The sequence below is a fragment of the Bidens hawaiensis genome, unplaced genomic scaffold (genome assembly GCF_021521415.1).
Source record: "Bidens hawaiensis isolate Kalapana, Puna unplaced genomic scaffold, B.hawaiensis_p1.1 tig00004685_1, whole genome shotgun sequence".
Classification (NCBI taxonomy): domain Eukaryota; kingdom Viridiplantae; phylum Streptophyta; class Magnoliopsida; order Asterales; family Asteraceae; genus Bidens; species Bidens hawaiensis.
The window spans coordinates 1,926,371-1,996,049 of record NW_027491287.1 but is presented as its reverse complement, the minus strand read 5'-3'; the positions used below and the strand labels follow the sequence as shown (position 1 = coordinate 1,996,049).

The window sequence follows — 69,679 nt, the reverse complement described above, 5'->3', positions numbered from 1 at the left end:
GTGATATATTAAGATAAACCGGTAGTCCAGAAAACCGCTAACCTTTGGTATAATTACAAACATGTTTGCGAATTGCAACTGTAAAATATATCTGTCATCATGTGTGCTCTCTTGGTGATTCAAGAATACCATTACTGCATTATGTTTGAAAGAAAATGACTAAAATACCCCTCGGAACAAAAATAATATCCCAAAAAGGTCCATTTTTATGAGTAAGCCCCTAAAATTTGTTCGAAAGAACTTTGTTGTAAAGTTATGGTTCCTATCCGGTTTTTGAGTGGAAAATCTCTAACCTATGTAACTAGTTTGGTTACTAACTGGTTAACGATAATAACTTTTGACATTAATTTTAACCTATTGAATATAATCTTATTAACACTAACCGTATCAACCTATGTTCGGTTAACCAGTTCCTAACTGGTTTGTATGTGAAAATCCCTAACTAGTTCCTAAACATTGGTTAGTAACCAGTTTCGATTTTGGTTAGGGGTGTAAACGAGCCGAGCTCGGCTCGTTTTGACTTATGAGAGCTCGAGCTTGGCTTGTTTTGAGCTCTTCTTGTGTTTTCAAGCTTGCGCTCAGCTCAGGCTCGATTCAATTATTATTATTATTATTATTATTAATTAATTAATTAATTTGCATATGTTTTTAATTTTTTAAAGAAATACCTTAAGGCTCAAGCTTGTGGCGTACTTAAACAACCCAAAACTCAGTTGTAGACTTGTAGTGTGAAATTAATACATAGAAGTCCAAAAGAGGTAAAACTTATAAACACACAAGGCTAGTTAACTCGTTAATGAGGTTTTTATACAAGGCTCAAACTCGGGCTAAATAACTAAACAAGCTTTATTTGAAAAAGCTCGGCTCATTTCATCGTCTAAAACCAATGGGCTGACCCAATACCCGTATTGGAGCCCAATAGAAGCCAGCGAAGAAATGAAAGCTCTTGTCTTCAACCCTCACTTCGTTTCTTCAACACTGATCGATCGCATCTCAAATTCATCTTCAAAATCTCACTTTAACGGATTTCAGTTAACAACTAATAAAAAATTCACCAGAAGCCAGATCTGAAATCGGAACAATAATTTGACGGATAGATCTGATCCGACGGATGGCAGGGGCGGCCTCTGCGCTGTTCCTTCTGGATATCAAAGGCCGTGTTCTCGTATGGCGTGATTACCGTGGCGATGTTTCTGCTGTTCAGGCTGAACGATTCTTCACTAAGCTCATAGAGAAAGAGGTTATTATTATTATTATTATTATTATTATTATTATTATTATTATTATTATGTTGATTTCATTTTTATGATTTGATTTGATAGGTTAAGCTTCTAGTTTGTATAATAAATCTGCTAGAGTAAGGTGTTAGCATTGTTGATTTCAATTAGGTTTAGGAATTAGATCGAAAACATTTGTTAAGCTGATTTCTCTGTTTTCATTTCATAGATTTCAAATTTGTGTATTATGATTAGTTTTACGTCTTAATTCGTGTATTAGGTTTGCTAGAGTAAGCTGTTAGCATTGCTGATTTCAGTTAGGATTATATAGTAGGTGTAGGCTTAGGAACCAGATCTAAAACATCGCTTTGATTTGATAGATTTGTAATTTGTGTATTGTGATTAGTGTTTTAGGTCCTAATTTTGTGTATCAGGTGTGATAAAGTTAGGTTTAAGGCATTGTTGATTTGAATTAGGTTTATACTTTATATAGTAGGTGTAGGTTTTGGAATTAGATCCAAAACAATTGTTTAATTATGTGCTTCACTAAATTTATATAGAAATAGGTTGTTTTATTATGTTGTTTATTTGATTTTGATGGATTGAAATTTATTTATTATGATTCTATGATAAGTGTTTTAGGTTCTAATCTTGTGTAATAGGTTAGCTAGAGTAACCTGTTAGCATTGTTGATTTGAATTAGGTTTATATATTAGATAAATGATTCTTCACTAAACTCGTAGAGAAAGAGGTTTGTTCTATTGTTGATTTGATAGATTTGAAACTCGTTTATTATTATAAGTGTTTTAGTTTCTAATTTGTATAACAGCTTGATTTGAGTTATTTTTATTGAGTAGGTTTTGGAATTAGGTAGAAAAGATCTGTTTGATTGTATGTTTTTGTATTTATTTGATTATAAAGTGTAGTTACATGTAACTACTAAAGGAATAGTGAATGGTTCTGGATCAGCTAGCTCAAAATTGTATTCAAACTGTGTTTATTCAGCTTGAAATGTATCGACCACTTGTTTGAAACACTGATAAAGTGTAGTAACAGCTAAAGGATAGTGAAAAAAGGTTATTTTGTTGTAAATCAGTCTCTTGCTGTAGTTTAGTATGATCTGATAGTTTTTTATTCAGTTTGTCTTGGTAAGTGTTTTAGGGAAAGAAGTGAAACATTATCAATGTTCTACTGTGTATAGCAGGTCTGCTACCATTGTTTGCATTGTTAGTTTGAAGTATGCTTATTTAGTAGTTTTCAGAATTATATCGAAAACATCTATTTGATTGTGAGTTTCTGCATTTTATTATAGTGTATTAGCAACTAAATGAACAGTGAAAGATTGTTTGATCTGGTTAGGCTAGTTTAGAACTGTATCCAACCTGTGCTTATTCAGATTGAGTTTGATAAGTGTTGTTTGAAATATTGATAATCAAGTGAGCATCCATGCTTATTGATGTAAAATATAGTTTTTAATGATTGTATGCTTGCAAATGGGTACATCTAATCTGATTATGGTATGTTGATGAATCTCAGGGTGATCAAGATGCTCAAGATCCTGTTGTATATGATAATGGTGTCACCTATATGTTTGTACAACACAACAATGTATACCTAATGACTGCATCGAGGCAGAACTGTAATGCTGCTAGTCTTCTCCTGTTTTTACATCGTGTAGTTGATGTAAGCACTCTTCTGTAATTGAATGAATTAGCTTTCATTTCTTTGTTTGTAAGTTTCAATATATAAGTCACTTTTTGTCACAGAAACTTTCCTAACATTTTTTAAAGATACTTGTAAGGAATAAGTGAAGCAAAATTAAGCCCCTAACTTTAATTCACTCATCTAAAATTTATAATATTATCTTCACAAGGTTTTAAAAGATATATTTATCAAGTTCTTGTTTGTTGTTGGTGACAGGTATTTAAGCATTACTTCGAGGAGCTAGAGGAGGAATCACTTAGGGACAACTTTGTTGTAGTGGTATGCATATTTTACAATATATTCTCAGGAAAATGCATGTAAAACAAAGTTAAAACTCTTGGACATCCACTGAATTTACACATAAGTCCCTTTACTTTATTTTTTGTATGATTAAGTTCTCGAACTTGTAAAAAATCAATGAAAAGGTTCTTAGTACTAAGTGTAGGAACTTGGTTATGCAAAATAGGGCATATTTTGTGTTTTTAAAAGTTTTGGGACTTAAACTTGCAGAAAAGGACATATTTGTTAAAAATAAAGTCAGAACTTTTCTATTGAGTTTTTACAAGGGATCTAATCATGTGTAAATTATATCCAAGGACACATATGCTCAGTAACTATGACACCATTATATTTTGCAGTATGAATTGCTTGATGAAATGATGGACTTTGGTTATCCTCAATTCACGGAAGCTAAAATTCTGAGTGAGTTTATCAAGACCGATGCTTACAGGATGGAAGTTACACAGAGGCCTCCAATGGCTGTCACAAATGCAGTGTCCTGGCGTAGTGAAGGGATACGATACAAGAAGAATGAGGTAAGTCTTCTTGTTAGAGCTAGGTAATTATGGATATGAGATCACAAAAAAAAAAAAACTAAATAATATCTGCTTGCCTTTTTCAGGTGTTTTTGGATGTTGTGGAGAGCGTGAATATACTCGTCAACAGTAATGGTCAAATTGTTAGGTCAGAGGTTGTTGGGGCACTGAAGATGAGGACTTATTTGAGGTATACACTTTTTCATTTGCCATATATCGCGTAAACACCTCAAATAGTCACATAAATTTTATGCGACTACTAAATGGTGACGTGTCATTACTTGCAGTGGTATGCCTGAGTGTAAACTTGGGCTGAATGATAGAGTATTGTTGGAAGCACAAGGACGATCTTCTAGGGGAAAAGCTATTGACTTGGATGACATCAAGTTTCATCAGTATGTCGTTCAACCCTTACATGTTATTTACCCTATGATCGTAGTTTACAAGTAAAAAGTGGCCTCAACATTATCATTGTATCTAGTGGTGGCAATCTTAACCCAGTAGTTAAGAATTGGCCAATTATGGGATGACCCATTAACAACCAGTCAAGGGTGCCACGTCTAGTTTTTAACTATTTCTATGCACATACTCTTGTTGTGTTTATCAGTATTTGCTGCTAGTTTTCAGCCAATATGCAATTTTGATACAGGTGCGTGCGTTTGGCCCGTTTTGAAAATGATAGGACGATATCCTTTGTACCACCCGATGGAGCTTTTGATCTCATGACATATCGACTAAGTACTCAGGTTCTTGCACTTCACCCTTCATCACTGAAAACTTAATACCCCTCTACTCTCACTTTATTGGATTTGATGTTTTCTTTCAGGTTAAGCCTTTAATATGGGTGGAAGCTCAAATTGAAAGGCATTCAAGAAGCCGTATGGAAATAACCGTCAAAGCGCGGAGCCAATTTAAGGAGCGAAGGTATTAATTTCTCAAGTGTCTACAAAGTACGAACATTTACTTTCGCTTTTGATTATGGTATGACCGATTTGACTTTTGGCAGCACTGCAACAAATGTGGAGATTGAATTACCCGTGCCTGCTGATGCAACCAATCCAAATGTCAGGACTTCCATGGGATCAGCTGCTTATGCACCCGAAAGCGATGCTCTTAGCTGGAAAATCAAATCATTTCCAGGTGGCAAGGTAAAAACCTTGTATAGTTGTATATATATATGATTTCATGTTCATCTACAATTCATGTGTCGACCAAGTCAAAGTCAAAATTTTGTTGCATGTTCGATGTTTTAGGAATACATGTTGAGAGCAGAGTTCAAACTTCCTAGTATAACCGCTGAAGAAGCAGCCCCGGAGAGAAAAGCTCCTATTCGTGTCAAGTTCGAGATACCGTATTTTACCGTTTCAGGAATTCAGGTAATAAACAGAAACTCTCATTTTAGCTTTATAATTGGGGTCAATCAACGGTCACCTTGATTAAGCTAATCTTTGTTACTTTTTGGTTTATAGGTTCGTTACCTAAAAATCATCGAGAAAAGTGGTTACCAGGCCCTTCCATGGGTGCGGTATATAACAATGGCGGGCGAATATGAACTGCGGCTCATGTGAAATCTTTTTATCTTAAGCAAGGGTTTTGTATTTAAATCCATTTACGGTCTAATACAATTGTTTGTCAAGCAAAAGTTCAGTCTCATGCACAGGTTTTTGTATTTGTTGTGCACAACCTTCATTAATCATACTAGCATAAGTATCAAGTATGTTTGTGGTTTCTACAAAATGTTTTAGTTGCTTTATTGAATATATAACTATAACTGTTTTTTTCCTTGATTTTAATCATTTTGTTTGATTTTTATTTTTATTGTTTTTAATATAATCAAGGAACACTAATGTGTAAGCCATTTGTGTCAAGCGACAAACCCAAGCTTAAGTTTTCATTACTTAACAATACTCGTAACTCGACACTAGAAAGCATGCTACCTTTGTATTCGAACTCGTCACATGAAGCTTATCATCATACTTGTGAGTTGTGACTTGTGAATGGAAAATGTAACCTTTTGTATATTCAAGTTGAACTTGACGGTACGCATGTCTTTGAAACGAACCGTTTGTGATAAATACGTGTTTTTTCTGTGATAGTAGAAAGAGAGAAATGTGTGTAGTCTGTAAGATTCAAAAGATATGGTGAAATTCGTGGAACAATAATCTAGTAACGATGAGATGACACATCTGTAATTTTCTCCATGTTGCATACGCCTGACAAACCAAAATGAACCATGATCAATTAGAATTTTGTTACTAATGACCAACATCTCTCTACTCTGTGTCCTTTTAAAGTCTTTTTTCATTGCTAAGCTCAAAAAAAGTTACAATAAAGTGGAAGGTAATCAGGTAACAAGCTGCGTCGTAACCTCCTTTTGAATAGCAAATCCGATTCAACTAAAAATGAAGCTTTGGGTTTTAGAGGCCAGGATACCGAATGTATCAAAAGAAAAGGATAGAAACACGTGTTGATTCTCTAAACAAACCAAACGTATCAACTCTATAAAAAGTGACGTTGCCTTGTTATTTATAGTAAATGAACTTAAAATAAAAAGAAACTTTTGGTACCCCTATCAAATCTCAAAGGACCTTTTAGCAACATTCTACTTACTTATATAAATAAATAGCAAATACTTAATAAACCGCCAAAATCGGGGAAAATTAGAGCCTCTAAAACCCTAGTTCTTACTGAAGGTACTGTGCTTCGTAATCTTTTACCAAATTTCACGCTCAATCGTTTAATTGATCACATTATCAGCTTAATTCAGATGCGTTCATATATTCGTTCGATTTTGAGAGTTTTTACGGCGTTATATGATTCTAAAATGTTATATATCATTACAGATACGTTTAACGGTACTAATTAACCTGTAGTTTTCGTATTATGTGTGAAAATTTCAATATGTTTATGATTTGGTGGATAATTAAGGATAGAGATGGAAATAGGGTTTACATTTTGCATAATTTGGTACCTGGTATGCATTTGATTATTTGTACTTCAGTATGGTTACTTGTTTGATTGTCTTAACGATACAAGTTTGCCTGTAATTCTCGGATTATGTGTGAAGTTTTCGCTCTGTTCATGATTTGATGAAAAATTAAGGCTAGAGTTGGAATTAAGGTACCGGCTATGCATTTGATTATTATGTTTAGGACTCGTATAAAAAGCAAAATTATTCAGGGCCGTATCAGATTCTTCTCTGATACGTGCGTATAATGGAATTGCACTAACTTTGACGTTATATTACTAACTTCGTGAAAATAACGCCAAAAGTGGCGGAAGGTTAATCAGGCATCATGTGGTGGCGTTGATAGCCAAAAGACAAATGAACATGCACCAATCAGTGGGTGTCCCAATGGTTTGAGTGTTATGTGTCTTATGTCTAAGGCTTGATGCAAAACTACTAGCGGGGTCTCACCGGTAGCAGCCTCTCTATTCGTACGGGGTAGAGGTAAGACTGTCTACATCTTACCCTACTAAGACTCTACCATAGCTTTGCTATTGGTGGGATATACTGAGTACGATGATGGTGATGATGATGATCAGATTCTTCTCTGTTCACGTGACATAAATTATTTGAAGCGGTACAATATTTCGATAGTTAGTTGATTTGATATAAGATTAGTATATGATTATTTGACACAATACAAGATTCCGTTAGTTGACTCGAAATGAGATTATACATTGAATAAAACGAGCTAACCATAACTTGGAAAAAAGCCGTTTTAAGCTAGACGTTAGGAAAACAGCTGTTTACACCATAAAAAAATGAAGTCGTATAGGGCCATCTGGCTCGTATAGGTTTTTACGTGTCGTCTAGTATCGATCATCGACTTTTGAAAAAACTGACACATACCAGTTGTATGATCCTATATGACTTGTATAGGTGGGACTGGGTGTCTGGTTAAGGGGCCTGGGTGTCTGTATAGATAAAGCCTTTAAATATTGTAACGTATTCACTTGTAGAGTTTCATGTTGATCCACATGATGATATTTAAATTCTAGTTACAACTTCGTTTGTGGCTCGGAAGATGCTGTTATTTAAAGCTCTGATTAAGGGTGCGTATGGCTTCGTTTTAAATTGCTTGATGTGCTCCGATGCGTTTGGTCTCAAAATCCGATGCGTGATGCGAGCGTGCCATACATTTAATGCGCTCTTTAGAAAAATGCTGCAGTTTCAAAACATGCGTAAATACTTGGGCTTTCTTGTTGTAAATTCACACTTTTCTTCCCCTAGATAATGTTGCGTGCATTATGAAGGCATCGCATCAAGCCATATAGTGCAGAAATGCGCTCTTTGCACCGCATCATGCGCTATGCGCACATTGTAAAACCAAGGCGGTGCTTGTTGAAAATCTATGAACCATAGTTATCCTCATTATAAGAAAACTAGATAACCATTTATGGTGATCCACATAGTGATACCTAATTTCTGATACAACTTCATTGTGCCTTGAAAAATGTTGTTATTTGAAGCTATGTTTAGGGTATGTATGGTGCCTGTTAATAAACGTGTTGATTTAGGTTATGTTTTACGTCTAATTGGTCAAACATGTAGATTAAGAAATGTTAGCTGCAAAGGAAATGGGTTGAAACGGACGACCCTAATCTATGATTAATGCATTAAAACCTTCTAACTCATATATTCAAAAGATGACATGTTTACATCATTACTGAAATACTACATTAAAATGTGTTTTGTGTCGCCCTGACTTGGCCCGTTTTGACCCATTTCATAAGTTACCTGTTTGGGCCTGTTACACAAACCTCTAAGCAATTTTTACCAGTACTTGAAAATTTGGGATATTAAACTTTTCTGAATGCTAAAAGGTTGAATTGTTAATTTAAAGTAAAGATCTACCAAACAATGGTTGATTGGTGGATATCTTTGGCGGGCGCCGTGGTTCCTGCATTGGTGGCCGGCCAAGCCTTAAGAGCGAAGAACCGAAGAGCAGAAGAAGAAAGATTAAGGAGTGCTAGAGGCCGAGAAAAGAGTTCTGATGAGATTTTCGTATGTGAAAGGGTGTGCACTTCAAAAAGAATGTTAAAGAAAGTAGGGTCGTTTTCTAAGGACCCCGAGCCCGACACGTGTGTCACCGTTTGTGGGGTCTCTGAGCTTGATGCTTGTGCTGATGCATGTGCTCGAACCGTTTGTGTGAACCAACATCAAGTGCCAAATTGGAATGATATTTGTCTCAAGAGGTGCCAAAGTGAGTGCCTAAAGCTCTCAAATTCTTCAAATTTGCCTTGATGGTGTTTACTGTGTTTTTGTCAAGTTATTGTTTTGGTTTTTGTTGTGAATTTGTGCTATGGAAGTTTGATTATTGGATTATGTTCTAATATGCCATTTTTTGTTTGGGTCAAAACGGGCTGGGTCCAGTCGGTTTGACACAAACGCAGGTCAGCTTGGTCAGTTGGTTGTCTTGGGTTATGTTTTATTACGACATTTGTTTGGTTGTCATGGGCTAAAAAACCCGTTGTACTCCCTGGATTGAGTAGTATCTGGCGTATATCAATATAGAGTAAATTGCAGTTTTTGTCCATGTGGTTTGTCAAAAGTCATTCAAATAGTTTAAAATTTGTGATTTTAGTTCATGATCTTTCATTTTTGTTGCATTTAATTCCACGTCATTAATACTTAACACCATTAGTTTTTTTAAGTAAAGAGGTATTCAAGTCTTCTTTTCTTATTGAGGCGAGGTTGATAGATTAAAATAAGATTAAAATACTCTATCCTCAACAACGAAAGATAGGGGACACAAATTCACAAATTTAAACTATCCTCAACAACGAAAGAGAGGGGACACAAATTCTTTTAAACAAGCCACGTTCACAAATTTAAATTGTTCTGAAATAACATTTTTTTAACAAGCGACATGATGAAAAACAGAATTTACACAAATTTAACACTTTTGGTTTCTTAGCTCCGGATGCCGTGGACCTTTTGAATAGGGTTCAGAAAGTTGTGCATAGTAACGTATCGGCCCATAAGAATCGAAACTTTGTTTTTAGTAGGATTGGGTTTACTATTCAAAAGGGGGTTGAGACGCAGCTTGTTGTCCGCTTACCTGCCACTTCATTGTAATTCGTTTGTTTTAAAGATGTTATAGACATTATATTGTTATTTTAGCATATTGTTTACATGATAGGAAATATAAATGGTAATTTTACTATGAATAAAAAAAAGTTATTGTATTTTCTTTTAAGCCACTCCAAAATATAACTTTATTTATGTATTTATTATTATTTAATTTATTAAAAGTACCATTTTTGTATTAAACTTAAATAGAATTTACGTTGGGATAAGTAGGTATTCTTTACTTGAAAACTCTATAATACTTTCCCAACACTTCAAGACAATAATCATCAATGCTTCCTTAACAATTTCACTAATTATTCTTCTTTTCCTTTTCCAGAAATTACTAATTATATATTTATTAAACAAAAAGATATCTTTCATATCATTTACAATTATTTTTTTAACAGTTATTGTTATTTCAGTTGTATTAAGAAAGCAGGACCGGCTAGGATATAAGGCAATGCGGGTGATCGGCCGGGGCACTTAATTTTTAGAGGCACGTTTTTTATATATATTTTTCTATGAAAAAAAATATGTATATTTAACATTTTACTCTAATTATGCAATAACTAGGTTGGTTTAGTGGAAAAGGGTATGACTTTTAGTCAAAGGGTTTTAAGTTCTAGTCTCACTTGAGACGTTTTTAAGTTTATTTTTATACACAAATGTTTTTACACAACGTAAATCATAACTAAGTAAACTCATTTAAAAATTTAAGTGTTTTAACTAAACAAAAAACCCATTTACATAAGGCCTAAATTTTTTTTTGCTTATAATATTTCGTTACTCGTTAGAGTCTACGGGCCTTTTTACATCGGTTCGCCCGAGGCATATAAATTCTCCGAGACGGCCCTGAAGACAGGCCATGCATTTTCCAATCCATGTAATCGAAGAGGTTATTCATGACAATAAAGTTCCAATAACGTATAGCTAGTCGAAGATAGATGGCTACGGTAGCTCGATGATATCTATATGACCTCACGTTTTCATCGAAGATCCCTAAAAACTCTATTATATCGAAGATGTCTAAAGATACCTTTCGGCTTCATCTACGATGCATAAAAATGTAAAATCAAACAAAGCCGGATGCTAGTATCAAACAAAAAACAAGTTGTTAAAGGTGTCACTATTTATGATTTTGTTTTGAATAAGTATAATATATTATATTCTAGCTATACAATGTCTCATTCTCGTGGCACATTTGATCTAAACAAAATATTTCTTTATAAGATAACTTGATAACACAAACAATTTAGGTCATCACTTACCAATGACATATATTATTAGCTAAGATGTTAATACTTAATAGTGCATAAATGATAAAATCCTTATAAACCATGAATAGATATATCTTGTATCTTAATGTCAAAACTTAGTAGTATGAAACACAAATTTACACTAAATACCCATAAATTTAGTGCAAACTTTATAACTACTATAATATTCGGAAATTCCCAAAATACACATTTTCATAAAGGAATTTCGAGTTTTACTCACATTTTGCAAAATATTCTTAAAAAACACACAACAAACAACTCGGAACAAATAGATTCTTAGTGTCGACGAGTATTTTATAAAATTAGTCGGGACGACTATTTTAGACTAAGAAAATTGCCGGGGCGAGTATTTTGTGACACTAAACTAGCCGGGACAACTATTTTAGGTAAAAAAATAGTCGGAACAAGTTTTTTTTATGAATTTTAGGGTAGTTTTCTTAATATTATATTATTATATTTAATTTTACTCATAATTAGTTTTTCTTTTATAACTTTTAACATATCAAGTTTCACAAAATTCCAACTATACCGTCGAAGCGTGCTCTTATTTATCCACGCGCCGACACAAATTTTATTCAAAACATAGTGTGTCAAATTTATATCGAAGTATTTTGGGAATATCTTACAAAATGTGGGTAAAACTCGAAATTCCTTTATGAAAATGTGTATTTTGGTAAATTTTCCTATAACATTTTATAACTTTTAATACACGCATGAAGTTTTCTTTTACAAACATAATGATTAAACTTAGTATTTTAAGCAAAACTTTTTTTAGCTTTCGACCAACTAAAATCAAACTAGATTGCTTTTATTATTATTATTATTATTATTATTATTATTATTATAAATAACTAATATAACAATCATGCATAACTATGCATGATGCATCTACCTCTCTCTTCCACCATATTATCATGCATGCTTTCTTCTTATATCAACCATTTGTCCCATTCCTTACTACCTTCATATCTCTCTCTCTCTCTCTCACACACACACACACACACACACATCTTAGAACCTTGTAGAGAGAAAGAGAAAGAGATAATATTCACAATATTAATAATTTTCTAGAGATAAAGAGGGTGTCTTTATGATATATAATTTTCAAGAACTCTAAAGAAACAATGAATTAGAGTTTGGAGAAATGAAGGATTATTATTCAATCAACCAACCAAAATTATTATTACCACCCAAAACAATCTTTATCTCTCTTATTATCCTCTCTCTAATCTTCCTCACCTTTCTTTTCCTACAATCCCACAACTCTCTCCAAAAGCCCATATCCGACAACCCGACCGCCATCAAAGGCATCAAGATCCGACCCGGATACACCTCCTACGAAACCTACATCCACCACCAGCTTAAAAAAACCACCAACCCGAAACTTAGAAAAATATGGACCTCCCGAGACTGGGGCCGAAAAATCCAAGTCTTCCAACGATTTTTTACTCGTTTAAAGCGAGAAAAACTAATCTTTAATTCATCTAAAGCACTTTGTGTGGGTGCTCGGGTCGGGCAAGAAGTGGAGGCATTGAAACGGGTCGGGTTGACGGATTCGGTCGGGTTGGATTTGGTCCCATACCCGCCTAATGTGATAAAAGGTGACTTTCATTACCAGCCATTTGATAATGAGACATTTGACTTTGAATTTTCAAATGTGTTTGATCATGCACTTTACCCGGATAAATTTGTGGGGGAGATCCAACGGACGTTGAAGGCTGGTGGAGTCTGTGTGTTACACGTGGCAGTTTCTAGACGGTCGGATAAGTACTCCGCGAATGATTTGTTTAGTGTTGAGCCGTTGAAGAAGCTGTTTGATGGGTCGGAACTGGTTAAGGTCAGAAAGGTTGATGGGTTTGGGTTGGATACTGAAGTGGTGTTTAGAAAAAGAAAATTTGGTGTATAGGATATTATTTAAATATTTAATTGTTGTTGATTTAGATTAACAAGATTAGTTATCATAATTTTTATTTATCAAATATTTAGTTTTTATATATTAATCATGTTTCAATACACATGCATGATTCTAAACAATTTGAACTTAAAAGTTTGCGTGCAATGTTTTCACAACAGGTCTGGTTGAATACTCTAGAACTGTCTTTAATTAGCTCAATGCACAAAGAGTCTAGTTGGGTACTCTTGAAATGTCTTTTTTGGCTCAGTTATAACATCGACTAGTTGAACACGATTTAAAAAAAATATATTATTATTATTAGAATTTCTTAAAAAATTGTTTACTTTTGAGTTCATAGTTTGTTTATTTCATGCCCCCTTTTTTTTGGTTATATCCAACACCAAAAGTAAAACAAATTAACAATTCCATATTTTGTTTTGAATTAATTATAAATATATATTTGAATTCTTAATATTTTATGACATAACCTGAAATATACAAATGTTTATATGATTTCAATGTTCTATATATACAAATAATGCTACAAAATGACAGAAATCTGAGTGATCTTTATATAAGTGCCTGATTACCAACTTCATGTGACCTCAAAGTTGATTGTAAATTTATAGACCCAACCTTAAGGGTTAACCACTTACCAGTTACCACCCTGCATTCATGGACCATTGGTTAACCAGTCGGGTCGAATCAGGTCAACTCAAAACATTCACCAGGTTATGTTTAGCCAGAATACTGCTTCTGTGGATTGATACAACGGCATTTCCATAATTTTTTTGTAGTTATACTCACTGCAGGTACGAACCATGCCCATCATGGTTAGGTGGATCCCTTGGAATATGACAAAACGGGTCGTCGGGACAATGAACCGAGCTTAATCTTGGAGAAAAGTTCCAACCGTTTACTTGCTCAAGTTCACGGTCAACATTTCTCATGTCAGCTTCTTCTTTGAACTTTAAGAAGTACATCGATGACCAATAATCTTTTGCCAAGTTCTAAAAATTAAAGGAAAAAAAAGAGTGCATCAAACGTTTAGTTTAGAGTTTAAACCTAGGACACAAGGAGTCGAAACCGGTTAGGTTGACCCAAAAAACAAATTTTTCCCGTTTTAAGATTCTATAATAAATTTTAGCTATGATTACAATTTACAACAATATTATTACAATACTGATTTGACCCGTTCATGACCCATTGAACAGGTTCCTTTTAAAAATAACTTTTATTTGACTTATTTGTTAAAAATGACCCAAATTGACCTGTTTGTAAATAAACGAGCCTCTCAAAAGGTAAAGAACTAACCATGTTAATTAACTGCAATAACTCATTGACAGCATTTTTGAAGAGTTCGGGGTGTGCAAGATCAAGCGTTGAGAGAATTTCTTGTCGGGTTCTGTGAGATATATTCACCTCCATAGGCGAGCCTGTATGCAAATCGAGAAATTAAAGACAGTAAGGTATCTAAACAGGTGAAACGAGTTGAAAATTACCTAAATATATATTGTATTTGAATGCTTAAAACATCTTAAATTGTTTTATTTAATAAAACTAATTAATACATGAATGATCTTTTAATCATATTTGATACATTACTCAACCCGACCCACCTGTAAAAAAACAAGAAAAGTTGCATGAACTGACCCGAGCCAGTTTTTACCAATTACTTAGCCCACCCATTTCCACCTCTGATTAGACTTTACAGGAGACTCAGATGTTGTACCTGTGGTTATGTACTTCTCGATAATGTGCCGTACCATGTAAATTCTTTTAACAGGATCATTCACAGGTATTTTTTCAAGCAGTTGTACTTCATTGTAAAAATGCACACTTTCCCCAGCCAAACAACTGAAATCATAAAAAAGGGATGCAATTCCGATACTTGTAAATGGGTTGATTAAAGTAATGTTTTTATCTCTAATGGGCCAAAAAGGTGTAATAAACAAAAATCTAGCTTAAACGGTCAACATTGACCCAAAGTGTATTTTTAATGCAAAAATCCACATAAATCATTTTATTAAAAAAATATATTATCATATTTTTTGTAATCATATTTGACACGGTAAATGTCTAAAAAATTGTAAGCTTCTTGGACAAAAGTGTTTCGGGTCGAACTGACTCGACCCGTATTATAATTGCAAAATTTAATCCAAACCCGTGTTGGCAAGTTACCCAAATAGCCCAACACACTCGTTTTGTCGATAGGTGTAAGGTGAAGACAGGACCTGTCAGCAAACTCCATGAAAGATAAACGGAATCTTTTATTCTGTAAAAGTTTATCTAATGGATCATTTGGATCGACATCTAGAGTCGTGTCATTTTGCGACAAAATCCCACTGTCGTGTATTCCAAGAGCTTCCCCCATTGTCTTTATATTAAAGCTTTCCTTCTTGTTTAAGCTTATAACTGACACCAGAGGTTGAGAGAAAGAAATAGAGAAGAAAGCCACCACAAGAAAACTTGCCTATGGAATAACAGTTGACAAAGATATCATCAATTAAAGTTGAAAGCTTCCAAAATGAGACGTATATGTTGGATGTATAACAGATCAAAACTGGCCATTTTTGTACAAGTCTGGTTGACGCGGGACACTTTCCTTACAAAAGCTTTTCATATTTACATTAAAAAACTTTGTAAGCAAATGCCAAGAAAAAACCCCCCCTCCAAACTTTGGCTGAATTCACACATAAGTCCCTTGATTAAATGCCTTTAACTTATATAATTACAAAAATTATATTATCTAATTTTCTATGTCAAATTATTTGGAGCTTTTACACAATAAAAGCAAAATTTGGGTAATTTTCGATCTGTTTGACCCATTTCTTTTTAAGCTAGATTTTTGTTTATATTACATGTTTGACCCCTTAAAGATAAATCATAACCCGAACTGGCCCATTTCTAAGTAACTGAGTCAAAATTGCCACCTCAATGAAAGTTAAAAAACATACCACAACTAAAAGCAGGCATCTGGTGGTGACTTCAAGCCACGTGCTCTCCTCATGCGTCTCATTCAAAACATAAGCAACCACCCATACACCTAAAATGAAAAATCAAGAAAAATTGTAACCAATAGAAGCATATTGTAACTGATGAGAGCTTTAATAAAAATCATGTGCAATAATATTTCAATACCTACCGATTGACAACACAGTTACAAGTATGGCCCGCCAAAGGTCCTTGAGCTCATCAAATTTGAACTCAATATGATGAATGGCACCAGTAATACAAACCAGTGAAGCAATATATAGAACAGGAAAACACATATAAGGTCCAACCCATTGAGTCCCCATGTGGCATCGATTATTTAGAGGCTGCTTTATGTGAAGAACTGCATCAAACAAACTCCAATATTAACAGTTAACATAGCTGTAATTGAGTTATTGAGATAAAGACATGAATATACACACACCCCTCCACATATGCATAGATTATAGATAAGAAAGTAATATTTTTTAAATCAAGTATTTATATGATCTTACATACGGCCCAGGCTACCCAGGGCAAAAGAGCAAGTGGAAGACTAATATATGATCTTATAGGAAATAAGCGCCTCCTGAAAATCACAAAAGAGCAGAGTTGTTAGCATATAAAAAATGCACAGCCCTAATATGAATTACATGGTAATGTATTCTCAGAGCATAAAGAACAAGTAGAAGTACTGGAAAGACTAAAAAATGAAAACAAAAAACTTACTTTACAAATACGCAATACAAGTGGGCTGCTTGAATAAGGCGACAACTCAATAATAATCCAAATCCAAGTGGACCGTTGACCCAAACTGAAACCATGAAATTGCTATAGGTGAACATGAACTTACAAATAAAATGAATATATAGTGTAATTTTAGTAACTAAATAAAAGAAAATAAACCTGCCCAGAGATAACAGGATTGCCACCAATGCTTCCTGTGAAACCTCACAATATTAAGAGACATCTGCATGAAGAAAAAAAAATATTATCACATGTGACAAAAATAACGGAAACACAAAAACGTGGTGTAAAAGATAGAAATGTTGAGTATTCCAACCAATACCCACAATTATGCCTTAATGGTGGACCCTTGTGATAAATCCTTACAAGAAATTACTTGGCATGGTCAATTTCTCAGTAATTTGCAAATCAGAAATCTTTCACCCAATAAATTGTGATAATTGATAAATCCTTATGAGGGATTACTTGGTATAATTACTAGAATTGACTAACCCTAACGCAATAATGTCAACACTGAACTGGAATCCAAAATCGTTCTACCATCATGTAAACTTTACTTTAATGTTTCTTGTTTTAATGAATATGATTAATAATCATGAGACAATATCTTGCTAGATGTTTGATTGCTCAGCAACATAGACAACTAATAAAAAGGAACTGTAGCTTTACCGCAAGTGACAGTAAGAGATTGAAGCTAGCCATGATCTGAATCGTTGGAAGCCAAAAACTACTTCCTTTAGGTCTAGGAACATTGTGAATTAAAAAGGGCAAAGTCGATCTCAGTAAAAGGCTGCAAGACAATAACTAGCTCATTATAAACATGCATATATAAGCAGCAGCAACAAACAATTTGGATTCCAAAAGAATACATTTCTGTTTAGTAGCATAAATCAAAATCCAATAAAAGTACAATACATCCTCTGTATCTATCGTTTCTAGCATGAAATGTCACCATTAATAAATTCTTAGGATATATTAGAAGATTAATATGGAAAGGACAGCATCATGAGAGTACTCACTCTCCACAAGAGAAGTAGAGAACTCCATACAGCATATATGCAGTATATCATATTACACATATGATATTATTACTACATATATGTAATATGATATACTGCATATATGTAGTATGATATACTGCAGTATACTACATATACGTAGTATGATATACCGTGTATACGTAGTAGTATATACTGCGTGCAGCAATTATACTGCAATACACTGTGTAAATATACTTTATATATGTAGTATGGAGTTCTCTAATATCTCATGAAGAAGATTTCTCTCATGACACCCACCCCCACCCTCTCCCTCCTAATATGGAACTACACACTGTCTGTATATCTTCTTCAATAGCAGAATAACTTTCATGACCTTAAGCCTGGTACTATTCCAAATGCAAATCCATATGAACTGTTCAGCAAATTTAACATCAACCTCATTTCATATTAATCTGAACTTATTCATACGATTTAATACAGATCGAAACTGATATTATAAAACTAACATGTTTAACATCCAAAATCCAATGTGTATATACTACGTATATGTAGTATATAGTAGAATACCTTTCATGACCTTAAACCTAGTACTTTTTCACCATATGAACTGTTGAGCAACTTTGACATCAAAGTCATTTCAAACAATCTGAACTTATCCTCATGATTTAATACAGATCAAAACGATACGAGAATACTAACATGTTTAACATCCAAAATCCAACACATAACCGCGTTCGGATTCAAACCGATCCAAAATCATTACAGTCCTGAACTAAATCAAGCTCGGATCACATTTGATGCTCAATTACTAACTATAAGCTCATAATCTATCTACTGGTCATCCTAATAAGCAAATACAATAACCTAACTGCATACAGTTAAGTATAGCATGATGAAATTACTACAATCATGAAGTAAATCAAGCTCGGATCACAGTTCAATGCTCAATTTCTAACTATAAGCTCATAAACTATCTACTGTTCAACCTAATAAGCAAACTAGATAACCTAATTGCGTACAGTTTACGTATAGAGTGTTCAAATTGGGGGAAAAGAGACGTACAGTGCGAATGAGACGATAGCAACGGCAAGTGCCACGTAGTCGCTAGGACAGCCGCCGATGACGTCACAGCCGGTCATTTGAACGCCGGTGGATTGATTAATGCCGCCGGTGAGCTGTACTGTTGATATCACTTGATCGGAAGAGTTGTTTTATTGTTTACAAGTCAAACTTTACTTCTTTTGAGAGTTTGACCAAAAAGCCGTACGCTCTTATATAATATCTATCGGTCGACCCCTCTCATATTCAATGTTTTCATAACCGGATCGACGGCGACTCGGTCGTCCTAACGGGTCACTGGTCGGACCGGTTGGACCGGATTTAAAAACCGGATAACATTATAATTGTGTGTGTATATATATATATATTGTGTTAGCTTTAGTAATTAATTTAAGGATATATTACAGATGCCATTTAAATTGTGTGTGTCTACGGTGCTGTTTGTTTTTGCAGACATAAACTGTCTGCAAGCTGATTTCATCTGTTTTCATGTCTGCAACTGAAGATGTGGTCTGAAGATCTGCAAGCTGAAAATATAAGACTGTTTGTTTTTATAAGCTGATACTGTCTGCATAACTGTCAAACTTATCTCACAAGATAGAAGTCATTTACTCAAGTTACATAGAAAATATAATAATAAAATTGTGGCGGCGGACGGTGGGTAGTGGCGATGGATGGTGGTGGTGGACAGTGGGTGGTGGTAATGGACGGTTTTGGTGGGTGGTGGACGGTGGTAGTTGACGGTGATGGCGTCCGACAGTGGGTGGTGGTGGTGATGAACGGTTGTGGTGGGTGGTGGACGGTGGTGATTGGTGGTGGCTGTGATGGATGGTGGTGGTGGTGGTGGTGGCGGACGATGGGTAGTGGTGGTGGATGCTGGTAGTGGCGGCGGACGGTGGGTAGTGGCGGTGGATGGTGGTGGACGGTGGCAGTGGGGGATGGTGGTGGTGGCGTACGGTGGGTGGTGGTTGCGGACGGTGGTGGGAGGAGTGGATGAGAGGGTGGCTTCAAAGGGATAAGAGTATGATTTTTTTGCGAAGATGTTTTAAGCAAGATTTCTTTGCTTTTCTTTTAAGATGAAAGAAGATAACTTAAGATCTGTTTTAAGAAAAAAAACAAACAGTCTTCAAGGGTAATGTCTGCGCGCGTGCAGACATTAGCTCCCTTGAAGATGTTTGAAGAAAAAACAAACACCCCCTACATATTGTGTTAACTTAATTAATTAATTTAATTAAATGTCAGGAGGATACGTATACATTATACACATAAATTTAGTGTATTAAATACAAGTTTGCTTTAGAATAGACTTATATATTTGTTTTGCAATTAAAGCATCATTAAGTGGTAGTTTAGTTGGTTTATAGTGTTGTAGTTTATGACTGGTTTGGCAGCACTAGGGTTCGATTCTGGAACCCAACACTAATTTTATTTTATTAAAGTATTGCTTCCATCTCACATCAGCCTAGATTTTAAAGAAAACCGGTCGGATCGTGACTCCGGTTTGGCGGTTCGACCGCAAACCGGCGCAGACCGGCCGGTTATTTTGAAAGTGGTTTAATGAGTGCAAACCGGACCATTGCTACTAACGATTCCCGTCGGAACGGTTCGACCGGCCGGTCCGGTCCGATCTTAAAAACACTGCTCATATTCGTTGTCAGACGATTTTTTCTTTAAGGCCATGTGTAGTGGGGCTACAATTAGGGCGATTTTGGGCGCGAACACCGCCCCCTAGGCGATTTTGGGGCGAAAAGGGGCGGGGGCGAGGTCTTCTCGTCGCCTGGAAGAAGGGGTGGTGGGGCCGGCATGTATGGATGTGTGTGTGTTATATACATATATATACATATACTATTATTATATATATATTATTATTATATTACTAGTTGTAGCCCCTACACCATTACACCCTAAAAACAAATTCTCACCCCTTGCTGACTAAGCGTCACATGGCGCAAAACGCCCCAAATTGTAGCGCATCCACTACGCATAGCCTAAGCATTTAAAACATACCATCTGACACTAATGTAAAAGCTTGCACCGTGATATGATTGATAGATGGCAGCAACTTGTACTATTTTTCTTTAGTCAAGGTATTATTTAACATTTTTTGTTTTTTTTCTTGGATTTGGAACAAGTAGACAAAGAAGAGAGAGAGAGAGAGAGAGAGAGGTGATGTTTATGAAGGCATCGTTTGACCATAGATAAAAGATGGTTAACAACAAACGTCGAATGCTACCGCCTGATCAACCAGTAAAGGAATTCGTCTCTGGCGTTATAGGTGTGAATATTCTGAGATTAACTTCATTAGGTGGACAAAACCTTAACCTTCATGTTGAAAATTGACATTTTGGGAATTTATTTATAAATTTACATAACACAAAAGCGACACATCATACATGCCATATATATGTAAACACTTACATTAAATGGCTAGTGGCCGACCCATGTTTTTTTAATTGGGTTAGAGATTTTTAATGGGCTGGTGGCGAACCCATAAATATTAAACATCTATGTTCCAGTTTGGGTCATGTTATAAGAAAAAAAACATATTGAACTAGAAACGAGGGTAAAGTTAAAATACAAAGGACAACAAAAATGAGAAAGGTGAGAAGAAATCTAATCCATTGATCTTAAATTTGGATGGTGGAGATTAATTTAAAAATAAAAATTGATGAAAAGGGCATGGAGGTAATAACTCACTTATGATGACTTTCACTCTCCACATGCAAGGCACATGTCAATTCCTCCATCATTTTAAAACGTCTATAATTTTTTCATACGACATTTTTTTAGAAATTTTTTTTACCATAATAACGAGCGTTTTTTTATCTTTAATATGTATATCATATTGTTATATAAAAATTAAAAAAAAGTTGGTGGGTTTTTTTATATTGTGTTATTTGGTTGTCCACTGTGTTTTTCTATGTATTGTGTTATATATTTTGGTCATTGTGTTTTCAATTGATATTCATATTAAAGATAAAAATTAAAACAAAGATTACGTCATTGTGTCTTTGTGCTCAACGTTTGCTTTATACTTATCTTTGTGTTTTAGTCATTATGCTCAATATTCACTTAATTTGAAAAAAATATTATGTTGATTGTGTATTACGTTCAAGCCATTGTGTAATACGTAGATACCATTGTGTTTTACGTTTCAGGTCATTGTGTTATATGTATTTACCATTGTGTCTTACGTTTCAGGCCATTGTGTTATATATATTTAGCATTGTGTCTTACGTTTCAGGTTATTGTGTAATATGTATTCATCATTGTGTTTTATGTATTAGATAATTTGTTGGTATTTTTCATATATATATATATATATATATATATATATATATATATATATATATATTACACAACGGTGTTATTAGTATTTAAAAATAACACAATGATCAGTTGAAAGACGCAATGGCGAAAAAACACAATGATCAGTTGAAAGACACAATGATGAAAAAACACAATAACAAACAGAAAGACACAATGATTAGTTGAAAGACACAATGACGAAAAAACACAATGATCAGTTGAAAGACACAATGGCGAAAAAACACAATAACAAACAGAAAGACACAATGATTAGTTGAAAGACACAATGGCGAAAAAACACAATGATCAGTTGAAAGACACAATGGCGAAAAAACACAATGATCAGTTGAAAGACACAATGACGAAAAAAATAACAAACAGAAAGACACAATGACGAAAATACACAATGATCAGTTGAAAGACACAATGGCGAAAAAACACAATAACAAACAGAAAGACACAATGACGAAAAGACACAATGACGTAAATTATTTTTTATTCTTATATAACAAAATTATACTCATATTAAAGGTAAAAAAACGCTTGTTATTATGGTGAATTTTATTTTTTTAAAAAATATCATATGAAAAAGTTATAGACATTTAAAAATAATGGAGGGTTAACATGTGACTTGCATGTGAAGAGAGAAAATATGTAATATTACTTTTATACCATTTTTCCTTTGTTCCATACTTGACACATGTCAATTAATTATGACTTCTCATCCTTCTCATTTTTGTTCCCATTTATAGAATAACTTGACCCCTAAAAATGAGTAACAAGTATACATTAATCATCATTAAAGTGATTAATAGAAAGAATACTCTTACATTTGTTTCCATTTATTTAAATATAATTTACGCAATCATCACTCAAACTTTCGTACGCCACAAATTTCATGTGCGAACAACCTAGAGATAGCAGGTTCGCCCCTACATATGAGCTCTATAACTTCTAGCACAGCATACCATTGTCACATCAGTCATTTTCATTAAAGTTATATATAGGGTCATATAGCATATAGCAACTAGTATAACACCTTTTTATATTAATATACGGCCTTTATATACCTTTCAATGTATCATACGAGTCGTATAGTATAATAGTCGTGTATAGATCAGCATTCCTTCAAACGCAGTATCTATTATTACAAACGCGGGTCCCACTTCGTAGCCAACCAAACAACCAATAGTCCAATAATTTATCATCACTAAATATTCTCCATGAACATGGATGCTTATGGTTTTGTATTCTCTGAATCCCCAAAATCTGGTTGCAGAGAATTAAAAGAACACCATGACTGTCAATTTGTACATCTGTATAAATTCATAAAAATTAAAAACCTATGTGAAACATTGAAGCTACTTATTTATGGCACAACTTGTTATGGTCACAAAATAGTGCCAAGAAGCCATAGGTGCAATACGAGCCAATAAGCTATAAGCCCTAACCGTGCCCTTGGTCGGCGCATCAAGGCTTGACCACCCGAGACCCTGTTCACAAGCAATAAGAAGAACCGTTAAGAACTCAGATTTGAGGTGTCAATTTCGACTTGTTTACTTATAAATGGGTTGTTTTGGGCCGTGTTTTATCTTAAACGAGTCTAATAAGAAAAATAGCTAAAACGGTAATGGGCTGAAAGTTGCCCTCCTAATTTGTTTTATTCAAAGATTCAGATTATTAGTGTAATAATATTTGCTTTTTTGTAAATGTAACAGGCTAAAGTGTTTGTGGGTTGACCCATCACCCAACCCGCCCATATTGCCACCTAGGGGTGTGCATAAATGATAAAACCATAAAAACCGAAACAGAACCCAGCCCAAACCATTTAATAATTATTTAATCATTATTAATTAACAAACATACATAGGTCCAAGTTCATTATTTTTGGCCATTTTTTACGCCCAAAAATTTAAAGCCCAAATGGTAAAACCGAAACCGAACCCAGCCCCCCAAAGCGTAAACCGAACGTTTTAAAAAACTCAAAAAAACGACTTTTCACTTTTTGGTTCAACTTTAGCCCAAAACCAACCCATGCACACTGCCGCCTCTAGAAAGTAACCGAACAATGAACAATCTAGCTGGTAAAACATTGTTTCATTCCAATTTTAATGAGAGAAAAGGGAAATTAAATTCAGTTGAAGCACTTACCATATTCCATCGATTCGATCTGCAATCATCTTCCCTTGAACTGGTACAAGACCCGTTGTATGGAGTGACTTGAATATATGACCTAAAAGCATAAAATTTAAATAAACGTTCCCAGATAACGCAGCTTAATATAGAGTAAATGAATTATTAAAAAAAACTCTTAAAGCAAAACCTTTATCTTCAACGGTTTCAGCTTTGTTAAGCAAACGGTCAGACTCTGAGTCAATGGTAATTGCAAGCTGCTCATTTGATCCCTTTCTTAAAGACCTCATTTGAGCAGCAGAGGGCACCAAAGGCAAACCCGCTTTCCCGACTGTAACCTGTGAGAAAACATTATAATAATTTTAGTTACAAGTATGATTCCAAATTTTATATTACTTTAATAGTGATCTAACTTCTTGAATAAAATGATTTAAAAGGTATATACCTAAAAAACGAACGAACATGAACAGATTACTGAATGTTCGGTTCGTTTACAAGCCTACCCGTTTCCTTTAGCTAACACTTTATGTTTTACCGTCTGAACCATTACAGACTAAACACGACCCGAATCAACCCATTTGTAAGTAAATGGGTCGATAATACCACCTCTAACTTAATGCCACGTCATCAGATCAAATAACAATGAAATTGGTATAAAGAATTCTAGATGCAATAATAATACATGCCTGATCATCAATCTCTGATATTTCTGACCCGGGAGAAAAGGAAGGTGATCCTATGACAACTCTTTCTTGTATCGTGTCGGGCCCACTCGTCCTATTTTGAATATAATCTTCCATTAATTTAACCTTGTTTGATAATTCTTCTGCTATTTTCTGGGTCTCCACCAATTTGGATCTTGTACTTTGACCATCCAAAACTATGCCCTGAACAACCCTTTCTAGCACTAGAAGTAGTCCCGCCACGTCAGCAGGCTTCTTGACTCCAATAGATTCATCACCTCCTAACTTTTGAATAATATTCTGCAACCCATCTCTAAACTCCCCCTTCAAATGGTCAACTTCAAGGGTTTGTTTTGAAAGAGTTGACCGCAGGTCTTCTTTGGTGTGAGTCAATAAGGTCAATTGATCTAGCAATTCATTTACACTATCAATTACATAAAAGAGTTTTTCAACAGGGTTTAAATCTTGGGCTTGTTTGTCTCCAACTGCAAGGCTTGGGAAAGGAATTGCGATGTCATCAACTTTTTTGAACAGCGTTTTTATTTGTGAAGCTGATAAAAGAGCTTTTTCAGCATCGTCCTCTGCAAAATAATGAATATTTGATTATAGAGATATGAATCAGAACAAATTCAATGGTATAAGGGGTATAGTAACAAAAGCTTACCATGATCTTTAACAGATGAAATACTTTGAACTGACAACTCGCGTTCTCTTTCACTCCACTTGTCCTCTTTTGCCCGATAATCTTCTAATCTGGAGCTCATTTCATTACAACTTTCTCTAGATGCTTCTAGTTCAGTCTCCAATTTGAAAACTCTTTTTTGGAATGCATCGTTTTCGTCTTTGACTTTTTCATACATTGATCCGGTTTTCTCCGATTCACCCTGTAATTCTTCAATTACTCCTTTTGACTTATCATACATTGAGCTGGTTTTCTCTAATTTAACCTGTAGTTCTTCAATTACTCCTTTTGAATTAGCATACATTGAACTGCTTTTCTCTAACTCAATCTTTAATTCTTCAATAACTTCTTTTGATTTGTCATGCATTGAGCTGGTTTTCTCTAACTCACTCTTTAATTCTTCAATAACTTCTTTTGATTTGTCATGCATTGAACTGGTTTTCTCTAATTCACCCTTTAATTCTTCAATAACTTCTTTTGACTTGTCATACATTGAACTGGTTTTCTTTATTTCAGTCTGCAAAGATTCAATTGTGCTGGACATGTTCTCCTTTACACCAACAAGTTGTTCCATTACAGTTTGAACACTCCTAGCAGCAGATAACAGTTCAACAGCAGCAACCTTAGCATCTGCTACTGCCACATCATCAACTACTGACAAGCCAGGATACGATTTTTCCAGCCCAATGGTGGGGTCTGCTTGCAGCATATTCAAATCTTTGGTGACATCAGTACATGCAGACACTAGAACTTTCATGGCATTTTCCAGTGTTACCACTTTATTATCTTGCATTTCTTTGTCCATCTGCATATTTTCCACTTTTTGTTGCAAGGATGTCGCTTGTTGAACCACAAATGGAATAGTATTCCTCACTGCTTCTAGTTTTTTCAACAAAGACGCAATTATGTCATCGATGAGTGCCGAGAAATTGCCAAATTGATTAGCAAGCATTTGGTTTTTAGTATTTAAGTTATCAAACGTTTTGCCAACATATGCACCAATACCCTCGGTATCTTCTGCATTAAAGTCATCATCAACCATCCCAGTGGTCCAATCATAGTTTAAGTCATCAGGAAAGAACGTTGGTGATTGAAAATTTTCCTGTAAATTATAAGTTAGGTAAGGAGGCAAATATGAAATTAAATTCAATATGACATAAAAAATGAAAAGGGGGTTATTTTTATTTTACCTCAATAGCAGGATGATCTTGCAGCTGCTCTTTATCAAAACTATCCTTCATGTCTTTTAAAAGCTGATCTATTTCTTTTAAGCTTTCAATTTTTGTCTCAAAACTTTGCTTGAACAATGAGAATAAAGATTCATCTTTCAACAGCACTTGAAACTTTCCAAGAAAACCCAAGAGCTGCGGGCCCCATTTATCATTCAAGACTGCCAATTCATGCCTACATGTAGTCAGCTCTGTTTTTAGGGTTGAAATCTCATGTTCAGCTTCTTCTCTGAGTTTCTTTATCTCACTCTCTAATACGGTTCTGTTATCTACTGCCTTCTCATTTTCCTGTGAAAACTGAGATACATTTGTATTTAACTGAAAGATTGCATCTTCGAGGGACTTTATAGTCTTTTTAGCATCACCAAGATTACTTGCATGGAAAGAAACTTCCTCCTTAACCTTCTGTACCTCCATTCGAGCTGCTTCCTTTTCAGCCGTGAGTTTAGATATGTTGTTTTCTGCATTTGACAATGCCTCCTGAAACTTGCTGGTTTGAGAAATAATTTCATCCCTTGCTTTATGTAATTCCTCTTCAGCATGACACTTGGCACTCTCTAATTCACTCTTCTCTTCAGTTAGTAAACTGATAGTTTTCTCTGAACCTGCAAGTTTATCTTCTACTGATTTCAAGGTTTTTAGGGTTTCCACCAATTTGTTATTCAATGTATTGATTTCCACTTTCAGAATCTCCATTTCTTGTTCTGCTTGAACCTTTGAATCTTCTAGTTCTCTTTTCGTTTCAGATAATTGATATACATTTTTCTCTGAAACAGATAACGCGTCTTCAAGGGATTTCATGTTGACCAAAACTTCAGTCAACTTGCTTTCGAGTTGACCGGCTTCATCTTTTACATCTCCTAGCTCATTCTCTGCCTGAGCCTTGGCAACTTGGCATTCACTTAAATATGTTGCAAGCCACTTCAGCTTCTCAACTGGTTCTTTCAACTCCAAAGGAAAAGTAATATCAATGCCATCGATTATCTCAACTATATTCTGTAGCATCATATTGCTTTGAGCCAAAAACTGCCCAATTTGATTCCTTTCAGAGTCCAACTTAGCAACTTGATCCTTGTAGTCACTCAATGCTGACTCTTGTTTCTGAAAGTCAACCGTTAATGCCTCGATCTGAGCATTCTTTTCAGCCATTTGTTGTTTCATGTTCTCGCGTTCTTGAACAAGACCCTTTCCTTTCTTGACTGCCATTGACAACTTCTCCCTCAATAAAGATGATTTCTCCTCGGATCGTTGAAGATTTATCTGCAAAGAGTTGAGCTCATCTTTTGATGCATGAAGTTCTTCAGAAACCTTTACTATCTCATGCTCATATATCTTGGATTCCAGATTACTCACATACAACAAACTTTGAATCTTTTCAAATACTTCAATGTCCATTGGTGATAACTCAGGAGTAGCAGCCATCTGCTTCTTTTCCTCAACAATTTCTTCATACTTGCGTGCAAATTCTTCTATCTGCTCTTTAAGATTGTATTTCTCTTGTGTTTCTGCTAGCAATGATGCAGTTAAATGATCAATTTGTGCACTAGCAGACTCTTTCATTGCATTATTTTCATCATGTAGCTTAATAGATTGATCTTTTGAAAGATTATATGATTCCAATAGCCAGTTAAGTTGATATTCCAAGTTGGGAAATTGTGCAACTTCTGGTAACACTTGAAAAAGAAGTTGTGAACATTTTTCAAGGACCACGTCTCGTTGTGTAAGAGCTTCTTGCAATGAGTTAGTCAAAATTTCAGTTTGAGTCAACTCGCCTATCCTCAGCTCAGCAGCTTCTAGAGCAGTTGACTTTTCTTGTAATTCAACTAAACATCTTTCTAATTCACTGGTTTTCTCAGCCACCAGCTGCTTCAGTGAGTCACGTTGTTGGACCAATGCTTTCCCTTTTGTTACAGCCATGCTAAGCTTTTCTTTTGTATTAGTATACCTTGTTTTCTCCTGTTCAACTTCACCTTTAAGTTTCTCGAGTTCTGCGTTTAGCAACTCAATTGTTTCTCTGTTTTTTTCAAGTTGTTCCATTAACTGTCTGTGTTTATATTCTAAAGCGGTATTATTTTCATTAAACTCAAGTTCCTTCCTTTTTAGCTCAACCAACTCCTCCCTTACAGTAGGAAAAATCGTCTGCATGTAATTCTCCATCTGGAAATCTGGCTTAACATGTACCAAACATTGGGCAAGCATTTGAACTTCACAAAGAAAAAAATTGTAGTTCTTGAGTAAATAATCTGTGTTTTCTTCAAGATAAGATAACTTCCCACTAACAGATGTATCGGGCAATTCTGTACCACCAAAAGCAATTACAATAGAAGATAAAATTCTATCTACAACAACCTCAAAAGATGATAAATCTTGTAACTTTGACTGGTCATTGGCCCTAATCATAAGATCTTCAATCTCTTTATCCTTCATATTCAAGGTGGCATAGAGTTCTCTGATCGTGCCCTCAGACTGTAACCGCTCATTCGCAGAAAACTCTACAAACTTGGAGCACTCATTTACCATCTCAAGCAAAGGCAAATTGGACTTTTCCCCAACCTCTGCTATTCCTAATGTAGAATCACCAGCATTGTTTTCATCTACCAGTGAATGTTGATTGCTTAGAGCCTTAAGTTGATGATGAAGATTGCTAACCTTTTTCATCAATACCCTTCTTTCTTCCTGCAATAAAAGCTTAATTAGCATAACTGCAACATATTAATGGTACAGAAAATGTGACAACCGACAACCCACCTCATAGTCAAGTGGAATGATTTCCTTTTCATTATCAGACACTCTTTTTATAATATCCACTGTATCATCCCTAAACGGTTGTTGGTGGGGCATAATTGCAGAACCAGGGGACCTTGCTTCATTAGAAACCAAGTCATCTGGACAATCTACAAACTCATCAGGACCTGCATCTTCATGTGTTCTTACATCATGTGGCTCATCTTGTACAGCATCTACTCCTGTTATCACTACCCCATCATCCTGCTCAAGATGCTCAACCTGAAAACAGCTTGCTAATTTCAACTTACCATCACAAATAGTAAAAGTGTATTACAGGTATAAGTAAAGTATCCAATACCTCCTTATCATACAAAGTGTAAGAACGATTTTGGACCCTTAGTTTAATAATTCAATGGAAGAGATAGATGAAGAACGCCATATCACCATTTTTCAAGCGTGAAAAAGGCCTGGGCGGATAAATTTGGTACAGCCAACCATTGTTGACTTTTTCATGTCCCCCTAATTTTTTTAAACGTCTATAGCTTTTTTATACTACACTATTTAAAATTTAAAAATAAAAATAAAAACTACACAATAAAATCGAGCATTTTATTCTCTTTAACTTAAGTACCTAACTTACTGGTATACTTTAAAAAAAATCCAATATTTTCTTAGAAACTCATATTTGATGTGTATAACGCGCGTGATTATGTACATCCATGATTATGAAAAAAGGTTGCTTAATTATCATGTAAGTTGCGTAACTATATATATACAAATTTCATAATTATGTATGCATGCACGCACGCAACTTTCATACAGATTGCATGATTATTTAGCTTTGCGCGTAACTATAACACGTATGAAGTTACCCCTAGCCCAAGAACACGTGTTACCTCCAAACGACTCCGTACGCTGCATATTCACTAACCGAACAGCATTTACCCTAATTCCACTTCACAACCAATTTAACAAACAAACTTCCAATCATCTACCATAATTCAACTTCCTAAACTAATCAACACCATACCACAACACTATACAACTTAAACCTATCAATTAACACAACTAATTAGCTAAATTAAACAATAAAACTACTACTACCTGATGAATAGAAGTAGCATCATCGGTTGGAGCAGAATCAACTGACTCCACATGAACAAACTCGTTCTCTCCAGCTGTCGGACTACCCGTCACCTGCTCCATATCGTTATCCTCTTCCATTTCTGTGAAATCAAATCATATTATATTATAATAGCAATCAGATCTGCAAATTGTTAACCTAATGCGTTGAATTAGACGAAGCTGAAGCAATTCGGTTACCTTAGATTTGATGAAGCATACGATTATTATTATTATTATTATTATTATTATTATTATTATTAGGATCTAAATAAAAATGGTGGTGACATTTGGGGGTTTGTTGTTGTTGGTGGTGATCTGTTTGTTTTAACGGTGACGTTTTGTAGTGTGCGTGTAACGCATAGTTTGTTTGTTTACCTGCAAGTGATGTGATAACTTGATTGATACGACGTCGTCTGGGAGTTTATTTTTTATTTTTCGTTTTTTGTTTATGGAAATGGGATAATCATTATTAAACTATTTATTTATTTATTTATTTAATCAAAAGTTTAAAAGCACTTAACGAACTCAATATCAAAGTCAACTGTAGAAACACGTCTACTTGAGTTTTTAATATGGTGTAAGGGTTGAGAGTTTGGGTTTTTTAATGGAGACTCAGACTTAATTCTCGTCGAAACATATTTGGGAGGATATGGGTGATAGGAAGATTGAGATTTTTGTGATTTCTAGTTTAATCATAAAGGCGTCCAAGTTTTATCACCAGTGGGCTTTCGGGCATGTGGATTTTCCCCGGGAACTAGAGATTGGAGACGATTAATGGCTCCGTACAGCTGGGTTGAGTCGTCATGGACGGAGTAACTAGGAAATTTCTCTGATTGTTGGTTGTTAAAAAAAGAAAAGAAAGACGTGTACTCAATGGGACGTTAATTATTTGGAGTGATTAGGAAGGTGATGATTGAGCCACGAGATCTTCATGGTCTCCGTTTAAAATCTGACTTAATAGAATTTTTTCACGATGTATGTTTCTTTCTTAGTGGTGTTTCTTATATAATTAAATTTAATTGAATTGAATTAGTTAGTGCTAGGAAAATTCCATATTCCCTCCCTATTTGTATCCCTATTTTTTAATTTAAAGAAAACACCTAAGAACACTACTTTGTCTCATTTTTTATCCTTATATCACATCTGAATAGGGACGGAAATCATACATTATAAAAATTTGGACTAAAATCACAGATTTGGTTAAACAACAGGGACGAAAATCACATTTTACTCAAAATTTAAAGAATTAGATTTTTTAGTTAAATTATAGATATGATGAATGAACTGCAACTGCTCTAGATCTTCGATATATTTATTTTGTATCTAAACAAACGAAAAAAACACGCCAACAAAATTCCACTTATTGACAACAATATGTAGGATGTGCACACTTTCTCTCCATCTTATAAGATAGAAACATATGTATTTGAGCAATAATAATAAACTTTTGTGACATCGTAATGTCAATAAAAACTGATTTACTCTTAATTAATCCTTCGGACTCTCAGATTTTCATCATCAAATTCCTAATAAACATAATCTACTATTTACATTATTTATGACGTCAACCGGGTCAAACATCGTTCCGCCCTCCCAGTCGGTCTGACCTTTGACCCGATAAGACGTTCGAATCAACATTTGAGCCGGGTCTAAAAACATTGCGTTTTGGTACCAAAAAAAAAAAGAAAAAAAATAACAATAGTTAACACTTAACACCTACTTTAATAAATGAAACTAAGTTGAAGTATCAACAAAAAGTTAAAAATATTAATAAACCTCACAATTTCTACTCAAACTAGTGAGAATCACCCGTTTTTCATAAACAAGAATCTAGGATTTTAGATTATTACCATATATTGCACACCACCATTTCAACAAAAGCTTCATAATCAACCATTTTCAAACCAATTTTGACCTTTTGTTGTTCCTATAATCAAGAAACCAAGTACTATAAAAAGGAAGTAACCTCTTAAATATTATACCAAAGATTTAGGTTCCATTTACACAAACTCAACAATGACAAAATTCAAATACATATGTCTCCCTCTCATGGTTGTACTTCTGTCGTTAACCATTTATCCTGCATTTTCACATCCACAACCAAGAAAAGATTGTCCACCACCAACACCAAAGACCCCGAGAAAAGACTGTCCTCCACCAACACCAAGGGTCCCTAGAAAAGAATTGTCACCGCCGAAACTAGACCCACCGCCACCAGCAAGACCCGCCGCCACCAGAGGAACCGAAACAAGACCCTCCGCCTCCAGAAGAACCGAAGCAAGACCCACCACCACCAGAGGAACCGAAACAAGACCCTCCTCCGCCAGAGGAACCGAAACAAGACCCTCCGCCACCAGAGGAGCCGAAGCAAGACCCTCCACCGCCAGAGGAACCGAAACAAGACCCTCCACCGCCAGAGGAACCGAAAACGCCAAAACCAGAAATAGACCTACCACCAGAAGAACCACAAAAACCGACTCCGTTCCATAACCGTTTCGAAGGCCATTTCTCCGTCGTCATAGCTTTCGGGGATTCATATACCGACACCGGAAACGCTCAAGAGATGGGTTCTCTCAGTATAACATTCAAGGATACTCCGGAGTCACCATACACCAGGAGGTTAAGCAACGGGCGTCTAGTTATCGATTTCATAACCGACTCCCTAGGGTTACCAAACATACCACCCTATCAATCAACCAAGGCTAACTTCACCACCGGTGTAAACTTAGCCATAGCCGGAGCCACGACTGTAGCCAACGACATCTTTTCGAAGCTGGCTCGAATCTTTCTATGGAAAGGCACGCCGTTAAGCATCATGACCGAGATGGATTGGTACAAAAAGTATCAAATAGAACACTTATGTAAAGGGTTGGATAAAAAACAGTGTGAAGAGAAAATAAAAACCGTGTTATTTTGGGTCGGTGAGATCGGTCTCAATGACTTCACGCGTGCGGTCGGATCCAAGATTCCGCTTCAAACAATCGCAAGGTCATCGGTTACATACACATCCGAACTCATCCGGGTACGTATGTTTTACAAATAACATTTACATAATATGCTATTACTAAGATAATATTATTATACAGACATTAATACGAAACGGTGCAAAGAACATAGTAGTTCAAGGTTTACCGCCACTCGGCTGTCTTCCGATGGACATCTCGTTAACCCCGATAAGCCTACGGGACCGATCGGGCTGTTCGCTGATTATAAACTCAGCAGTAATAATCCACAACCAAATCCTGCAAGCTAAACTAGAACTATACAGGAAACTGCACCCGGATGTTACAATCATATACGCGGATTCTTGGAAAGCGTACTACGAGATTGTCAACAACCCGCAAAAATACAAGATTCAAGAAGTCCGTAAAACCTGTTGCGGGTCAACCATGAAACCGGAAGACATGAACTTTAATATGCAATCGTTCTGCGGGTCGGAGGGTGCTACCGTTTGCAGTGACCCGAGCCAGTATGTCAGCTGGGACGGGATTCATCCAACCGAAACTATGAATTATCGTATAACCGAGCAATACATAGATCACGGGTGTTGTCAACCACCTTTTGATGAACTCATGAAGAAGAAAGATAAGAAACCTGCTCAGAAAGCCGCTCCTAAGTGACCCGACCCGGTTAACTCGGTCCAACCCGGTCCGACCTGGTCAACCGTATAGCTTAAAATAAAAACTGACAAGAATTGTACAGTTTACAAAGATATAGATTAAGATAGAAATAAACAAGTTTGTATTTTTTTTCATGTTAACAATTTGGAGAAAGAATATTTACGGTTACAGATTACGATTACAACCAACCGACCGACCGACCGCTATTTACATTTTACGGGGCCCGTCGGGTCGGCTATTTTGTTCGCTATACAACAGATTCTCTAGATTCTTGATATTATTATAAATTATAATATAATTATATTAGATACTCATAAAACATGAAGAAAATGGCATCTGGAGAATCTTTAGGGAGATTATTGATGTATAGATAAAAACGAACCAAATCTTCTTGTGAAACAAGATCCGCGTCTATCACTTCATCGTCGCAAGTGAGGACCCACAAATCGCGTGACTGTACTCGCTTTATATTTCCCCGACAAAACGAGCATGATGCGGATCTTGAGTTCCTGCAAATTTGAAAACATATGTACAAAGATTAATGTCTACGCATACTACATTTAAGCCCATATTCATTTTTGGACCGAAAAACCAAAACCGAACTAAACCCATTGTGAAAATTAAAAATTTTGAAAACCCAAAAAACAAATATCCGGTTTTTGATTCGGCTTGAGCCAAAATTCGGTTTTTGATTCGGCTTGAGCCCAAAACCGACATTATGCATATAACTCATTGAAGGATAATGTTATGTATATTACCAATCGCGGTAACAGTTGATGCACATTGCATGGCAGCAGTTAGGCAGGACTATCTTGGTGCAAGGTTCTAAGCAGATCCCACATTCGTCTTCTCGTTCCAAGTCGATATTAGTGAGCTTTTTGTCCTTTTCTAGCTTCTTCGAGCCCGATATCTGCAATTCCAGGCTCGGTTCTTTAGGCACATTATTATTCTCCACCAAGTCGTAATGTAGCCTTCTAAGAGATGGAAGTATGATGGCTGCATAGATTGATATCAACCAATAAAGGATCAATACACGCTTGACTATTTTGACCCGGTCAACCCCTTTGACTCGTTAGAGAATACCCATAACACAAATAGACCAATTTTTTTGTAAGTAAACTGGTCAAAATCGGGTTTCCTTTTGACCCGTTCACCCCATTTGACCCGTTCATAGCTAAATATTAATTACTTGGTCCGTTTGACTCGTTAGAGAAAACCCACAACCCAAATAAACCTTTTGTTAAACTTAGGGGTGCAAACGAGCCGAGCCGAGCCCGAGCTCGACTAGGCTCGAGCTAGGCTTGTTTCGAGCTCTATTTTCAAAGCTTGAGCTCGGCTCGTGAATAGATTTTCAAGCTCGAGCTCGGCTCGTTTACTATTTATCAATTATTTTTTATATAATTATAATTATTTTATATAAATTTTCTATTATAATATTTTATGTATAAAATAACATATATTATTTAGTTATTTTTATATATTTTTTCTTACAATATATATATTAATTAATAACTCTTAAATATATATTTTAAAAAATTATATAAATGACAGGCTCGCGAGCCGGCTTGAGCTCGATAAGTGAAGCTCGGGCTCGGGCTTGTTTATTAAACGAGCTTACTTTTAGGCTCGAGCTCGGGCTCGATTTAGCTCGGCCCGATCGAGCTTTTTAACGAGCCGATCTCGAGTAGCTCGCGAACAGCTCGGCTCGTTTGCACCCAAGTTAAACGGGTCAAAACTTCAACCTTATTAAAGCGTTACAGAAAGAATAACTAACCATAAAAGTCACTAACAGTTGCCTTCCTTCCATGTCTAGAAATCTTCGGTCTCCCGTCGGTATAATTATAAACCTAAAAAACATATTTTTATCATTTATACGTGACATTTTATTTGTAGATAGTATATTATTTAATTATTTATAAGTATATATGACGAGAAAAATTAAAGAACTAACCTTATAGATGGTGATATGAAAAAGATTCAAGTATCTAGGCAAGAGGCATGAGCATGAAGAATCTATCCATTGTAACAAGAACATAATGAGAGGCGTTAATTGATCGTGCACTAACTTCATTTGAAACTGTGCTCCATCTTTGGCTCGAGGAATGGCAGCAGCCCTGCAAATTCAATAATTAAAATAGAAATAAATTAATAAATGAATAAAAACTTGAGCTATTGACTAGTAAAACCCATTATATTAACCATTGTTCTCCAAGAAATGCGGGAAAAAAAAAACTTATATACTATAATTAGCACTGTAGTGTTTTGACTGATTTTAACTTCTTTCTGGATTTGCAGTCATTATATGAGAATCCAAAAGTCAAAAGGAACAAGATAAAGAATTTTACAGTTTGAATTCAAATCCAACTCTTAATAAATAAATAAAAACAATATTTTCAGCAAGCAAACAAATTGGACCAAATTTGACCAAAATTACCCAAATTGCCACTTGATAAAACAGTAGCATCTTCTTGATAACATCCAAAAAAATCAAATTCTAGATTTTGATCATCTTGTTCTGCAATATTCATCAAAGACTTCATCTTTAAGAACTATATGTCACAACTTTATTAAACTAGCAAAATTTCCCATCTTTAAATGTTTGAAACCAGGTTGATAAACCAGTCCTTAATAACCTAAAAGGCTAAAACACACCGAAAGCCCTAAAAATCAAATTGCTTGATATTGATCATCATATTCAGCAAGATTCATCAAAAACTCCACCTTTAAGAAATAAATGTTACAACCCATGAAAGAATTGGTGCTTAAATTCAACTAAAGCCTTCAAATCATCAATATTCTATATCTTTAAATGTTTAAAACCAAGTTCATAAATCAGTCTTTAATAACCTAAAACACAAAAAAAAAAAAAAAAAAAAAAAAATTACTTGATTTTGATCAGCATTTAAAAAAAAAAAAAAAACTTAACTTTGATCATCTTAACACCTGTATGTTACAACCCATAAAAGATTGGTGCTTTTTAATCCCACTAAACCTCCAAATTATCAAAATTCCCAATCTTTCAATGTTTAACACCAATATGATAAAGTGATAGACCAGTCTTTAATAACCCAACACACACACAAACTTTGATCATCTTATTCAGCAAGATTTATCAAACTTTGATCAAAGACTCCATCTTTAAGAACCTAATGCTACAACCCATCAAAATTTGTCATCTTTATATGTTTTCAACCAAACCAGTTTTAATAACCCAAAACACACGCAAAATATCCCTAAATTTCAATTTTATTCAGCAAGATTTGACAAATTTTGATCAAAGACTCCACCTTTAATAACTAAATGTTACAACCCATATGAAAATTAACTTACAAAGCATTAGCATGTTGTATATCAGCCTCAATAACCTTCAAAGAGTCTTCATATGAAGACCTTCCAAATGGGTAATACACCATGTCCATTTTCTTTAATTTCTTTAAAATAAAAATCAAAACTTGGAAGAAGAAGAAGAAGAAGAAGAAGAAGAAGAGAAATGAAGTTTGTGTTCTTGGTTTGATGGTTGAAAGATTGAAGAAATGAAGGGGGTGTGTGTGTGGATTATTGAGCCTTTTATAATAATAATAATAATAATAATAATAAATAAGATGTCTTTATGGATATAAAGCTTGGAGGAAAAGGCAAAGAAGGGGTCTTATCCTTTACTTTCTAGATAGATAATGCAAATATTTGGGAGTCAAGAGACATTAAAGACTGCCAATTGAGGTTAAGTTAGGATGGCGTTAGTTGGGTAACATAAAGATGGTTTGGTGCTTCTTAATCTTCGCATTTTAGTTAAGTTAGAAACATCTTTAATGCGGTGTCTAATGTTGTAATTTTTTGTTGATGTTAAAAAGAGACAGGTGTTGAAGACATGATAAGGTGATTGAGATCAAGTGAAAAATCCGACTCTGTAGATAAGATTCAGGTGGTCTGATTTAGGCATTGTTTATTTGGGACTATTTAATATACGGTTGGTTCAAATATAGAATCAAATATAGTATTCAAGTACAGAAAGGATAATAAGATAGAAAAAGTACGGTTCTCGTGCTTCTTTAGATGAAATTGATTGTGTATTGATTAGTCCAAAAAATGATGCGCTCAATAAGATCATATATAATAGAAAACTAAAACTTTTGGTAAACAAATTACGTTTACACTAAAATTACATAATAGAAACGAGAAAAAAATCAGCTTAGATGATTTTTAGGCTTAACTCAAATAATGTGATTAAATCAAACTAGTGATTTTTACACTTAGATTGAATAGCACCTTTTGTGTTGTATCTAAAAAGTTAATACATAATAACCAATATACTCTTTTTTTTATTCCTATATTTTTCGGTTTGAAAAAAAATATGAATAAAAAAATATATATTTAAAATAATTTTCAACCAAATTTTAATAAATTATAATTGTATAAAATGCGCGTAACTACGAAATTTTGTATTTTGTATAAATAATAACTTGTTAACTCTTATTTATCAAAATCGGATAAAGTGACACTCATCATTTTGATAATGAAAATTTTACCATTCTATCAATCGGTTTACAAAATAACAATTTATTATTTTAAAAAAGAAGTTAAAAGTATATTATTTTAGACAAACATTAAAATTTTTATATATAAAATTTAATTTTGATGACCTTTTGGTGTACTTTTTACTAGTTGGCGGATTTTGATACATCAAGATCAAGTTTGTTTTCATTTTAGTGAAAAGAGAAAATTATATTGATTTTTATGATACTAAACCTATTTAAAATTTCCAAGTTTATAAATATAAGGGTTATATAGTTATAGTATTTAAATAGTTAATCTGTTTTCTTAGGTTATTCAAGAAAAATAGTAATGCTTTAATAAACTTCAGGTAATTTTGAAACTTTAGATTTACTAAACAAGTTTTTTATAGTTTATTTATACACCTCGTGTACTTCAACTTGGTGACTACTACAACTTATTGACTTTAGAAATTATTTTTTAATTACGTTGATTACATTATTCTAATCTTACATTAATTAGACCAACTATACAATAATAATGGAAGGAATCACAAATTGAGATGTTAATATCATTATCTATTTATGTTGTATAAAGAATGTAAAATGTATATTCTTTTCATAGATATAATTATTTATAATTTTATATGAACTTTTTATTGTGACATTTTATTGATTATGTTAATAATTGTATTAGAACACGCCTACACGGTATACATTCACGTTCCTTTACCTCACATAGACATCAATCATATTACTTACTTTACCTCATTTTACTTCGCATAACCTATACGCTTAGAAGCTGTAACGTTTTGATTTAATTAATTGATTAAATAATCTTATCGGCACAATAATAAATTTTTTTAATAAAGAAATAATTGTAAGTGAAAATCACTTATTTATTATTATTTTATTTTACATTTTAATAATATGTTAATCATTCAACTTTAAATGTACAGGTCACCATGTTATCCAAACGACCAAACTTCAAATAATGCAATCACATTTGGCATGCTATGAACACAAATGGGACAATGAATGGCATATTGAAGAGGTAGGTTCCCGTAAAGCCTAGTTGGACCCGCACAACACACCTTGAAGAGGTACGCCTGCGTAAAGACCAGCTGGTTCCGCAGGACCCACCATGCTCAGAGATGAAGACCTTACACGCAGTAAGCAGCTGTTCCCGCAGGAAAGCCTCCCTTGGTACAGTACCCTACCTGTTCCCGCAGCTGTGGGTACAAGCCAAGAAGGAAGGCTACCCGCACTAACAGTAAGGTTACACGCGTAAGGCACTAACTCATACTTCAGCAATGTCACATAAGGAAAGAATGAGCAAGGCGGGAATATTCCCACCCAAAAGAGCCAGTCCGTACGCTTCTGGAAGATCTTTTGTACTATACCTGCCAAGGTATGGACAAAATAGAAAAGATCTAACTAAAGCAGCCCATGAACCAATCACAGGGTGACAGCTCACCGACAATAGTACGAGGAGGAGCACGCTCCAGTACAAAATGTCACTATCAGCCGCTGCCTACCCACCAACTCCCATCGTGGCACGTACGTAGCCCGTAGTTGGTGGAAAAGGAATATTATATACAGCTGGCCGTACCTGCTTGGAAACCTACCTTCGGCTATAAATACTCCAACACCTTGGAACGGTAGGATTATCGGATCTTCTCCCTAGCTATTTCTCTCAATATACACTTATATTCAGAGCAATCTAGTCTGATTCTCACGCCGGAGGGTGTCACAAGGAGGAGCCCCCCCCCCCCCTTCTTAGTGACGAGCTCACGGTGTCTGTTTTGCAGGTCGAGAAGAATAACCATCTTTGCCGGACCTAACCCTCGTGGGAAGCATCTACTTAACCCTAAGATTATCCGTAATCTGCCGTTAGTGTTTCTTCATTGGCGTCTTCCGTGCATTAAGCTAGAACTAATTCTTTTTCTCAGTTTTTTCAAAACTTCTGGAAAGATGGTTAAGGTTACTCCGATGCCAAGGCCACCGAGTGACCAAGAAACTCCGGTAACCACAACCCCAGCTACTGGGGGGAACACCGGTGAATACACAATTTTTACGAACACTACCCCGGTTACCCAAGCCGGGGCAAGTGCAGTAAACAACCCTCCCCTAGGATTCATTGATACCCAGGTAGAGAAGCAACAGACGAGGCTTCCCCGCCAAACACTGGATCAAGTTAAAGCTTGGGCGAAAGCACGTCAGAAAGAATTTCAAGCTGAGTTGGATGAACGTTTACGTTCACTCCAACAGGCTAATGACGAATTCGGAAGCACTCGACAACAGCTCAACATGAGCAATGATTGCGAGTATTCGGATGATGAGTGGGAAGAATCTGACAGTGACGCAAACCCTCGTCATAAGGCGAAAGGGAAGAGTAAAGAAGCAAACTTCCGCTCAAAAAGAAGTTTTGGAGAAACTTTCAAGCCAAAGAGCGCGGAGGGAAACCCACGTGACTTCTCCAAAACTTTCAGACCAACTGTTGCAAACGCGGGAACGTCCAAGTTTGTAAGAGACATTGCGGAAGCAATCGCTCCAAAGAGTGCCAAACAGATGTCCAACATAGGCACTTACGATGGCGTATCTGACCCGGACGATCACTTGAACAGATTTATAGCGGGGGCAACCGTCAGCAATTGGACGGAACCCACATGGTGCTACACGTTCCAGATGACGCTCGTCGGGGCAGCCAGAGCGTGGTTTGATCGTCTACCGGTCCACCACATCTATGATTGGGCAGACTTCCAGCACAAGTTCAGCCAGCACTTCAGTCAACAAAGAAAATATACTGAAAAGCAGTGGACGATCCTCAACTGCGTCGGAGAGGAAGACGAATCTTTGCTAGACTTCATCACTCGCTTCAACTCAAAGAAACTAAGTCTGGACACCATCAGTGAAGATATTGTTCGCGCCGCTTTCATCCAGGGCGCTGAATACCCAGAGCTTATCCGCACGTTGACGGGTAAAGATGGCATGCCATCCACGTGGGATGCCATCATGACGGCAGCTAAACGCTTTGCCGAGACGGAGAAGCAACTGGGTAGAAATCTTCCCCAGAGCACAAATCTCTACACGCAGAAGACCAGAGAAAATAACGTCCGTACCGCCCGACAAAATAAGAAGAGGAAGCTTGGTATTTGGCAGTCAAGGATAAACTTTGACACCTCATCCAACTCTCGCCCTCTCTTAGGCGGAAGGGACTACACGCACTCATCAAACAGGAATCCCAAATGGACGCCACTCACCAAAAGCGTCACCGAGATATTTGCCACCGAGAAACTCCCATAGCCAAAGGTTAGAATGATTGGTTCTAGTTTAGAAACATGTTGAAACATAAACCTCTACTTACTTTCTGAATCTATAATGTGACACGCCTTAATTATACATGACTAATATTACATAGAGAATTGTACAAAATGTATAAACACAGAGAAAATATATAATACAATAGTACCTTAACATATAATAATACGCGAATACCCCATATTCATGAAATTGATCCATGAAATCACATTCTAACATCTCGGAATCGTCAATACATATCCAATTAATCATTGGTTCACCTTAAAAAAACAGTTTTGGATTGTTAAACGATCAATTTTTTTACTTTTTTTCACAAAAACCGTTTTGAGCGTTTGCTGAGCGTTTTAGTTTGTTGGATGAGCGTTTTAGTTTTGGTTGAGCGTTTTAGAATTTTTTTGGCTTTGAGTGAGCGGCTCGCGTACCTAGCGTACGTTAACCAATTATTGTACAGTAACCTCACCCAATATATATATTTATATATTTAATGCATAAAATAATCACGTGTAAGATAATTACATGTAAAGAAGTATAATCTTTACAAGTACATTATTAAATGGGATTATAAACATTAAAAAGGTTTAACTTGATGGATATTTGTCTTTGGATTTAAGATAGATATTTACCTCCTAATGAAGAATAACTACCCTTAAGGGATACGAAATGAACAATTGTGGTTATCCACCATTCTTAACATTAAGTGTATTACTTCTTTATTCTCAACCTTTTAGCTTAAGCCGCCGGTCACCGGCAGCGCAGGCGGACTGCCCACGTCAAGGTTTCTGAGATTCACCGTCTTTTGGAATAACGACCGTATAAGTTATACGGACATAGCAGTTTCGTTTTTGAACTTATAAGTGGGTGTTTGGATGAGCTTCTAAAACTTGTTACAACTAATTATTCTAAAAATACACATAAAAATACCGCTACATCAATCAAACTTGTTACAACTTACCAATAATCTTCACAAGAGCAACTTCCATCCCGAAAACAATGAAACCGATTAGCATCTCGTACATTAATAACCCGATTGGTAACTTTAGAGATCAGTTTCATGGTAAAATGGCAATCATCACATATCCTCAAATTTTTAATAATACGAATCGGCGCGTCTTTATGTGTTTTCAATAAGGCATATGCTACTGCAAGCTTTTCACTATGATAACCAACATAACCTTCCTTTTGTTCATCTTCAACATCATGCAACACATTACTAATATCAGGCACATAACCAAGTGACTTAATTTTACGAAACAAGTCCTTCAACTTTTCATGAATTTCAAAAAATTTCGGATGTTTATTATCATCCGAAACAAACACATGTGTTTGGTTCTTGATCTCCAACCAACTCAATCCGGGCTCTTTCTTTATCTTTCTTTTCTTCATTAGCTCACGGGTTTCGGTTACCCGACCCCACTTATTAGCCTTGGCATGAATATTAGACAAAAGGGTATACGTTCCCACGTCGTTCGGGTCTAAATTCATAATAATGTCCCCAATTTCGGTACCTAAAGTATAGTTTCTATGAATATTACACGCGTTAAGCAAAATACGCCAGGCAATCACGTCCCATTTAACCGATGTTGAAAGCATGAAATCTTTAGCTTCGGATAACCGGCCCGCTTTGCTTAAAAGTCCGACAATACACGTATAATGCTCCAAACCGGGATCAACACCCTTTTCCTTCATTAACTCGTTAAAGAAACGAAAACCTAATTCAACATTTCCCAAATGCACACACGCAGTAAGAACGCCAATAAACGTCACGTGATTAGGATTTTCATCGGTTTCCAACATTTCTTGAAATAAAGTCAACGACTTTTTACCAAGACCATGATGCGCGTATCCACATATAATACTATTCCACGTTACAACATCGCGATTAACCATACCTGAAAATATTCTATTTGCAGCTACAATGTCACCTGTTTTTGAGTACATGTTGATCAAAGAATTCCCAACATTCTTATGACCCGCGAACCCGTTTTTCTCTACAAACGCGTGCAACGAATACCCGTATCCTAATAATGATAATCCACTACTTGCGTTTAAAACCACAGAAAATGTAGACTCGTTTGGGGCGATTTTTTCACATTGCATACTGCAAAACAACTTTAACGACTCCTCAAACAACCCGTGTTGTGAGTAAGCCGACAACATCGCGGTCCAAGAAACCACGTTTCGGTCTCGACACCCGTCAAAAACTTTTCTAGCACCTATAACATCTTTACATTTCCCATACATGTCCACAACTGCACTACACACAAACACATCAAACTCAACATCACTCTTTAACAACCGGTTGTGAACTTGTTGCCCTAATCTCAAACGTTTAAGACGCGCACAAAGGCCGAAACTATAAACATAAGTAGCTTTATTCCACACCAAATGATCATCATCCATTCTTGTTAATATATCCAATGCTTCATTCAAGCAATCTTTATCAACAAGTCCACTTAATATAAGATTATAAGTACACGTATCCGACCCCGGGACCGAATCCAAAACCTCCATAGCCTCAACAACATCCGACAACACGGAATACAACCTTACAAGTGCATTCTTCACGTACTGATAAAACACTAAACCCGATTTCAACACGTACCCGTGACATTGTCTGCCTGATAAGAGGCACCCAAGGTTAGAACACGACGAAATAACCGTCGCAAATGTATACTCGTTCGGCTCGCATTCGTTAAAACCCATTGATTGAAACAGTCTTAGGACTTCAAAATCCATGTGGGTTTTGAAATACCCAGCTAGTAAAGCACTCCATGAGATAACGTTTCGTTTGGGCATTTGGTCGAACACTTGGTGGGCATATTGTAATTCTCCACATTTTGAATAGAGGCTGATTAAAGAGTTTGACTCGAGTATATTATGGTGTATGGAGGATTGGTTGGATATGATTAAATGAGCGTGAACTGCTTTGCCGATGTTGAGGTTTTGAGTTCCGGTTAAGTGTCGGAGGAGGTTGACGGTGGAATGTGGTTGCAGAACCATGATAGCGAATATGATGTATATCAGAAACCAGTAAACGGGTGAAGTGTTTGAAAAAAGGGTAGGACGAAACCCGTTTAGAAATTTAAATACCCTTAACCCGAACCATATTATATATTCGGGTCTAATTAAGGATTTTACGAGTCGGGTAACCGGGTTTTAAGGGCCCGACCCTCATCCAATTCTTAAATCTTGTCTGCACGTACCAAACGGCCCAACCAGTGAACCTACAAAACGGTGTTATCTATGCCCGGTCATAAAAACATTGGTTTTTTTAATGACGTACTTATAGAAAGTGGAAACCGCGTGAGACGTGGGGTGTTGGTCACATGTGACCGTTAAAAGGGTCGTTGGATCAATCTTAATAAAGATATTATTTTTTTAAAAATGTTCTATATATTAATTTTTTAAAAGATATTAATAAAGTTTTAATGAAAAAAAAAAATTTTAGACCATTCTATATATAATACAAAGCTCTCATCCTCATATTAAAAAAATAAAAAACTTTCTCCAAATTTGACAAGTTATTCTATAATTTAAAGATTTATACTAACTACATTACACTGGACTAAAACGTTTCAGTTGTCTTTCTTTCATCGCCATTGAGGGGCCTATATAAAATCTTAGCATACTACTTTTATGAATGACGTCTTGCGTTAAACGAACATACATGTGGAAACTGTAAATTATTGTGTTGTCTACTCAAAAGAAAATGTAATTTATCATAGTCATCTTCAAGATTTTTTATGCCTAAACGAACTCTTAAAATTGGGAAAAATTGGGCCCTTGTGTATAAATTTTTTTTATGTATATACAAGTTGTGTATATAAATTCTTTTACATGTATGTATCATAGTTGTTGAAAACACAAGACACACTTAAGAAGCGAAAAAGTAAGGTAGACGTAAGATACTTTAAAAGCGGTTTTTTTAAGCAAGACGCATAGTATAAAATTATCATTTTTAAGAATTTTTATACATATTTTAATCTTGTTTAGAGATAGTTTAGAAAGTTGTAGGTTTGGTTTCGTCAATTTTAGGGCTATATATATAATGTAAAAGTAAAAATAATAATAATAAAATCGAGGTATAGTCATTTTCAAGATGACCAAAGGAAGAAAAAACGAACCTGAACCGAACAGTAATTAAAAAACGATCTAAACGAACAAAAAAATCGAAACCGAGCCAGAACGAAACCGAAAAGACTGACCAATACAAGCTAAAAACGAACTCGAACCGAAATGAAACCGAAAAACAACAAAACGGAACAAAATAGCCGAAACCGGGTCGGGTGGAAATGGTTCAGCTCATCGGCGGGTCGGGTTGGCCATAAATGTTGTGGGTCGTCGGTAGTGCAGGGGAATGGTTGGTGGGGGTCGAAGTGATTGTTTCTGATTCACTGGCCAACCGAACACGTCAAACGCAATTAAGATTCCAATTTAAACAAATTCCATTCCTTTCAGATTCCAATTCATATACAAATTCCAATTCCAATTCCAAAACATTCCGCGAACCAAGTTGGGTACCCAACCGATCCATCCCGCAACTATTAATACTCATGTGTGTCAAAAACCAGTTCCAACGGTCCCAAAAATAAAGAAAATGGCTACGTAATCAGTACTAGAGTTGGGCAAATAAAACCAGTTCCAACGGTCCAACCGAAACCGAACCAGTTTGAAACCGATTATGTTAAAACCGGTATTGAACCAAATGAAACCGGAGGTTTGGAACCGGTTTGTAATTTTCTCCACCAAAACCGGTTCCAAACAATTTCACACCGGCCAAAACTGGTCAAACCTAAACCGAAACCGATTGTAACTGGTCAAGAAACCGGTTTCAACCCGAACCGAACCAATCATTAATCGCTTTTGACTTTGTTGACCAACCCGAACCGGTTTCAACCCAAATCGGTTTTGACTTTTAAACTGGTTTGTGCACCTCTAGTCAGTACCAACGGCTATAAATTTGCTTTGGGAATTCAAACGGTAATAACCGGTTCCTACCTGGGTATTATTTTCGGGTCGGGTCCGGAACCGGTTTGCATATAAAAAAACAAGAAAAGCCAGAAACTTGATGAAGATTGCATTTTCTTTAAGCTAGTTTATGATACTAAATTTACAATAAAATTGTTATTTTTCCAAACAAGAAAGCCTAAAGCTTGAATCTTTAAACACCTTCAGAACAAACCCGGGTCTTAATTCACAAGAACAGCTTCATTACTTGAAGCTTTATCTGCACCGATTTCTTCTAAATGTTTCCACGTGGACTCGCGTCTAGCTTGGATCTTTTCTTCCTTCGCCTCTTCTTCTTGAAAATTGAGTAGACACTCGTTGAACAGTTCAGGGTCGAGGTCAAAGAAGAGTTTCCGAACGTTTAAAGTCAAACTATGCACGGCTTGATTCCAATGGTGCCTCCCGTTTCGTTCAAGTGCGGGAAAGATTATTGGTAATATTACTTTGCGGTTTTGTCGGATCAAACTCTCGATGTGATCGTTGTTCCAAAAGAAAAGAGCTCTTTCTGCCACCTGGAAAATTACAAAAAAAAATGAAAAAATAATTACTAATTATGCTAATGAATTTATGCATGATGATGAGGAAATACCTAAACTACCTAGGGGGTGCAAACGAGCTGAGCTGCTCTTGAGCTACTTGAGCTCGGGTCGATAAAAAGCTCGAAATGAGACGAGCCTTTTCGAGCTTGAGCCTCGATTAGTTATCGAGCCCGAGCTCGATCCTTGTATAGGAAGCTCTTTCAGGCTCGTTTAAGGTACAAACGAACTCGAGCAAAGCTTAGGCTCGTTTAAGGTTTTTCTCAAAATATATAAAATTAATTAAAAACATATATAGTTTAATAAATAAATAAAAAAACAAGCTTGAGAAAACAATTCACGAGCCGAGCTCGAGCTCTGATAAGTCAAAATGAGCCTAGTCGGGCTCGGGCTCGACTTGTTTACACCCCTCAAAGCGACAACATTAATAAAAAAGCTTCGAGTTTTTTACAACAACTACCCTCAAGGCTCATTTGAAGAAAAAATGGATAAAAGATAAAGAGGTTTTGGTTATATCTAAAGGCCCATCAGTTTTAGTAAAAAGAGCTTATTTTGAGACTTGAGCTCAACTCGACATAAAAAATTTAAGCTCGGCTCAATACGAGCTTTTAGCTGGAAGATTTCAAGTAGCTCATAAGCAGCTCGACTTTTACAAACCTAATTTTCCATGTTTGTGACTTTGTGTTACAGAACATAATTTAAAGCAAGACATATTACTATATTAGCCTCTAAGGTTTTAACTGTATCCGCTCACGTTTGTTTTGGCCATTCAACATCTCATTTGGTAGGCCCGGTTTCCTTGACATGCAAAAAAGTTAAAAAGTGGGACCCGTGTGAACTAGAGGTGCACAAACCGGTTTGGGTTAAAACCGTTTTCTTAACCAGTTTCTGGTTTTGATCGGTTCCGGTTTGGGTTAAAAATTGGAATTCTAGCAACAACTAATCAACTATTACACTTACGAAAAATAAGATACAAAAAAAAATGACAAATTACCTGAAAGTGCAAACTGTTTAAGCAACGAGCGATTTTCTTAAATAAAGGCACCATACACCGATGAAACTGTGGTTGTTGCGTTGCTTCTAGAACCTCCTCCAACTCACCTAAAAACATAAGTTCCTTCGAACTATTCGTAACGGGCCAATACTTCAACAAACCTCTTATTACCATATCAGCCAACTTGCAATCTTTTTCAACATACTGTGTGATGCAATACGATAATTGCTGATGATACATTGCCAAACATTTCGGTTTATGCAATGGGATTAAAGCCCTTGAAAGAAACAACTTGTGTTCTTCCTTCAAAGGCAAAGCAAACCCGTTAACTATACTTCCTAAAATCTCCAAAAGTTCAGCAATCCCGTTATGTTTTTCGGTCTCTAAAACAAATCTGTAAAAGATATTGTTTATAGATTTTCTAATAAACGGACGATGAACCATGAATTTACCATAAACACGATGAAGAATTGTCTTTAAGTAGTCGCGTTCTCGAGGGTCTTCCGAGTCGAACAAATCTAATAACCTGAGAACAAAGTAAGGATCAATGAACTTTTTTGCAATCTTTGCATCGGCTTCGGGTGATGCGATAAACCTAAGTAAAAGTTCATAAACTATTTGCAAATGAGGCCATGATGGATCCATTGATGGTTCTTCTTCTTCTACATCATAAGAGTCCAAGATTTTGCAGTCACGCGGTTGAGGCTTGAGCTCTCTGAACAAATTTGCAGATACCATTTTCACAAACTCTTGCATAACGGATTCTGTGAACTTAACGTTACTAGATGCAATATAATCGGCTAAGTCTAATAACATCTGGCGCTTCATTTCTTTTTCTTTGAGGTGTTTTGTTGAGTCGGTGAAATCGAAAACTACAGAACACATAATGACTTTCTTTATGAACAATATTTGTTTTTCACTGCTTGGGACGTCTCTAAAACTCGGCAAAGATTCATAAGAAACACTTACACGACCGCCATTACGGGAATTTGTGTCGTTTGGATTACATCTGGGATTTAAAGGGGCGGATATGTCGGAACTTGAGAGCTTTCTTGAATTCCCACTTGCTAAATTACTGTTTTGGGTACCTAAAGATTCTTGACTTTTTGAATATTTGGACTGTTTCCTGGAAACTTTACTGAGAATTTGCTTGATCATATCTTAGATTTAAAAGAACCGATTTCCTGTAGACGGCGGAAACCCTATATTCCCAACTTCAATTCTAATCCAAATCATCAAGATCCTACAACCCCATCAAGAAAGCAAATGCCTTTACAATCCTATATGATTAAAAAACACCAAAAGATTCTTGATTTTTGTGAAAATTTAAACTTTTTTCTTAGAAACTTTACAAGAAACTATGGAAACCTAAATCATCAAGATCCTACAACCCCATCAAGAAAGCACAAGCCTTTACTAAAGATTCTTGATTTTTTGTAAATTTGGACTGATTCTTGGAAACTTAACAAGTAACTGTGGAAACCCTAAATTCTAACCAAAATCATCAAGAAAGCAAAAGCCTTTACAATCCTATGATAAAATAATAAACACCTAAAGATTCTTGATTACTTGAAAATTTGGATTGTTTCCTAAAAACCTTCAACTCCAATTCTAATCAAGAAAGCAAAGAGCCTTTACAATCCTATTACAAAACACACCAAACACACAAAAACAAATCTGAATTATACATCAAAAACCCACCAATCTGAATCAAACCCAAACAAACACCCCCAAATATTATCAATACCCCTTTTTTCAAAACCCCCCACATCAATCAATTTTCTTTAGATCAAAACCCTAAAAAGAAGTCAAGATTCTGATTCTTGATTTGAACCCAAAAACCCACTTGGGTTCAACAATCTTGGGACTTGAAAGTGAAGATAAAGAACAAATCTTGAAAAAAAGATGGGTTTTTTTTATGATAAAGAAAGGAGCTTTTTTGTGTGATGGATAAAAAAGTATGATGCTTTACTTTTGTTCACACTTTGTTGTTGTAGTAAACCAATGAAAGGTGATAGTGAAGAATAATGAGAAGAGAACAAATAGGGAATCTGAAATGAAATGAAGAAAATTGAGTTGGTGGGTTGGGGGTGAAATAACAATAACTTGAAACCAACCTAACAAGAAAGACCAAGCCAACCTTCGGATTTGTTATGTCATGTGTGTGGTGATGACTCCAGATTTTATTTTATTTTATTTTATTTCTGTCATATATATATTTTTTTTTTCAAGTTTTGGAATTTACTAGGGATTTTTGTTAACATATAATAAGTAGATAATCGTGATAAAAGTAATGGCAATAAAGAATTTGAGCTAGGTCTTGTAAGATTGTCAGATCAAATTCCGAGGTCACGCGAGTTTTCGGTGAGGTCCCACCATGTGTCAGTGGCATGCATTGTTGTTCTCTAAGCACCCTTGATGCTCTATTCTTAGGCATGCTCATCATTCGTAGCTTATTTCTTATTTGTTTGTCTTACAGACTAATAAAATAATAAAAAGTAGGTTGCATGTGACAATGATATGTATACTGACTAGTCACGTTGCATGACTTGTAGTGTTGCAGACGGCCTTAAAAATATGGATGAAGCACTTTCCTTACCAATGTTGATGAGAAATATTTTTTTTAGGAATTCTTAAAGTTTAGATTTTTTTTATTTATCAATGTTCAATGAGAATGTAAAGATTGCAATTTATATAAAAAAAAATGGCCAGAATAAGTTTTGTTGAGGCCCCAAAATACATGTATAGCCCTGTTTGAGATTTGTTGTACTTACTTATATAAAGGTAACTTGAAAACTGCTAATTTAAAATTGCTTATCTTGGATATTTTACATCTTTAAATAATTAAAAAGATAAAGCTAGTGAACTGCATTTGATTGGCCATCACAATTTATATTCTAAAGTGTCATCAAGGACAAGGTACAAGTTCACTTGGCTGCATGCATGTATACAAATATATTAAAGATCCAATAATGCCAACATGAATATATGCATTGCTTTTTAAGCAAAAGATACAACCCTTTAAAGACAAAAGGATATGCAAATCTCACCATTCACCAATATGCAACTATGCAAAGCATCTTATCTATACAAGGTTTAAAATGTAATCATTATTAGAAAAAAACCTATTAAGCTTCAATTTAATCTTCCTCGATAAACAATTAAGAAACGCTTAATCCTTCTAACAGTGTAGCTAATTATCTTCTTAATGATACGATTTTCACCCGCTCTAACTCCCGCTCCAAGATTGTCTATTTATAATTTAACTCATTACACACAAAATGCAACCGAAATCTACACAATATCAAGAAAACAAGTAGATCAAACCGCCTCTAAACCAAACCCGCATTTCTCACCCACTACAATGCCGCCCTGGCCCCACCCGGAGATCCTAACGTATCCAAGAACCTTTTTTGCAAGTTGAATGAAGATGGCCCACAAAACAAATAATTGGCAAATCTTCAAGCAAAAACCAGAAATAATTGGTGGAAGACACCATCATGACCAGCCATGGGCAAATTCTACTCTGCTATAGATCATAATCTTTAGTAACAACCTTACCATACATATATAACTGTTATTATAATTTATACATATATAATAATTATTTTGTGTATATATATCAACTATATGAAATAATTATTACATTAACATAATAAATAAACTCATTTAGACACGCAATTCTAGTCGAGTTCGGCATGTTAAGCTGAGGCTCATGTGTCTCACAAGAAGCTCAGCTCGTTTACACCCCTAACGAAAAACAAGTGAAAAAAACTTAACACTAAAAAGCATTGCGTTCACGGAAACATTTAACTTAAAATCTGTTGAGAACTAAAATTTGTTGGACCTGCCAAGAGAAGAAGGCTGCGCGAGACTCGCATGTGACGTTTTCATCTGAAAGATGAAGTCTCAAATGTTTGAGCTTTGCTGTCAACAAAAGCTTGGATTGAGGGCTCTCTTCCAAGGAAATCTGATAGGAGTTCGATAGGTTCCTTTGATCCTCCGGGTGCCAGTACCTGTTGACCAATGCTTGGTTTTTAATAAAATCAAATCGCTTTTTTTTAAATAAAGATTACAGGCTGTTTGGGGTTTTGCTTATCTAAGCAGTTCATATGATTAATTCATAGTGAAATATCCCCGAACCCCCCCCCCCCCCCCCGAATTTTCCTCAACGCCCATGTGGCTACTAGAATTGTAAAATTTACAGAATATTTTTAAATTAATTTGCAAAGAATATATTCTAGAATGTTAAAGGACCATAGAGGCATAAATCGGTCATATTTATCTCATTGAATTTGATTACCTTATTCCTGAACTGCATGCCTGTATGCTGATTGAAAATATTATCACGAAACCTTGATGCATATATATCAGCTGCAAAAACCTGTAACAATATACTTTATGTTACAAATATATAATTGGCAGCATACTTGCAGTCTAGATATTTATTAACCAAGTCAAAGCAACAGTAAAACGTAACTGGTCATGCCACCAAAAAATAATATTATTAATTGCTTTGTAAAATTATAAAATTAGCTAAATACCTGACTCCAAATATGACTATAGCAAGTAGCTTCACAGCCAATTGCACTACTTGGGAAAGAAGAAGCTGGATTGGTTCCTTCCAACATTGGTAAACCTAACATTACCTGAAAAAAAGAAAAAGGTTAAAAAATAATGCGTATTTACTCCAAATGTTATGATAACGCTTTTACCCTTTTAAACCACAAATTTTCATATTTACCCATTCATAGTAGATAAATATAAACTCAGTTAACATATTGGCTATTACCTTTGGATGAAGATGTTTAAATAAACCAACGATGTCAACGTTTTCAGTCGAATGAATAATCTGATCAAAAAGACCTGAAAGACAACTCTTTTAGTCTTTTTAAAATAAAAGATATTATTTATGTAAAATTGTAATAAAGGCAAACATCTATGCACCATGATGATTCTCAAAAGAGCATCGTTTACTAACTTGTTTCTCACTTCTATATATTCACCCTATGTTAGACAAATAGTATCTTATGAAATTAAATAAATGATAGAAAAAACTGTTGTAAAATAACTTACAGTATAAAATTTCTTGCTTTAACTTAAGTGCTGAAAAGGAACACCTCCATCTCTTAAGTGACTTGCACACATCATCACCTAAAGGCTTAGTGATGTCCTACAAAAATTGAGTGATCTTAAGTTTAATTGATAGAAGTAAAACTTGAGTTAGAATATTTATTTGCAAATTAGTAGTACACATGCCAGAATACAGAAATAGGTCACCTGATGAAAACCAGTTATCAGTTTCATGGAAGAGGCTTCATAACACCTATGAAAATGAATTAAATTTACTAAATGCATAGTTCACAGGTGAAACAATTTAGAGATAATATATGTAGAGGGCATTCAGTTATTCAACTTTCTTTGGGACTAAAGTAACTATTCACTTTCACTTATACCAAATCCAGCTAAATATATTCAAGAATATTGTAAATTGGAAAAACAAATTAGTCCTTTTTACACGCAGAATCGCTGTTTATTGATAGCCCGATACAATGGTCAAAGGCATTTTGGCCATTAGTCGTGTGTTTTTTTTCAGATTTGGTATAAATTAAGTAGAATACACGAGTGGCATCCGCATACATTATCCCAAAGAATTTATAAGCACAAACATACCAATTTTCTAAAACCTGGGCAGGTATCTCCACAAAGTCAGGATCAAGACGCAATCCACTAAATTTTGCATATGATGCACAATTGCTCATGTAGTGGACCTAAAACCATCATTAAGAAATGAAAATGAAAAGGTTAATGCAGTGGAATAAAAATAGAATTCAAAAGTTCAAAACCATGTAACTAATTATGTATTTTCTAAATCCATTGCACAAAGTTAATGTAATCAGTTATGCATTTTCTAAAACCATCGGTCAAAGTTCAAGAATGAAAGTTCACATACCACATGGCCAAACTCGTGAAAAAGTTTAAGGACTTCAGAGAACCGTAATAACACGGGAGCATCACCAACTTCCTTTTTAATTTGAGTTACTAGCAAGGCTACAGGAATCTGAAACAGAAATTACAGGTGGAATCTCATTAAGCATGCACTATCATATAACAATGGAAGTGGCTAAGCTATCCTGCTCAGCCAAGCCAGAATAATGTGGTTCATCGATTAGCCCACTATAAGTTCACTTTAATGCACGTGCATGCCACACACATGTATGTGGATATAAATACATTCATGTATATTTTCGTACTCCTTCCATCCCAAAATAGTTGTCCCAAAACAAAAAATAACAAAACTTTGAAATACATAAAATTAATGGCTTAATGCAGATTTTATATTGCAAAATGTCAATTTTATTCTTGGGTAGCAACGAAAATTCCACCAGAGCCAACTATGTTAACCCACCAGAATATAACAAAGTGACTTGGAAATCTTGATAGATTTAATGATAAGGGTGATATAAGGGTAAAATTGGGATCTTTGTATATTATGTTGTCGAGGAAACTTGAGAAAATCAAAAATACTATGTTGTTATACACTGATAACATATTTAAATAAGTAACAATATATAAACACGGAAACCCTATCCTAATTGCAGTCTAATCCCTGTTTTATTCTAAACTAACAAAGTAATTTTAAACTAATACTAACAATCACCTAAAAAATCAGATAATGATGAACTCAAAACACTTGAAACCGAAAAAAACTCAACAGTTGCATATACCTGTCTTGAGCCATTGGTCAATGAACCGTTTTGGAGAGGGACTACACAAGTGTGACCATACTTTCCATCCCTGTCAAATAAAAGAAACAATCAATTAATATATCACACGTTAGATGCCACTTATCTTATGTTAGCATTCTGCTAATCAAATGAACAAGTATAACAGAAAAGTATTTGAAATGTGAACCTGGTATACATATCAAGGTAGAAGTGACCAATTAAATCAGTAGAGTTCAAGTCAAAAACTGAATAAAGCTCAACATCAGTGTGCCAGACCTCCGCGTCAGAAACTTTTTCAAATCTTAAGCCTGCAGTGATTAAAGGTGCAAGTCGTTTATTATCTTGATCATTCAGACAAATAGAACAATTTAATCAGGTGGCAGTTTTGGCCCATTTACTTCTGAATAGGACATATGGGTTAATAAAGTTGCCAAATATGTATGTTTTCTGACCTCCAAATCATATTATTCAAACAAATCAGACTATTATGGATATTATATAGCTTTTGTAATCATATTTGAGTCATTTGACACATTAATATCTAAAAAAACAAAAGTTAAGAGCAAAAGGTGTTTCATCAATATAAATGTGAGGTGATTACCAAAAAGATCTTGGCATACTTTGAAAATCCCTGACTGAACTAAACTAACAGGAAAGTACTGCTTTACAGCTTCAAAGTCCAGATCAAAGTGTTCTTCCTCGACTTTCTTTATATAATACGGGAGATCTTCAATCCCAAAAGAAATTTCTCCTTCCTCTTTCTTCTAAATGACAAAAGGCATCAGCAACAATAAGTGTGGCCATTTTAGTAAAAAAAAAAATAATGATAGCATGTGAATCTATGAATAGTGTGAGTTGCAAATAACCTTCTTGTCTTTTAGTAGGGTAAGCTCTCTGTTAGCCAAATCGTTCAAACCGGCAGAGATTTCCTCTAGAAACTCAAATACCTGAAAAGTTAGTTTATTCTCATCAATAATAATTAAAAAATAGATAAAACACAATGATATTAATATGAGCCTATACAAACCTTTGAGGATGACATTGCCATTCTACGGTCAGTAACAAAATCGGCATAGTTAGTATAGCCAAGTAATCTAGCAGATTTATGACGCAACTGAACCTAAAAAGAACAAGGAGGCAATTAATGCAGTCAATCCAACAGAAAAATATAAATATTATTTAACCTCAGAAGAATTTTCACATAGCGTTCAGTTCAGTATTACCAGTTTCTCTAATATAGGAAGATTGGCTTCACATCTTCTTCCATAGGCGCCAGCAACAACCCTTCTGGTTGGACCCACCTTCAACAGAGTGAAAAGGTATAATCATGTTTGCCTTAATAGAAAGACAGGTGCTGAATCTTAAAGACAAAGAACATGACAAAAGAAATTTAAAAAATATTAAAAAAAAACTAAAGCTGAAAATGAAAAAATAAAATAAAATAAAAGAAAGCTGCTGAAGTGAAACACAAGCCTAGAGGTACATCAAAAAATTTTCCGAGCAAAAAGAAGTGTACATGATCGTGATTATCTTACAGTTTTTAATAAAACCATACCTTGCATAGGTCAAGCAGTGCTGAAACGTGATGGCTTCTCAAACTGATCTTGTATTTGTTATTCTCAGACTTGTCTAAGGTCTAAAAAAATAAACAATAAGTTACTACATAAAACATAGTGTTGGCAGTTGGCAAATAAATTCCTTGTTTAAGCATTAATCACCACGATAACTAATGATAATCACATTGCAACTCAAAAGGTGAGAGCAAAACATTGGTTTTTTAAACCCCATAAGCACATTAAACCATGATTGATTTAATATTTATTACAGGAGAAATATATGTCATACCTTAAGGAACTCTAGTGGCAAACCGAGCAACTCTGAGTGATCAAACAGAAGAAATGAGCTATCATCATTCAAATTCTGGATATATCGCCTACTTAGGTCATCAATTTGAGCCCTCAACCGCTGTAATTCCTCTCTTTTTGTCAATGTGAGATTCATTCCATTACGCTCAAAGTCTTTAACCTGTCACTGAATATATGGCAATAAGTATTTGACTCAGGAAATTGAAAACATCAAAATCAAAAAGATATCCAATTCATACCATGAATTGTGCATAACGTTTTAATTCCATGTTCGTCCATTCCCCCTTTGTTGCAAAGGCTTTAATGACAAGATACACGTCTTCACGTTGACTGAACAGATTAAATTATAATTGTGTTAGAAAGAATACAATATGATATGCCAAATGTAAAAACGTCTCAATTTCTTATCTAAATATAGAAAAGAAATGTACAATTTGTATGCACTACAAGTACATGGTAATTCTTGTCTAAGAATGCAATAAATTGTAATAAAGTAAGACCTGCAAGCCGACACGTGTGCATCTATTCTCCTTTCGGCTTCCACACTTGCTTTTCTTACTTCTTCTGAAGTAGACACAAATTTAGGGAAGATACAAGATTGTATCAGCGGGAATTGGTATGCTTCAAGTTCTTCAAGTGGCAATATAACATTTGCATATGTAACCTGCAAGTTCAAGAATAAAAACTGATAATCAATAATTCACTACTAGCTAATAAGTAATAATTACTCATATAGTCATATGTATCACTCCATACAAGCAAACAAATAAGCCCAATGTACCTAACTTGGATTTCAATTTAAAATTCCTTTGAACGATACATACCTTATCAAGAGGAACTGAAGCTACTGCATTATGAACTGCCTTTGAATGAGCAATAACACGATCAGCCAGTTTAAGTATATCAGATGCAGATAGATTAACCCTAACATTGGAGCCTCGAAGACCTATAAACATGAATTAACAATTAACTCAACCGAATTTCAACATAATAACAACACAATAGGTGAGCTACAGATACAGATAACACGTTGAATGTACAACTAACCCTAACATTGGAACCTCGAAGACATAAAATCATGAATTAACCAAAATTCAACCAAATTTCAAAATTATAACATATACAGAAAACACACTGACTATATAACTAACACTAACATCGGAGCCTCGAATACCTTAAGCATTGTATCAACCAGAAATTCAACCAAATTTCAACATAATAACAACTCAATAGGTAAACTACGAATAACTAACTCTAACATTGAAGCCTCGAAGACCTAAACACATGAATTAACCAAAATTCAACATAATAACAACTCAATATGTGAACTACTGATACAGATACACATTAACACATTGTATAAATAACCAAAAATTCAACCAGATTTCAACATAATAACAACGCTGTAGGTGACTCAAAGACATAAACACGTTAATTAACTAAAATTCAACCGTACTTCAACATAATAACAAACTTCATATACAAATAACACACTGAACAGATAACTATATGCCTTTCTTCTTCAGATCGTTCCGCTTCGAGTTAATTACGTCTATAGCGAACTTAACGGCGACGGCGATTAACGCGGCAGCTCCGGTGATAGCTAACACACTCCTTCTGCTACCTTTTTGTGACGTCATCGTGTATCTACGCCGGTAGGTGGCCGTCGGTGCGGCGGTGGAATAATAATAATAAGTTAAATAATAAATAAGTGCGCTCTTCGTTTTTGTCGCTGAACAAATTGGAAACAGGAGGGAAATTTGGGCGGAATGAAAATGAAAATGACTCTTTTGACTAGAATTTCACAAATCGGTTTAAAACTAAAATCGGATTGGGTTGAAAGCGGTTTCGTTTGGTTAACAAAAGTCAAAATCAGTTTATAATTGGATTGTGTTCGGGTTTTGATCGGTAATAACAACACAAACAAAAGTCAAAACCGGTTTATAACAGCTTGGGTTTTGACTGGTTTTTGATTCGATCAACCGTTTTGGAACCTGTTTTGGTGGAGACAATTACAAACTAATTTCGAACCTACAACTTTAATCGATTTTAAATCGGTATCGGTTCGATTTTCGGATCACTCTGGTTAACCGGTTTATTTGCCCGCATAATGTTTGTTTGTATGACACTCTTGGTCTTTTGAATACTAAAAATTGTGGTATTAACCATTATTGTGACTTACATTAGACTATTAGAGGTGCACAAACCGGTTTTGGTTGAAACCGGTTCGGTTTTGTCAACAAAGTCAAACCTGATTTATGATTGGTTTCGGTTCGAGTTGAAACTGATTTCTTGATTAAGCTACTATCGGTTTCGGTTCGGGTTTTGATTGGTTATGGCTTGGTTTTTTGCTGGTTTCGGTTTCAGTTAACAGGTTTTGGTGGAGGCAATTACAAATTGGTTACGAGCCTACAGTTTCAATCGGTTCCAAACCGGTTTCTACATAAGCGGTTTCAACCTGGTTCGGTTTCCATTCGATTTTTGGGGCAGTTCGGTTAACTGGTTTATTTGCCCACGTCTACTTTGACGACGTACGGAATATCCCCTCAACATTTGTTTGTATGACACTCTTGATCCTTTGTTTTTAAAAAATGTTGAGCCATGGGGGCCCTATCCATTTATTAATTCGACCCAACTTAAAATTGACTTCTATTTGTCCCTTTGAATAATTTAAAAGAAGGATTTGTCTTGAGCCGGAAAGAATAAAGTATTCTTGTAACTCTTAATTGATACATCATGCTATTTTTTCCATTCATTCCCTTTGAGGATCAGTCATGGTCTTCCAAACTTTATCGATGGTATGGACGAATCCTTCGCTTCATCTAAGTGTGTAAAAGATCCTAGCCGCACTTGAAAAGCTGAGTACTCTACCGTTGAGTTAGCAACCCATATAAAAAAGGATATGTAGATACAATCAGAATAAACAAAATAAAAAAATGAATAAATCAAACCATCAATCTACGTAATCTACGAAAAAAAATTCCGAAAAAAGAAATAAATCAAAAGTAAAGAAATGTAAAAAATGTTGGACTATCCCCTATTTCTAGGTTATCCACTTTTTCAACCAAAAATCCGAGTAGCAAAGCTATCCAACGAACCCATCATTTGAATCAACAGGTAAAAAATCAAATCTAAAACCTATGGGACATAAATAAATAGAGTTGCTTATCACGATGATTTATATTTGTTCGTTACAATATTGTCAATATAAAGGTTAATAAAAGAATAACGATGGAAAAAGTACAAGAACTAAAATTGAAAAAAAATAAAAAATAAAAAAAAAATACATGTACTAAAGAATATATGTACTTTATTGGTGTTGTGAGTTTGCGATGCCAACTATAATGTAGGTTGGATTGGTATATTCAAACACCATCCCCTGATGTTTTAACGACTTTATATGGTTTGTATAGGTGCTATACGAGTTATATAGCATTCTCGCATGACGGAAGAATGTACAGAGGGAACATAATGACAACTTTTTCAGTATATACATGTTGCATTGCCCCTATACGAACCGGATATGTTTCCTATAAAAGTTGATTCAAGTATCTCCGTATAGCCCATTTCAACAATTAAAAACAGAAAATCTCAATATAGGATCATGCAAGTTTAAGGAAGGAAAAAAAGCTATTTTTTTGTTTATTTATATTTTAAAAGTTATTATCTAGAGAAAGACTTAATCCAGATTAGTAATAATTATTGAGAATAATGTAATATAGAGTATGAATTATGAAGAGGATGATCTACAACTTCGTTCCGAATAAATGCTAGATCATTTTACTATAAGAAATTTGTTTTGTTTATTATTATAATTACCACAACTATCTTTGTAAAAAAAATTATAATATATAAGCCAATCTTCTGATATTCGATTATGGCAACCGAAATCTTGAAGACAACCCTAACGGTAATAAAACTATCAACATAGTTGTTTTACTTTTGGCATGCAAGGTAATTTTTGTTTTAGTGTTGTAAGAAAGAAACAAATTTCAAAAAATAAGAATAAGTCTTAAGTAATTTGTGAAAAGAAAAAAACAAGATAACACTTGCTTGACGAGAGGAGATGAATAGGATTCCAATGCAAGAAGCTTTGAGTAGGAGGATTATCCAGATTATTCCAACTCAGCACCTTTTGAACCTTTTGAGTGAGATTTTGAGAAGAGTTGCTCTTTGGAGAGCACAGTACGATGAAAACTCCCAAAGATCTTTGTGTTGCGATGCGGGATTCAAGTTGGCAGACCATATATCTACATGTTGCATGATTGGCTCGGTGGTTTGGCAACACTTTAGTGCATGGCGTAAGGTGGCCACGATCTTCGCCTTTAGTGATAGAGATTGTCGAGCTTCATTTCAAAGTGGGTTTGAGGGATAATAAAAGGAGGCGTTTCATAGTATATATTGTGATAATTGTTTGTCGGAGAATTTGAAAGGCTAGAAATGAAAAACCATGCAGAGGAAAGAGATTAGATAGAAGAGATCATTGATGACATCAAAACTATGAGGTTTTTATGTGAATAAATTTACAATTATAAAAATCCCACAAATATATATTCTGATTTGAGGAGTAAAAATATAAAATAATATGTAATGTTGAAGTAATTCCATAAACCAATTAGCATTAACACATATATATAATAATATTATAAGAGACTTTTATTTATAAATTTCAAAAGACATAATCCAACAAACCATGAATAATAGTGACTGTGACTTCATCTAAATAACATAGAAAGCTCTTCATCAATCTATCGACATAAATAGAAAATAAATATACTTAATTAATTCTTGTCTATAATTTAGAAATTAAAAACCATACTTTCAGCTTGCTTGTATAGTGCTTAATGAGTTTTCGGCTTTTGTTGAAGTTGTAATCCCACGGCGATTCAGTTAACCATGGTGCTCGAATACAGTTCACACCAGGAATCATGGGTGGAATTAAACCGACATTTGTATTTTTGCATGTTGATCCAGCCACGACCGATGGGCTAGCAGCTCGTATATTAATGTTCTGGAGCCGGATGCCTACACAACTGTTCAGATTCTTGCTGCAGTGAATGTTGATCGCATCATCCGTTGAAGAAGTCCCATGGATATTTTCAAACGTAACACCACTTTTTTGGACCATTTGCGGCTGCATTTTTATTCAAAAAACGAACACGGTCATTTTTATTGTGAAAAATACATATATAATTAATGTAAATGTAACGAGATATATATATATATATACCTTGTCGGTGCAATTTGCAGGATCGACATGAGGGCAATAAAATTGAGTGAGTATGATCGGACGTTGTACCTTCGTCATTGTTATGTCACTAAATGTTATTTGGTTTGCAGAACCCGATCCTCCCTAAAGGAGTCAACAATTAATTATTTATGTTTATTATAAAAGAAAGCATGGTTATAATAAATTAATACCGGCACAGTTTTGATCCGAACTCCGTTTTGAGTATCAGTGAGTATTGCACCGGTGACCTTGACATTGCTTACAAATTCTTTGGCATTGTTCCTTCCTAGGCTACCAACACTTTAAGTAACAACATATTAATTAATGATAATCAACACATTTAATTAGTTAATTGATATTAAAAATTAATAAGAAAATGTATAAACAAATCAGTGTGATAAAAAATAATTAACCTTATGCCATGGCCAGGGCCACAATGTAAATCAGTAATGTTGATGTAACTAGTCGCTACCAGCATTGATTGCAACGCAATCGTCGCCTGAAAGTTAATTATATATATGCTGAGATATAGAAAAAAGTTTGTAAGTAAAATTCTTGGGAAATATATACGAATAATACCGGTCTTAATGCTTCCACCGATGATATTAACACCTTTAGTGGCTGAAATATCAATACCATCAGTGTTAGGAGCATCACTGTCTGCGAATATAGTGATGTCTTTGATGGTAGCACCGTCGCAAGCGTTTATTGATATATGATTTCTTTGGCTGTAGGTTGAGGTCACCCCGTCGAGAAAAAGCCCTTGACAACCATGAAACGCCAATGCCTACACGAAAAAGATAAACATGACTTTAAGTAATGCTACATATATGCAAATCGACTAATAATCAAACGTACATATATTTAATCACTTACGGTGGGGTTCTGTTCGCATGTGTTAGGCAATGTCTGAAAAAGATTAACATCCATTGTTAAATAATAAACAACTTTTGTTTAACTAGTTAATAAATACCTTGTTGCATGTGTTCCACCAAGCCGAACCTTGCCCGTCAAACTTTCCAGTTCCAGTTATATGGAGATTTGGGACGTTTTCAAACCTAATCCAGGTATCGGTGTTGCTCGGCCATGCGCTTTTGGGTATGGCAGTATTAACATACACAACGTACCATGAAAAATATAAATTAATACCTTTATTGAAGGAATTCTAATGGGTATGGTTGTTTTTCGTACACGAATGGAATAAACATATAAATAAATATATAATAAAATAATATAATGTTTACTTACATTGATCACCATCCTGCCACCTTTGCATGGACCTTTTAAAGTCAACGGACCGAGTTGATTGTTTCCTGTGTTTACACAAACAAACCGGTTCCAGAAGCACATGTTTTATTCCAGTAACTCTGTCACATAGACACATGAATACATATATTATTATTACAGCTTAAAAGTTAAAACATGTATGCAAACTAAAATAAGTTGGAACTGATTATTAATTTAATTAGTTAATTACCCAAGTCTCTTGAGTTATGTCTCCTCGAACATGATCCTTTAATCCGATGAATACGAGACAAAAAATGAATGTAACCGTAACAGCTGAGTAATTAGTAGCCTACAACATTCAACACATAATCAACCAATAAAACGATCTAACTATTAGCATTTAATTAATAATACAACTAATCAAAGAAGATGTTTAAGAACATAGCTAATTACCATGATCGTCGAGTACGTAAAATGAATGAACGATGGTTAAAAGCTATAGAAATTATAATTTGAGTTGATAAAAATATTACAAATATTTATAGATAAATGTAAAAATGGTAATCGAACTTATTTATGTCAGTATAAATCATTTTAGTTTGTCTTTTTGTAATATGGTAATGTAAAACTAAGAGATAAATACATATATAATAAAGATTATTACGAGATATACACATATATAATAAAGATTATACGAGATGAATACATATAAGATAAAGTTTATTAAGAGATAACTATGTGCTTATTTGATAACCTTAATTCAACACATTACCTATGGTTGGTTTCGGGATTTTAATAAATCCAATAAATGTTTTAAGTATATCCTCTTCAAATAATCAAAATATTATATTTACTTTAATATTTTTCTTTATCAAAATCAATCCATAGAAGGGTCATTTTTTCATTTATTTAATTATATTAAAGCTAGCTATGACTAAATTGACCTTTTTTTAGTATTTTGAATGAAAAAAATTGAACTATGATTGATTGATTTCAATATAAACAAATATCAATGCCATTGGCCTTATAACAAGGATTTTGTATGTGCATCAAGTCCTACTTTGTTATCGGTTGTCCCAAGCGAACAACGTCGTCGGCCTTGTTCAATACTCAACATCCCTTGGTTTAGTTGTCCCTCAACCGCACACGACCTATAACAACCTTTGTGCTCCTCTCGGTCACACCGTTGATCTCTTTGCTCTTGCTTCTCAGTCGAACCACATGTCTATCTCTTTTTTTTTTCTCCGTGACCGACTCTCCTCTTTCTCTCTTGTTAATAATTTCGTCCTTAACATCCAAAGAAGTGCCAACTAATAGTCTTGACATCTCAAAGAGTAAAGACCATCCATGTCCACCATGCTTTATGGACGTCTCCGAGAATCATTAATTTTCTTTTGGACCAAGGCGACAAAACTTTTGAGACTTAAGTAAAATTGTTTTTATTGGGTTTAAATAATTAAATTTATAAATATATTTACATGGTTATGATTTGGGTTGTGCAATTTTTTTTATTTTCATTTTTTAATAATAATCAGCTTAAATACGTTGAGCAATTGAGTTTAAACATTAAGAATTTTTAACTTTTCTTGAAAAAAATATACATTTTTTTTAAATCAAGCCAGCTCACTTCAATACCGACCTTTATTACATGATCTTAGTTAAATTCTCATTTAAACAAAGCCATCTATTTGACTATATATGTTACTACATTAATAATTCCTTTAATATGTGACATTCCACATGTGAATCCCCTATAGGTTAAATCAATAGACAAATCCTTACGCTAGACAACGTTAGATGTGCAACTAGTCTACACTCATACAACAAGAATGCCCATATGACTGGTAATTGTATGTTTGAATGATGATTTGCTAGTGTAATGTTGTATTTTCTAACGTGTTATTTTCTGATTACTATTTGTTAACATATTTGATAATGCACTTCTATGAGTCTCCTTTGTTCTTGACAATGAATGTTGAAAGGTTCAAGGCTTCGAAGTCGTTGTTTCTTAATCTTGATCGGTACCTACCACGTGTGAGAATGATAAGTATAAGGACCATCTATGATAATCGTGAAAAAAATGCCTTAAATTAGTTAAGTAATTAGGTTCGAACGTCAAGAATGCGTATTTTTTTTCCTAATAAACATATATCCAGACTGAAGAGGTAGGTCCCAGCAGAACCCAGTTGGTCCCGCAAGACTCACCTTAAACAGGGACGTCTGCGCAAAGACCATCTGCTCCCGCAGGACCCACCATGCTCATAGAACCTTACGCGCAGTACGCAAGCTGTACACGCAGGGAAAGCCTCCCAATGGTGAAGTACCCCGCCTGTTCCCGCAGTTGCGGATACAAGCCATCAGGGAAGGCTACCCGCGGACAGCAGGGCTACACGCACAAGACAATAGATACTTCAGTAGTCACATGAAGGAATGAGCAAGGCGGGAACAATCCCGCCTAAATGAGCCAGTCTGTACGATTCTGAAAGATCTTCTGTACTATACCTACCAAGGTATGGATAGGACAGACGATCTGACCAGAACAACCCATGAGCCAATCACAGGGTGACAGCTCACCAACAACAGTGCGAGGAGGAGCACCCTCTAGTACTGTTTGTCACTATTAGCCGCTGCCTACTCACCAACCCTTACTGTAGGGCGTGCGCAGCCTACAGTTGGTGAAATAGTGTTACTGTTGGCCGTAACCTATTCACCAACCAGCATGGCCTGCGTATAATCCACAGTAGGTAGGACGTGCATAATCTACAGTTGGAGGAATAGTGCAGCCGACATAGTTACTGTTGGCCGTAATCTATCCACCAACCAGTATGGCCTGTGTATAGTCCACTGTTGGTAGAACAGGAATACTATTCAGCCGGCTGTACCTTCTAGGAAACCTACCTTCGGCTATAAATACTCCAACATCTTGGAATGGTAAGATCATCTGCTATCCAGTTATCTAGCAATCTCTTAATATACACTTATATTCAGAGCAACCTAGTCTGATTCTCACGCCGGAGGGTGGTCACAAGGAGGAACCCCCCCTTCTCAGTGACGAGCTTACGGTGTTTGTTTTGCAGGTCTCCTGAAGAACAGCCTTCTCAGCTAGACCTCATCCGTGGGAAACATTACTTAACCCCCAGATTATCTATAATCTGTACAGGGTCACTTAGTGTTTCTTCATTTGCGCCATCCGTGTATAAAAGCTAGAACTACTTTAGTTTTTTCACAATTTCTGAAGAAATGGTTAACGTTACTCCGGTTCAAAGGCCAGTAACCGACCAAGAAACCCCGGTAACAACCCCAGCAACTGGGGGGAACACCGGCGGTTATACAATCCTTACGAACACTACCCCGACTACCCAAGCCGGGGCAAGTGGAGTAAATATTCCATTGGGGTTCTCCGATACCCAACTGGAAAAACGAACGAAGGTTCCTCGCCAAACACTAGATCAAGTGAAGGCGTGGGCCGAAGCACGGCAAAGAGAATTCCAAGCCGAATTGGACGAACGCTTGCGTTCAGTTCAACAGGCTGACGAATTCGCCAGTACTCGCCAACACCTCAATATGAGCAGTGACTGCGAGTACTCAGACGACGAGTTGGAGTCCGACACCGACGCGAACCCTCGCCATAAGGCGAAAGGGAAGCGTAAGGAAACGGACGTCCAACCAAAAAGGAATTTTGGGGAAGCCTTTAAACCAATCGTGGAGAGAAACCCGCGTGACTTTTCCAAAACCTTTAGACCAACTGCTACAAATGCAGGGAAGTCAAAGTTCGCAAGGGACATTGCGGAAGCAATCGCCCCGAGAAGTGCCAAACAAATGTCCAACATTGGCACTTACGATGGTCTATCCGACCCAGACGACCATTTGAACAGGTTCATTGCGGGGGCTACCGTCAGCAACTGGACGGAACCCACGTGGTGCTACATGTTCCAGATGACTCTGGTCGGAGCGGCCAGGGCATGGTTCGATCGTTTACCGATCCACCACATATATGACTGGGCGGACTTTCAGAACAAGTTCAGCCAGCATTTCAGCCAACAGAGGAAGTACACTGAAGAGCAGTGGACGATCCTTAACTGCGTGAGAGAGGAGGATGAATCTCTACTAGACTTCATCACTCGCTTCAACTCCAAAAAGCTTAGTCTCGGCAACATAAGTGAAGATCTGGTTCGCGCCGCCTTCATCCAAGGCGCCGAATACCCAGAACTTATCCGCACATTGACGGGTAAGGATGGCATGCCATCAACTTGGGATGCCATCATGACGGCGGCAAAGCGCTTTGCCGAGACGGAAAAGCAACTGGGAAGAGATCTTCCCCAGAGTACACACCTCTACACGCAGAAGACCAGAGAGAACAATGTCCGGATCGCCCGGCAGAACAAAAAGAGGAGGCTAGGTATTTGGCAGTCAAGGGTAAACTTTGACACCTCATCCAGCTCTCGCCCTCTTGTTGGCGGAAGGGACAACACACACCCTTCAAACCGAAAACACCGGTGGACGCCACTCACGAAGAGCGTCACGGAGATATTTGCCACGGAAAAATTGCCATGGCCTAAAGCCCCATTGATCCGGCAGAAACCTAATGCGGATCAAAGCAAATCCTGTGATTTCCACGGGACAAAGGGTCATGGTACTGAAGAGTGCACATCCTTGAAGGATATTATTGAGACATTTGTCAAGGACGGAAGGCTTGCACATCTTGTGGCATCGATCAGGAAGGGAGGAAGGAATGACAACCAGTACAGAGGTAACGGACGAAAGCCCGTCGATATCAGCATCAACATGGTTCATGGCAAGGTCAGAGGAAGAAAAAGACGGGTGGCAGAACCATGCGCGTGGAAGGAAGCTGAGGTGCGCTTCCCGCGAGTGCCAGGAGGCCCCAGCAAAGAAGGCCCCATCGTCATCAGAAGCCAGCTGGGGCACTACATCACTTCACGCACTCTTGCTGACAACGGCGCTTCGTCGACAGTGATGTACAGACAGTTCTTTGATAAGCTGGATGATGAAGACAAAGAACGCTTGGAAACGGTCTACGCTTCAATGGAAGGGTTTGACGGAAGTACAGAAACACCCCTGGGTATCCTATCTTTCCCCGTTACTCTTACTGATGGGAATCATTCACGCACAGAAGACGTGGATTTTGTCGTAATGAAAAAGCCACATCATACGTACGACATCCTATTCGGAAGAGACGGGATAGCAAGATTCAACGCCGTGGTATCTTCAGTCCATGGCATGATGGGATGGCCAACAGCTGAGGGTGTAGCAATGATCTCGGGCATTCCCCAGGTATGCATTGCATCTGTTTCATCTAAACCCAAACCGAAAAAGGCTAAACCAACCATCACTGAACCAGAAAAATGGGCCTTCAATGGCAAATACCCCGACCAGGCCGTTACCATTGGACCAACAATCGTTGATCCCACCCGCACCTTACTCAAACGCTTACTGCAGAAAAACGCTGACATCTTTGCGTGGGCACCAGCTGACATGACTGGGGTACCCCGAAGTAAGGCGGAGCATAAGCTCAAATGCGATCCGGCTGTTACGCCAATCGTACAAAAGCGCAGAGTAATGGGGCCTGAACAAACTAACGCGTGTAGAACCCAAGTCAAGGAACTCCTTGACGCAGGCATCGTACGCGTTAGTAGATATCAAACATGGGTTGCAAATCCCGTAATGGTACCGAAGAATGACAAACAATGGCGCATGTGTATAGATTTCAAAGATTTGAACAAAGCATGCCCCAAAGATTGTTATCCGTTACCAGAAATTGATCTCAAAGTGGATTCGTTGGCACCATTCCGCCTTAAATGCTTCTTGGATGCGTATAAGGGGTACCACCAAATCCACATGGCCATTGATGACCAGGACAAAACCGCATTTCGGACGCCCGATGGTACATTTTGTTATAAAATGATGCCATTTGGACTTAAGAATGCAGGGTCCACGTACCAACGACTAATGGACAAAGAGTTTCATGCCCAAATCGGGAGAAACTTGG

General features: G+C 35.8%; 10 protein-coding genes across 11 annotated transcripts; 3 read left to right on the top strand and 7 right to left on the bottom strand.

Annotated features, from left to right (window-relative positions):
- The first annotated feature begins 1,062 nt into the window (after positions 1-1,062).
- LOC143627659 (AP-1 complex subunit mu-2-like) lies at positions 1,063-5,461 on the top strand. Its single transcript, XM_077097445.1, has 11 exons — positions 1,063-1,240; positions 2,754-2,900; positions 3,138-3,200; positions 3,560-3,736; positions 3,823-3,926; positions 4,024-4,131; positions 4,386-4,482; positions 4,563-4,660; positions 4,743-4,884; positions 4,990-5,112; positions 5,206-5,461. Exons 1-11 carry the CDS (start codon positions 1,112-1,114, stop codon positions 5,302-5,304), a joined length of 1,287 nt encoding a protein of 428 aa, XP_076953560.1. The 5' UTR covers positions 1,063-1,111; the 3' UTR covers positions 5,305-5,461.
- Positions 5,462-6,386: 925 nt separating this feature from the next.
- On the top strand, positions 6,387-9,078 carry LOC143627603 (uncharacterized protein At5g64816-like). The gene is made up of 2 exons (XM_077097383.1): positions 6,387-6,429; positions 8,592-9,078. Exon 2 carries the CDS (start codon positions 8,604-8,606, stop codon positions 8,985-8,987), a length of 384 nt encoding a protein of 127 aa, XP_076953498.1. The 5' UTR covers positions 6,387-6,429; positions 8,592-8,603; the 3' UTR covers positions 8,988-9,078.
- A 2,969-nt stretch (positions 9,079-12,047) lies between these two features.
- On the top strand, positions 12,048-13,028 carry LOC143627602 (uncharacterized). The gene has a single exon (XM_077097382.1). It carries the CDS (start codon positions 12,237-12,239, stop codon positions 12,996-12,998), a length of 762 nt encoding a protein of 253 aa, XP_076953497.1. The 5' UTR covers positions 12,048-12,236; the 3' UTR covers positions 12,999-13,028.
- A 426-nt stretch (positions 13,029-13,454) lies between these two features.
- Positions 13,455-18,879, bottom strand: LOC143627658 (regulator of G-protein signaling 1-like). Its single transcript, XM_077097444.1, has 11 exons — positions 18,770-18,879; positions 17,376-17,496; positions 16,866-16,929; positions 16,689-16,773; positions 16,475-16,548; positions 16,132-16,323; positions 15,944-16,032; positions 15,221-15,459; positions 14,719-14,843; positions 14,301-14,422; positions 13,455-13,996 (listed from the first exon to the last, which is right to left on the bottom strand). The coding sequence occupies exons 1-11, from the start codon at positions 18,844-18,846 to the stop codon at positions 13,790-13,792; spliced, it is 1,395 nt and encodes a 464-aa protein (XP_076953559.1). The 5' UTR covers positions 18,847-18,879; the 3' UTR covers positions 13,455-13,789.
- Positions 18,880-23,198: 4,319 nt separating this feature from the next.
- LOC143627657 (trans-Golgi network-localized SYP41-interacting protein 1-like) lies at positions 23,199-30,891 on the bottom strand. Of its 2 annotated transcripts, none has more exons than XM_077097442.1 (9): positions 30,853-30,891; positions 30,631-30,755; positions 29,551-29,808; positions 26,764-29,478; positions 25,556-26,675; positions 24,895-25,472; positions 24,399-24,546; positions 24,227-24,308; positions 23,199-23,568 (listed from the first exon to the last, which is right to left on the bottom strand). In XM_077097442.1, the coding sequence occupies exons 2-9, from the start codon at positions 30,751-30,753 to the stop codon at positions 23,466-23,468; spliced, it is 5,127 nt and encodes a 1,708-aa protein (XP_076953557.1). In that variant the 5' UTR covers positions 30,754-30,755; positions 30,853-30,891; the 3' UTR covers positions 23,199-23,465. The 2 variants fall into 2 exon arrangements, with proteins under 2 accessions (XP_076953557.1, XP_076953558.1); XM_077097443.1 differs by having other exon boundaries at positions 30,634-30,755.
- Positions 30,892-34,260: 3,369 nt separating this feature from the next.
- Positions 34,261-37,861, bottom strand: LOC143627601 (E3 ubiquitin-protein ligase AIRP2-like). The gene is made up of 5 exons (XM_077097381.1): positions 37,605-37,861; positions 36,226-36,388; positions 36,049-36,121; positions 35,033-35,270; positions 34,261-34,783 (listed from the first exon to the last, which is right to left on the bottom strand). The coding sequence occupies exons 1-5, from the start codon at positions 37,691-37,693 to the stop codon at positions 34,573-34,575; spliced, it is 774 nt and encodes a 257-aa protein (XP_076953496.1). The 5' UTR covers positions 37,694-37,861; the 3' UTR covers positions 34,261-34,572.
- Positions 37,862-43,033: 5,172 nt separating this feature from the next.
- Positions 43,034-45,085, bottom strand: LOC143627525 (pentatricopeptide repeat-containing protein At5g39680-like). The gene has a single exon (XM_077097317.1). The coding sequence runs from the start codon at positions 45,083-45,085 to the stop codon at positions 43,034-43,036; it is 2,052 nt and encodes a 683-aa protein (XP_076953432.1).
- Positions 45,086-46,937: 1,852 nt separating this feature from the next.
- On the bottom strand, positions 46,938-50,785 carry LOC143627656 (serine/threonine protein phosphatase 2A 59 kDa regulatory subunit B' eta isoform-like). Its single transcript, XM_077097441.1, has 2 exons — positions 48,623-50,785; positions 46,938-47,604 (listed from the first exon to the last, which is right to left on the bottom strand). Exons 1-2 carry the CDS (start codon positions 49,778-49,780, stop codon positions 47,275-47,277), a joined length of 1,488 nt encoding a protein of 495 aa, XP_076953556.1. The 5' UTR covers positions 49,781-50,785; the 3' UTR covers positions 46,938-47,274.
- A 1,709-nt stretch (positions 50,786-52,494) lies between these two features.
- On the bottom strand, positions 52,495-59,143 carry LOC143627655 (putative thimet oligopeptidase). Its single transcript, XM_077097440.1, has 20 exons — positions 58,729-59,143; positions 58,040-58,161; positions 57,716-57,879; positions 57,455-57,545; positions 57,196-57,375; positions 56,906-56,986; positions 56,574-56,651; positions 56,378-56,470; positions 56,217-56,297; positions 55,952-56,114; positions 55,538-55,658; positions 55,351-55,420; positions 54,576-54,683; positions 54,296-54,393; positions 53,903-53,948; positions 53,699-53,795; positions 53,415-53,488; positions 53,167-53,271; positions 52,926-53,006; positions 52,495-52,638 (listed from the first exon to the last, which is right to left on the bottom strand). Exons 1-20 carry the CDS (start codon positions 58,853-58,855, stop codon positions 52,513-52,515), a joined length of 2,106 nt encoding a protein of 701 aa, XP_076953555.1. The 5' UTR covers positions 58,856-59,143; the 3' UTR covers positions 52,495-52,512.
- Positions 59,144-61,930: 2,787 nt separating this feature from the next.
- On the bottom strand, positions 61,931-63,375 carry LOC143627524 (polygalacturonase ADPG2-like). Its single transcript, XM_077097316.1, has 7 exons — positions 63,322-63,375; positions 63,056-63,232; positions 62,859-62,944; positions 62,637-62,745; positions 62,446-62,568; positions 62,035-62,349; positions 61,931-61,963 (listed from the first exon to the last, which is right to left on the bottom strand). The coding sequence occupies exons 1-7, from the start codon at positions 63,373-63,375 to the stop codon at positions 61,931-61,933; spliced, it is 897 nt and encodes a 298-aa protein (XP_076953431.1).
- Positions 63,376-69,679: the final 6,304 nt, after the last annotated feature.

What these genes read in the sequence shown, in the direction of transcription:
- LOC143627524 (XM_077097316.1), bottom strand. Translation starts at nt 63,375, where the DNA reads ATGGATGTTAATCTTTTTCAGACATTGCCTAACACATGCGAACAGAAC. An exon ending in GGCCCTGGCCATGGCATAAG is followed by an intron (nt 62,746 to 62,858) that starts GTTAATTATTTT and finishes TGTTACTTAAAG; the next exon opens with TGTTGGTAGCCTAGGAAGGA. An exon ending in CTGCAAATTGCACCGACAAG is followed by an intron (nt 62,350 to 62,445) that starts GTATATATATAT and finishes ATAAAAATGCAG; the next exon opens with CCGCAAATGGTCCAAAAAAG.
- LOC143627659 (XM_077097445.1), top strand. Translation starts at nt 1,112, where the DNA reads ATGGCAGGGGCGGCCTCTGCGCTGTTCCTTCTGGATATCAAAGGCCGT. An exon ending in AAGATGAGGACTTATTTGAG is followed by an intron (nt 3,927 to 4,023) that starts GTATACACTTTT and finishes CATTACTTGCAG; the next exon opens with TGGTATGCCTGAGTGTAAAC. An exon ending in GATGACATCAAGTTTCATCA is followed by an intron (nt 4,132 to 4,385) that starts GTATGTCGTTCA and finishes ATTTTGATACAG; the next exon opens with GTGCGTGCGTTTGGCCCGTT.
- LOC143627657 (XM_077097442.1), bottom strand. Translation starts at nt 30,753, where the DNA reads ATGGAAGAGGATAACGATATGGAGCAGGTGACGGGTAGTCCGACAGCT. An exon ending in TTCATCTGTTAAAGATCATG is followed by an intron (nt 25,473 to 25,555) that starts GTAAGCTTTTGT and finishes ATTATTTTGCAG; the next exon opens with AGGACGATGCTGAAAAAGCT. An exon ending in TATCAGAGATTGATGATCAG is followed by an intron (nt 24,547 to 24,894) that starts GCATGTATTATT and finishes GTTTTCTCACAG; the next exon opens with GTTACAGTCGGGAAAGCGGG.
- LOC143627601 (XM_077097381.1), bottom strand. Translation starts at nt 37,693, where the DNA reads ATGGACATGGTGTATTACCCATTTGGAAGGTCTTCATATGAAGACTCT. An exon ending in AACTGTTAGTGACTTTTATG is followed by an intron (nt 35,271 to 36,048) that starts GTTAGTTATTCT and finishes CAATCTATGCAG; the next exon opens with CCATCATACTTCCATCTCTT. An exon ending in ATCAACTGTTACCGCGATTG is followed by an intron (nt 34,784 to 35,032) that starts GTAATATACATA and finishes TCAAATTTGCAG; the next exon opens with GAACTCAAGATCCGCATCAT.
- LOC143627602 (XM_077097382.1), top strand. Translation starts at nt 12,237, where the DNA reads ATGAAGGATTATTATTCAATCAACCAACCAAAATTATTATTACCACCC.
- LOC143627656 (XM_077097441.1), bottom strand. Translation starts at nt 49,780, where the DNA reads ATGATCAAGCAAATTCTCAGTAAAGTTTCCAGGAAACAGTCCAAATAT. An exon ending in TAAACAGTTTGCACTTTCAG is followed by an intron (nt 47,605 to 48,622) that starts GTAATTTGTCAT and finishes GTAATTTTCCAG; the next exon opens with GTGGCAGAAAGAGCTCTTTT.
- LOC143627603 (XM_077097383.1), top strand. Translation starts at nt 8,604, where the DNA reads ATGGTTGATTGGTGGATATCTTTGGCGGGCGCCGTGGTTCCTGCATTG.
- LOC143627658 (XM_077097444.1), bottom strand. Translation starts at nt 18,846, where the DNA reads ATGACCGGCTGTGACGTCATCGGCGGCTGTCCTAGCGACTACGTGGCA. An exon ending in ATCTCTTACTGTCACTTGCG is followed by an intron (nt 16,930 to 17,375) that starts GTAAAGCTACAG and finishes TTCTTCATGCAG; the next exon opens with ATGTCTCTTAATATTGTGAG. An exon ending in TTCATGGAGTTTGCTGACAG is followed by an intron (nt 14,844 to 15,220) that starts GTCCTGTCTTCA and finishes TTATGATTTCAG; the next exon opens with TTGTTTGGCTGGGGAAAGTG.
- LOC143627655 (XM_077097440.1), bottom strand. Translation starts at nt 58,855, where the DNA reads ATGACGTCACAAAAAGGTAGCAGAAGGAGTGTGTTAGCTATCACCGGA. An exon ending in CACTGCTTGACCTATGCAAG is followed by an intron (nt 56,652 to 56,905) that starts GTATGGTTTTAT and finishes ACTCTGTTGAAG; the next exon opens with GTGGGTCCAACCAGAAGGGT. An exon ending in GCATGCAGTTCAGGAATAAG is followed by an intron (nt 52,639 to 52,925) that starts GTAATCAAATTC and finishes ATTGGTCAACAG; the next exon opens with GTACTGGCACCCGGAGGATC.
- LOC143627525 (XM_077097317.1), bottom strand. Translation starts at nt 45,085, where the DNA reads ATGGTTCTGCAACCACATTCCACCGTCAACCTCCTCCGACACTTAACC.